Here is a 72089-nt window from a genome sequence, read left to right on the forward strand (position 1 = left end):
CACCCCCAAATAACCAGTGCCCCCCCACACACCCCCCCCAAATAACCAGTGCCCCCCCACACACACCCCCAAATAACCAGTGCCCCCCACACACACCCCCAAATAACCAGTGCCCCCCCCACACACACACCCCCAAATAACCAGTGCCCCCCCCACACACACCCCCAAATAACCAGTGCCCCCCCCACACACCCCCAAATAACCAGTGCCCCCCCCCACACACACACACACAAATAACCAGTGCCCCCACATACACCCCCAAATAACCAGTGCCCCCCCACACACACCCCCAAATAACCAGTGCCCCCCCACACACACCCCCAAATAACCAGTGCCCCCCCCACACACACCCCCAAATAACCAGTGCCCCCCCACACACACCCCCAAATAACCAGTGCCCCCCCCCACACACACCCCCAAATAACCAGTGCCCCCCCCACACACCCCCAAATAACCAGTGCCCCCCCCCCACACACCCCCAAATAACCAGTGCCCCCCCACACACCCCCAAATAACCAGTGCCCCCCACACCCCCCCCCAAATAACCAGTGCCCCCCCACACCCCCCCCAAATAACCAGTGCCCCCCCACACACACACCCCCCAAATAACCAGTGCCCCCCCACACACACCCCCCAAATAACCAGTGCCCCCCCCACACACACCCCCCAAATAACCAGTGCCCCCCCCACACACACCCCCCCAAATAACCAGTGCCCCCCCACACACACCCCCAAATAACCAGTGCCCCCCACACACCCCCAAATAACCAGTGCCCCCCCACACACACCCCCAAATAACCAGTGCCCCCCCACACACACCCCCAAATAACCAGTGCCCCCCCACACACACCCCCAAATAACCAGTGCCCCCCCCACACACACCCCCAAATAACCAGTGCCCCCCCCACACACACCCCCAAATAACCAGTGCCCCCCCCACACACACCCCCCCCAAATAACCAGTGCCCCCCCCCCACACACACCCCCAAATAACCAGTGCCCCCCCACACACACACACCCCCAAATAACCAGTGCCCCCCCACACACACCCCCAAATAACCAGTGCCCCCCCCACACACACCCCCAAATAACCAGTGCCCCCCCACACACACACCCAAATAACCAGTGCCCCCCCCACACACACCCCCAAATAACCAGTGCCCCCCCACACACACCCCCAAATAACCAGTGCCCCCCCCACACACACCCCCAAATAACCAGTGCCCCCCCACACACACCCCCAAATAACCAGTGCCCCCCCCACACACACACACCCCCAAATAACCAGTGCCCCCCCCCACACACACACACCCCCAAATAACCAGTGCCCCCCCCACACAACACCTCCAAATAACCAGTGCCCCCCCACACACACCCCCAAATAAACCAGTGCCCCCCCCACACACACACACCCCCAAATAACCAGTGCCCCCCCCCCACACACACACACCCCCAAATAACCAGTGCCCCCCCCCACACACACCTCCAAATAACCAGTGCCCCCCCACACACACCCCCAAATAACCAGTGCCCCCCACACACACACCCCAAATAACCAGTGCCCCCCACACACACACCCCCAAATAACCAGTGCCCCCCCCACACACACCCCCAAATAACCAGTGCCCCCCCACACACACACCCCCAAATAACCAGTGCCCCCCCCACACACACCCCCAAATAACCAGTGCCCCCCCCCCACACACACCCCCAAATAACCAGTGCCCCCCCACACACACCCCCAAATAACCAGTGCCCCCCCCCACACACCCCCCAAATAACCAGTGCCCCCCCCCCACACACACCCCCAAAATAACCAGTGCCCCCCCACACACACACCCAAATAACCAGTGCCCCCCCACACACACACCAAAATAACCAGTGCCCCCCCACACACCCCCAAATTACCAGTGCCCCCCCACACACACACACCCCCAAATAACCAGTGCCCCCCCCACACACACCCCCAAATAACCAGTGCCCCCCCCCACACACACACACCCCCAAATAACCAGTGCCCCCCCCACACACCCCCAAATAACCAGTGGCCCCCCCCACACACACACCCCAAATAACCAGTGCCCCCCCACACACACACACCCCCAAATAACCAGTGCCCCCCCACACACCCCCCCAAATAACCAGTGCCCCCCCACACACACCCCCAAATAACCAGTGCCCCCCCACACACCCCCCCAAATAACCAGTGCCCCCCACACACACCCCCAAATAACCAGTGCCCCCCCCACACACACACCCCCAAATAACCAGTGCCCCCCCACACACACACACCCCCAAATAACCAGTGCCCCCCACACACACCCCCCCCAAATAACCAGTGCCCCCCCACACACACCCCCAAATAACCAGTGCCCCCCCCACACACACCCCCAAATAACCAGTGCCCCCCCACACACACCCCAAATAACCAGTGCCCCCCCCACACACACCCCCAAATAACCAGTGCCCCCCACACACACCCCCAAATAACCAGTGCCCCCCCACACACACACCCCCCCAAATAACCAGTGCCCCCCCCCACACACACCCCCAAATAACCAGTGCCCCCCCACACACACACACCCCCAAATAACCAGTGCCCCCCCCACACACACCCCCAAATAACCAGTGCCCCCCCCACACACCCCCAAATAACCAGTGCCCCCCCACACACACACCCAAATAACCAGTGCCCCCCCCACACACACCCCCAAATAACCAGTGCCCCCCCCACACACACACCCAAATAACCAGTGCCCCCCCACACACACACACCAAAATAACCAGTGCCCCCCCACACACCCCCAAATAACCAGTGCCCCCCCACACACACACACCCCCAAATAACCAGTGCCCCCCCCACACACACCCCCAAATAACCAGTGCCCCCCCCACACACACACCCCCAAATAACCAGTGCCCACACACACACCCCCAAATAACCAGTGCCCCCCCACACACACACCCCAAATAACCAGTGCCCCCCCCACACATCCCCCCAAATAACCAGTGCCCCCCCACACACACCCCCAAATAACCAGTGCCCCCCCACACACCCCCCCAAATAACCAGTGCCCCCCCACACACACCCCCAAATAACCAGTGCCCCCCCACACACCCCAAATAACCAGTGCCCCCCCACACACCCCCCCAAATAATCAGTGCCCCCCCACACACACACCCCCAAATAACCAGTGCCCCCCCACACACACACACCCCCAAATAACCAGTGCCCCCCCACACACACCCCAAATAACCAGTGCCCCCCCACACACCCCCCCAAATAACCAGTGCCCCCCCACACACACCCCAAATAACCAGTGCCCCCCCACACACACCCCCCCCAAATAACCAGTGCCCCCCCCCACACACACCCCCAAATAACCAGTGCCCCCCCCCACACACACCCCCAAATAACCAGTGCCCCCACACACACACCCCCAAATAACCAGTGCCCCCCCCCCACACCCCCCCCCCAAATAACCAGTGCCCCCCCCCACACACACACACACAAATAACCAGTGCCCCCCCCCCCACACACACCCCCAAATAACCAGTGCCCCCCCCACACACACCCCCAAATAACCAGTGCCCCCCCACACACACCCCCAAATAACCAGTGCCCCCCCACACCCCCCCAAATAACCAGTGCCCCCCACACACACACCCCCAAATAACCAGTGCCCCCCCCACACACACCCCCAAATAACCAGTGCCCCCCCCCCCACACACACACCCCCAAATAACAGTGCCCCCCCACACACACACCCAAATAACCAGTGCCCCCCCACACACACACCCCCAAATAACCAGTGCCCCCCCACACACACCCCCAAATAACCAGTGCCCCCCCCACACACACACCCAAATAACCAGTGCCCCCCCACACACACACACCCCCAAATAACCAGTGCCCCCCCCACACACACCCCCAAATAACCAGTGCCCCCCCACACACACCCCCAAATAACCAGTGCCCCCCCACACACCCCCAAATAACCAGTGCCCCCCACACACCCCCCCAAATAACCAGTGCCCCCCCACACACACCCCCAAATAACCAGTGCCCCCCACACACACCCCCAAATAACCAGTGCCCCCCCACACACACACACCCCCAAATAACCAGTGCCCCCCCCACACACACCCCCAAATAACCAGTGCCCCCCCCCACACACCCCCAAATAACCAGTGCCCCCCCCCACACACACACACACAAATAACCAGTGCCCCCACATACACCCCCAAATAACCAGTGCCCCCCCACACACACCCCCAAATAACCAGTGCCCCCCCACACACACACCCAAATAACCAGTGCCCCCCCCACACACACCCCCAAATAACCAGTGCCCCCCCCCACACACCCCCCCAAATAACCAGTGCCCCCCCCACACACACCCCCAAATAACCAGTGCCCCCCCCACACACCCCCAAATAACCAGTGCCCCCCACACACCCCCAAATAACCAGTGCCCCCCCACACCCCCCCCCCCCAAATAACCAGTGCCCCCCCACACCCCCCCAAATAACCAGTGCCCCCCCCACACACACACCCCCCCAAATAACCAGTGCCCCCCCCACACACACCCCCCCAAATAACCAGTGCCCCCCCCACACACACCCCCCCAAATAACCAGTGCCCCCCCACACACACCCCCAAATAACCAGTGCCCCCCACACACCCCCAAATAACCAGTGCCCCCCACACACACCCCCAAATAACCAGTGCCCCTCCCACACACACCCCCAAATAACCAGTGCCCCCCCACACACACCCCAAATAACCAGTGCCCCCCCCACACACACCCCCAAATAACAAGTGCCCCCCCACACACCCCCCCAAATAACCAGTGCCCCCCCACACACACCCCCAAATAACCAGTGCCCCCCCACACACACCCCCATGGAAGTCCAAGGCTCAATCTCCCGACCTCCAGTTGTGACTTCATATATCAGGAATATTACATACAATATAATCGGACACGGTGGAGTTATTTACCATCCACCCCACACTTTATCGAACGTATTGGGTATTCCCCGTCTATCATATGTGGCTTTGTTGATGAGTGTCCTTAATGCTGGCACAGCCGGAGGGGTGGACTCCTTCCAGGAAAGTACTATTAACCTTCTATCAGCGGCATCCGCTCCATAAGGGGCCCCGCCCCCCTAATCTACACACAGGGTGCCGGACACATACAGTTCTCTGGGCGGCACAGTGGTGCAGTGGGTAGCACTCTCGCCTAGCAGTAAGAAGGTTGCTGGTTTGAAATCCCAACCACGACACTACCTGCCTGGAGTTTGCATGGTCTCCCTGTGTCTGCGTGGGTTTCCTCCGGGTACTCCGGTTTCCTCCCACACTTCCTCAGTGGGTTTTTTTTTTCCCCGAAACACGTGATTAGAACCAGAGGCTCTAATTGGGTTCAAAAGGGGTGGGCTTGGGAGCACTGCACCCTGACCCCACCCACTTGTGACAATGACAAATCCACATTCACTATGGTCTTCCTGGTTCTCCTCCCAGCCAATCAGGACAGGAAGTGGGTCCTGAGACTGGATTGGCTGGGAGGAGAAGCCAGGGAAACCGCCCAGCACCTGGATGGTGTAAGTGCGGGGGTTGGCAAGCAGGGCTGGCAGGGAGGGTGAGGGTCTTGTTCCCCCCCCCCCCCCCCCAAAAAAATGGAGCACCAGCTACCACTGCTTTCTAACACAATAAAGTCAAAAGAGTTTGTATCGCTTTCTTAGGGGCAATCTCAAGTCCCAGGAGATACATCTCCGCCATTGGCCGTGCACAGATTGTAGTGACCTCCTCCACAAACTTGGCACCCCCCCCCCCCCCCCCCACCTGAAACTCGGAATAAACGCACAATCCCCAAAAATGTGTAACAAATCGGCACCGGTTGAAGTGGGGGAGGGGGGGGGGGAGAGATTTTTGGCCATTCGTTTGTATTTAATAATATGATCCGTCGCTGAGACCAGTCTGGAGAAGTTCATCTCCCAAAGATCATGGCAGTGGTCCCCGTCTAGCGGAGGGAACATCGCCTCTACAGCGTGCAAGGAGCCCCCCAACGCCCATGAACCATTGTTTGTAGATGGTGGACCCCTTAGCAGAGACTCCGAATCAGATGAGCTATGCAGCCAAACAACGAATGACATCAAACTGGAGGAGGTTTCCATAACCCACAACGTCTCCAATCTCCATAACACCGGCTCAGGGTATGCAAATATATGTGACAATTGCGGGTTCTTCCACAGTGGTGTATGGGGGGGGGGGGGAATTGGCGTCTAAGGAATTCCAATGGAGTGATATAAACATTACTCGGAGGTTCTTGCCCCGAGATGACTCCAGTTGTACTCGGATTCCTTCCGACATGGTTCCCCTCCCCCCTCCTCCTTTTATGGGGCACACAAAGTATTATTGGCCAAACCAGATAAATATCCCTCCAGTGCTCTTCATACAGATCCATCTCTTTACTCAAAGAGGGATTCCGCCCAAAAAAAAATATTAAAAGCCAGCATCTATAAATACTACAGCTGCTGACTTTTAATAAATGGACCCTCACCTGTCCCGGGGTCCAGCGATGCCGGCAGCCGAGACCAATGGATCGCTCGGGCCTCGGCTGCTGCCGCCGCCATTCGAGGTGAGGGAATCAGGAAGTAAAGCGAATCAGCTTCACTTCCCGGTTCCCTACTGCGCATGCTCGAGCTGCGCCGCGCAATAGGAAATCTCCGCGCTGTCACTGGGACCCGTGTGTGTCCCAGCAGACAGCGCGGCAGGGCAGGAAATGGCGTAGACTCCCACGGGAGTCTATGCCCGGAAGTGGGTGAAAATACCTGTCTTTGACAGGTATCTCCACCCCCCTCCCCCCTGAAAGGTGTCAATTGTGACACCGGAGGGGGGGGGGGGGATCCGATCAGCGGAGGTTCCACTTTAGGGTGGAATCCCACTTTAATATGGACTTCAAAATACTTTCTATATGATGCCCGTCTTGCACCATCTTATTACCCGATCAGACCGGATTTATGCCCAAAAAAGCCACAGACATGAATTTGCGCAGATTTTCCCACACACCCAGCTGGATCCGGATATTTCCAGCGGAGGGATATTCGTTTTTCTCCGTTCAGAGAAAGATTTTGATTCTGTTGACTGGAAATTTATGGAAAGTGTTGGAAGTTTATGGTTGTGGCCCTCAGTTCAGATGATGAGGATCTTCTATCAGAGCCGTACAGCGCGCCTGCCTTGCTCCTCGTCACTGCCCGCGCTCTACCAGTTCACACGGGTATGGAGCCCTGCTTCACCCAAGCACCAAATGTGTCCGTGTCTCATAGGAGGCAACTATGGCCACCTCTAGAGCAATGGCTACATCATCGTCCGGGGCAGTGTGCCACCTACGGGCGAAGACCAGCTGACCTGCCAAATAATACCGATAAGTCGGGAGCCGCTAGGCCCCCTCTGTTTCCATGGCTCGTGCAGCACCCCAAGTTTGATCCTGGGGTTCTGCCCCTGCCACAGGAAGGTAAGAGGCAAAATTTTCACTTTCAACAAATGAACTCTGCCTATGAGCGTAAGGGGAAGATTCTGCCAGGCTTGTGACCTATATCATAACTGCAGCAGTAATGGAGTGACATTCAATGTGATAAAACCTATACCGATACCGATACTAGTATCAGTGCCGATACTTCTACCGCTTCTCCTCCTCTTCCTCCCGCGGCTGTCAGCTGCTTTACTGAAAGCTATACAGGGAGATCAGTGCTTGTAATTGCCCCCACCGCCGCACCGATTACCCGACTGTCTCCTGTGTCCTCCTCCGGCTCCCAGTGTCCTCCCCTGGCTCCCAGTGTCCTCCGGGTCACTGGGTCCTCCTCCGGCTCCCTGGGTCCTCCTCCGGCTCCCTGGGTCCTCCTCCGGCTCCCAGTGTCCTCCTCCGGCTCCCAGTGTCCTCCTCCGGCTCCCAGTGTCCTCCTCCGGCTCCCAGTGTCCTCCTCCGGCTCCCAGTGTCCTCCCCTGGCTCCCAGTGTCCTCTCCTGGCTCCCAGTGTCCTCCTCCGGCTTCCAGTGTCCTCCTCCGGCTCCCAGTGTCCTCCTCCGGCTCCCAGTGTCCTCCTCCGGCTCCCAGTGTCCTCCTCCGGCTCCCAGTGTCCTCCTCCGGCTCCCAGTGTCCTCCTCCGGCTCCCAGTGTCCTCCTCCGGCTCCCAGTGTCCTCCTCTGGCTCCCAGTGTCCTCCCCTGGCTCCCAGTGTCCTCCGGGTCGCTGGGTCCTCCTCTGGCTCCCAGTGTCCTCCTCCGGCTCCCAGTGTCCTCCTCCGGCTCCCAGTGTCCTCCTCCGGCTCGCAGTGTCCTCCTCTGGCTCCCAGTGTCCTCCTCCGGCTCCCAGTGTCCTCCCCTGGCTCCCAGTGTCCTCCTCCGGCTTCCAGTGTCCTCCCCTGGATCCCAGTGTCCTCCTCCGGCTCCCAGTGTCCTCCCCTGGCTCCCAGTGTCCTCCGGGTCGCTGGGTCCTCCTCTGGCTCCCAGTGTCCTCCCCTGGCTCCCAGTGTCCTCCCCTGGCTCCCAGTGTCCTCCCCTGGCTCCCAGTGTCCTCCCCTGGCGCCCAGTGTCCTCCCCCGGCTCCCAGTGTCCTCCCCCGGCTCCCAGTGTCCTCCCCCGGCTCCCAGTGTCCTCCCCTGGCTCCCAGTGTCCTCCTCCGGCTCCCAGTGTCCTCCCCTGGCTCCCAGTGTCCTCCCCTGGCTCCCAGTGTCCTCCCCTGGCTCCCAGTGTCCTCCGGGTCGCTGGGTCCTCCTCCGGCTCCCAGTGTCCTCCTCCGGCTCCCAGTGTCCTCCTCCTGGTCCCTGGGTCCTCCTCCGGCTCCCAGTGTCCTCCTGGTCCCTGGGTCCTCCTCCGGCTCCCAGTGTCCTCCTCCGGCTCCCAGTGTCCTCCGGGTCCCTGGGTCCTCCTCCGGCTCCCAGTGTCCTCCTCCGGCTCCCAGTGTCCTCCTCCGGCTCCCAGTGTCCTCCTCCGGCTCCCAGTGTCCTCCTCCGGCTCCCAGTGTCCTCCTCCGGCTCCCTGGGTCCTCCTCCGGCTCCCTGGGTCCTCCTCCGGCTCCCAGTGTCCTCCTGGTCCCTGGGTCCTCCTCCGGCTCCCTGGGTCCTCCTCCGGCTCCCAGTGTCCTCCTCCGGCTCCCAGTGTCCTCCGGGTCCCTGGGTCCTCCTCCGGCTCCCAGTGTCCTCCTCCGGCTCCCAGTGTCCTCCGGGTCGCTGGGTCCTCCTCCAGCTCCCAGTGTCCTCCTGGTCCCTGGGTCCTCCTCTGGCTCCCAGTGTCCTGACACAGTCCACGCCTCACCAGCGCCACTGTCACATGACATTAAAAAAAGTATCGGTAATCGGTATCGGCGAGTACTTGAATAAAAGTATTGGTAATGGTACTCGGTGCATCCCTACTAAAATTAGATACTGAGCTGGAAATATGAAGGCCTGGGAATCTGACCCTATCCACCTATTGTAAGGGGCAATTAATGGGGACCCTACAAGTCAGAGATGGCGTCCTGAGCAGGGGGATTTACTCCAATCATCTTTCAGTCCTGAGAATTGGGCAATGGAGTTCAAAATAGGCAGAGGTGCCGATAGAGAGGAGTCCGAGTCGTCACCATAGAGATCGGTCTTTTCTATCAGACTTCCATGGAAGTTCTCAGTGCTACAGCCAAGGGTTCAATCCGTAATGCCAAAAGAGCCGGAGATGAAGGGCAGGCTTGGCGAACACCGCGGCCCACTGGGAAAAACATTTGATGTAATGGCCGCTCTGATGGAGAACACGGATCCATCGTCTGAACTGAGGGCCAAAACCAGATCCTTCCAACCATAGGCGTGCGCACAGGGTGTGCCGGGGGTGCCCAGGCACACCCTAATCACCCCATGCGCATTCGTGTTATCGCTCTGTGTAGCAGCAGGAACATGGTAAAGATCTCCCTCTTACCTGCTCTGCCATAAGAATCTGTGCCGGCCGGCAGATCAATGTGCCGGAGTCATATATATGGAGACACATGCAGGGCCACTGATAGAAATCATGGGGCCCCCCTTCAGCTCCACCCCTGGTCCTGCCCCTGGTCCCTCCTTCAGCCCCACCCATGGCCCCTCCCCTGGCCCCTCCCCAGACCCCGCCTTGAAACAGTGCAGGTTTGTCTACAAGTGATATTTATTTTTCTCACAGCAACACAGGAAGGCCACTTGCTCTCTGGAAGATTTACCCCCCCCCCCCTTCATGACTAGGCCATTTTTTGCAATACAGCACTGCATTATTTTAACTGACAATTGCTTGGTCATGCGACTCTGTACTTAAATAAAATGTATGTAATTTTTTTCTCCCACAAATAGAGATTTCTTTTGGTGGTATTTGGTCACCTCTTAAAAAAAATAAAAACAATTTTGAAAAAAAAAACTATATTTTTCACTTTCTGCAGTAAAACTTATCTAATAAAAAAATGTAACAAATGAAATTTCTTCAATATTTCAGGCCAATATGTATTCTGCAACATATTTTTTGTAAAAAAATAATCCCAAAAAGCGTTTATTGATTGGTTTGCGCAAAAGTTATAGTGCCTACAAACTATTTGATGTATTTATGTATTTTTTAGTTATTTTTACTAGTAATGGTGGCGATCAGCGACATGCCACCCATGCCACCAATGCCATATTGTGCTGCAGCCTGCAGACAATGCCACCCATGCCGCCAATGCCATATTGTGCTGCAGACAATGCCACCCATGCCGCCAATGCCATATTGTGCTGCAGACAATGCCACCCATGCCACCAATGGCATAATGCCATTGGCAGCATGGGTGGCTCTGTCTCTGCAGGCAGCACATGCATTTATGGCATTAACATCCTGGGTGGCGCTGTCTGCAGCACATTACGGCATTGGCGGCATGGGTGGCACTGTCTCTGCAGGCAGCACATGCGTTTATGGCATTAACATCCTGGGTGGCGCTGTCTGCAGCACATTACGGCATTGGCGGCATGGGTGGCTCTGTCTCTGCAGGCAGCACATGTGTTTATGGCATTAACATCCTGGGTGGCGCTGTCTGCAGCACATTACGGCATTGGCGGCATGGGTGGCACTGTCTCTGCAGGCAGCACATGTGTTATGGGCCACAACGAATGTGATACCTGCAGAGACAATGTCACCCATGCCGCCAATGGCATATTGTATAGATGCCTCCCTGCCAGTGCTGCTAATTCTCATGCGGAGAGAGAGGTATCACTCTGCAGCACCACCAGGGGGGCGGCACGCACTGCCACTACAGAGGATGTGCTGGCCGGGATGAGGAGCGGGTGCGGAATGGGCATTCTTTTGCGCCCGAAATACAAGAAGTAGTCCCTCCCCTGCCTCCACCTAATCATGAACATGTGTATCAGCAAAAAAATAAAATAAAATGTAAATATTAAATTGCTTATCGCTTAAGGTTGCCCCTGCTGGTCAGGCCTGGTACAACAGAGCCAGATCAGCGGCCCTGGACACATGCATGTGTGTTGGAAGGAAAGGTGTGCACAGCCTTAAGCTCAAACACTGCTCAGCAATTTCCAGTCAAAGGAATTAAAAGCTTTCTCTAAATGGAGAAAAACAAATATCTCTCCACTGGAAAGATCCGGATCCAACTGGGAATGCGTGAAAACAAGGCAGACGTTCGTGTCTGGGGCCCTGGGGCTATATAACCGGTCTGATCGGGGAATACGATGGTGCAAGAAAGGCCGACGTCTGTTATTGAGTGGATAGATCTGTATGAAGAGCACTGGAGGGATATTTATCTGGTTTGGTCAATAATACTTTGTGCGCCTCATAAAAGGAGGAGGGGGAGGGGAACCATGTCTGGAGTAATCCGAGTACAACTGGAGTCATCTCGGGGTAAGAACCTCCGAGTAATGTTTATATCACTCCATTGGAATTCCACCTGGACCAGGCGCCTTCGGGGTAGGAAAGGACCCGATCGCTGGGATTACCTCCTCCGTAACCCCTTATGGATCCCCCCACACATGTATACTGCGGCAGAGCGCCCGCCTGTGCGTTACTCAAATCCATGGTCTGGGGGTGCGTGCGCGTGCTACCGGCGACCGGCCAATCGTTCTCCGGAGAGGCAGAACGGCGGTCTGTGAGAGGGGAAGATGGAGATCTTGTGTCTCTGCTAAGCAGGAACACAGATCTCAGTCTTCCCCCAGTCAAAGCCCCTCCCCCACACACAGTTAGTAAGAACCCCCTAGGGACACATTTAACCCTTTGATCGCCCCTGATGTTAACTCCTTCCTTGCCAGTGTCATTAGTACAGTGACAGTGCCTTTTTTTTTTGTATGGGTGCCACTGGTCCTCAAAAAAATGTCACTGAGTGTCAGATTTGTCCGCTGCAATGTCGCGGTCCCACTAAAAATTGCTGATTGCCGCCATTACTACAAGAACATTTTTCCCATAAATCTGTCTCATAATTTGTAGATGATGTAACATAACAATCAGTATACACTTATTTGGATCTTATTTTGCCAAAGACATGCAGCCGAACACAGATTGGAATAAATTGATGAAGAAATTCGATGTTTTTTACATTTTTACAATAAAACCGCAGAGGTGATCAAATCCTACCAGAAGAAAGCTCTATTTGTGGGGGGAAAAAAGGACATCAATGTTATTTTGTGTTCAGCGTCGCACCACCGCATTGTCAGTTAAAGTAACGCAGTGTATTATTGAAAAAAATGGCCTGGTCATAAAGGGGGGTAAATCTTCTGGGGCTTTTTTTTTTTTAAAAAGCAAATTTTTCCTCAGTTTAGGCCGATACGTATTCTTCTACATATTTTTGGTAAAAAAAAAAAAATTGCATTAAGTGTATATTGATTGGTTTGTGCAAAAGTTATAGCATCTACAAAATAGAGGATAGATTTATGGCTTTTTTTATCATTATATTTTTTTAACTAGTAATGGCGGCGATCTACGATTTTTATCTGGACTGCGACATTGCGGCGGACACATCGGACAATTTTGACAAATTTCTGGGACCATTGTCATTTATACAGCAATCAGTGCTATGCAAATGCTCTGATTACTGTAAAAATGTCACTGGCAGTGAAGGGGTTAACACTAGGGGGCGATCAAGGCGTTGTCTGTGTTCCCTGGGCGGTGATTCTAACCGTAGGGGGAGGGGACTGACCTAGAGGAAATGACGAATCATGGTTCCCAGCTATTAGGAACACACGATCTGTCACTCCTCAGGGGTTTGTGCGCTTTCACACACACACACACTTCCGTGTTCTGCCTCTCGTGCCCGTGATCGCTCATGACCGGTGGTCATCGCGACCGTCACCTACGAGCATCGGTACCCCCGCAGTGCAGCGGGCACATGCGCATGCCTGCTATCCCGATCCCGCAACGTATAGCTACGACGGCTCGCGGGATCGTGATGACCTGCCGCAGTATAATGCCGGCGGCTGGTCGACAAGCGGTTAAAAAGTGTTTCCCGCTACTAAACCTCTCATCCAGTTTCTAAATTGCTGCATTTATTGTAGCAGACAAATTGGACCCAATACAGTGCTAAATGCTAAAAATATGCACTGTCACTGTGCTAATGACACTGGCTGGGAAGGGGTTAATATCAGGGGATGTGTTTGTTGTGAGGAGGGGGGGGGGATTCCTCCAACACCTCTCCCTGCTGATTGGACAGTCTACCTCCCCCGGGGGGGGGGGGGTTGTCCCGGGTATTACTTGTTGTGGTGTCTTCAATAATTTTCATGTTCAGCAACCAAACGAGTATCGCCCTAGTTTGTGGTTGTCAGCGGTTGGAATATCTGATATCTATATTCAGACTGGAAGGAAGCGGAATATGAGGAAAGTGCTCAAGTGGGGCATTTCATTCCAGATATGACCTTCACTAATACTGCCCTTCTACCTATCGTGTCTCATACGTACCTGGGGGGGGGGTCGGACCGTACCCCATTACTGATTATCCTGCAACTAGGATCCCATAGGTCTAGGGGCACTTATCACTTCACTGGGTGGGGGAGCCCGCAGTGGAGGAGGTGCTAAAGCCCCATATAGAGTCTTACTGGCAGGTCAATGAGGGATCGGCCACGGAGCAAATCGAATGGAAAGCCACTACAAGAGGGATGTACTAACCACTCGCCGATCGTCTATTTCCTGCAGCAGGCCATCTCTATTGTGTGAAATCACATATCTGTACATCAATTCCTGCAATAGCCACTGGGGGGTGCTCACTGATTGGACACAGTGGATGCCAATTAGCAGGTCCGGCAGACCTGATGTCCACCGCCGGCCACCCGTGATCGTCCTCCAGAGGCAGATCAGAGATCCACAGCTCAGGGGGGAGAATCTGTCCACAGGACAACTATTAGTCGTCTCTCCACAAATCTGCCCTTTATGGAAGAGTGACAAGAAGAAAGACATTGGAGGAAGAAAGTCATAAGAAGTCCTGTTTGTAGTTTGTGAGAAGCCATGTGGGGGAGGGGGCAGCAAACATGTGGAAGAAGGTGATCTGGTCAGAGGAGACCAAAATTCTACTTTATGGCCTAAAAGCAAAACGCTATGTGTGGGGAAACTAACACTGCCCATCCCCCGAACACACCATCCCCACCGTGAGACATGGTGGTGGCAGCATCATGTGGTGGGGATGGTTTTCTTCAGCAGGGACAGGGAAGCTGGTCAGAGTTGATGGGAAGATGGATGGAGACAAATACAGGACAATCTTAGAAGAAAACCTGTTAGAGTTGGCAAAAGACTTGAGACCGGGGCGGAGGTTCCCCTTCCAGCAGGACAACGACCCGAAACATCCAGCCAGAGCTACAATGGAATGGTTTACATCAAAGCATATTCATGTGTTAGAATGGCCCAGTCACAGTCCAGACCTAAATCCCATTGAGAATCTGTGGCAAGACTTGAAAATTGCTGATCACAGACGCTCTCCATCCAATCTGACAGAGCTTGAGATATTCTACAAAGAAGAAGAATGGGCAGAAATGTCCTCTCTAGATGGGCAAAGCTGGTAGAGACACCCCCAAAAAGACTTGTAGAGAAAGGGGGTTCTACAAAGTATTGACTCCGGGGGGCGCCATACAAATGCCCCTCCCCCACACTTTTCACATATTTGTATTATTTTCATTTTCCTTCCACTTCACAATTATGTGACACTTTGTGTTGGTCCCTCACATAAAATCCCAATAAAATACATTTATGGTTTTGGTTGTAACAAAATGTGGGGAATGTCAGGGGGTATGAATACTTTTTCCAGGCACTGTATGGCCCGTTGGATCCAAGGACCCAACATTCGGGTTTCTTGTAAAAACATAATGTGAGGGCGCCGCGCCTGCAGATATTTCAGCTCTAGGAGAGTTCAGTCCCCCAACATTCCAGGAGATAAGAGATGACATGCCTGTAATTCCAACAGTAACCACCAGATGGGAGCCCAGAGCCACTGACAGTGCTGAACCAAATCATTGACCTTCCATATCTCTATCAGGGGAATTAGAATATAATAGTATATATATATTATATTATAATAGTGCAAAAGACTTTAATGAGAGAGATGTAAAAAAAAATAAAAACAGGTAAATGCAAAAAATTACCATTAAGTCAAAAAAATCCCAACATAACATCCGTCTGTCCCTCCAACGTAATGAACTCAAATAACAAACAATAATCCGAGACGGAGGATTTTAACCCCCCTGGCAGGATGATTAGTTCTGGTTTTAGGTGCTGAAAGCGGTACAATTATTTTGCATGGAAATTTGGCGTTTTGTAGTCTTGCAATTCTTAGGAATAACTCTCTTAAATCTGTTCAAACCAGAGTCTAGCAGACATCCCGGGTATGATAACGTTTATAATATAATAAATAATGATAACAATTATTCAATAATGTAATCAAATCCTAAAACACTGAAAAGGGGACACTTTTTGGTTGCTATGGGCAATCTCCAAATTCCAGGCAGAAAAAACTGTATTTATAATATAAAAGTGCATGCAGGACACTGCACAGACCACTAGGGACAGAGGGGGTGTCATTTTTAATACAGTACTGTGTGTGTTTTGTGTCTTTTTACTTTTTTGAATTTGCCGCCGTTCTCCGCTCCCGTGCGCCAAAAAGAAAAACTTGAATAGACATCACTGAGAGTTACTCCATAAACCCCACAGGGGGAATGTGGGGGGGGGGTCCAGTTTATGAACAAAGAAAACAAATTTCCCATCCATCAGAATATGATATGAAAGTGCAATAAATGAGGTAAGTCGATGGGACCATACAGAGAGGTCAAAAGTCAGGACACCCCTAAGTGAAAATCTCCAAATTGGGCCCAAAGTGTCAATATTTTGTGTGGCTGCCATTATTTTCCAGCACTGCCTTCACCCTCTTGGGCATGGAGGTCACCAGAGCTTCACAGGTCACCACTGGAGTCCTCTTCCCCTCCCCCATGATGACATCATGGAGCTGGTGGATGTTGGAGACCTTGCGCTCCTCCACCTTCCGTTTGAGGATGTCCCACAGATGATCAATAGGGTTTAGGTCTGGAGACATGCTTGGCCAGTCCATCACCTTTACCCTCAGCTTCTTTAGCAAGGGAGTGGTGGTGTTGGAGGTGTGTTTGGGGTGGTTATCATGTTGGAATACTGCCCTGCGGTCCAGTCTCTGAAGGGAGGGGATCATGCTCTGCTTCAGTATGTCACAGTACATGTTGGCATTCATGGTCCCCTCAATGATCTGTAGCCCCCCCCCCCCAGTGCCGGAAGCACTCATGCAGCCCCAGACCATGACACTCCCACCACCATGCTGAGGGGAACCTGTCCTGTTATACCGCTGTATGGTCTTGGCCACAGTGCTGCAGATCAGTTTCAGGGTCTTGGCAATCTTCTTATAGCCTAGGCCATCTTTATGTAGAGCAACAATTCTTATCTTCAGATCCTCAGAGAGTTCTTTGCCATGAGGTGCCATGTTGTACTTCCAGTGACCAGTATGAGAGAGTGAGAGCGATAACACCAAATTTAACACACCTGCTCCCCATTCACACCTGAGACCTTGTAACACTAACTAGTCACATGACACTGGGGAGGGAAGATGGCTAATCGGGCCCAATTTGGATATTTTCACTTAGGGGTGTACTGACTTTTGTTGCCGGCGGTTTAGACATGAATGGCTGTGTGTTGAGTTATTTTGAGGGGACAGGAAATTTACACTGTTATACAAGCTGTACACTCACTACTTTACATTGTAGACAAGTGTCATTTCTTCAGTGTTGTCACATGAAAAGAGAGAAGGAATGTCACTGAGGGGGTGTACTTACTTTTGTCAGATCCTGTATGTAGATGAGATCATACAGAGAGGTATGTAGGGGATGCTCCCTGTGTCAATGATGTGGAAATTGCGGCCCTCTGTATGTATTATTTACTTTCTGTTTTCTTTTTTTCCAGTATATTCCAATGCCGGTTCTGTACGGCGTTTTTCTGTACATGGGGGTGGCATCTCTCAATGGCATTCAGGTAAGTCTCCACATTGATAACAATACTCAGATGTTACTCTACAATGAAGTGTCTTCTCTGAGCCCAGCGTGCCATGATGATCCACCTCCAAGAGATGTCATTGATGACCTGGGCTCACAGAAAGCAGACTGTGTCCTCCCCGGTATGGATGGAAGGACTGAAGGTGCAGAAAGATCCTTACAGCTGCTGCATGTCTCCGGCTGTCATCCATGCGTGGTGTATACCCGACTCTTAGTACATTGCACTTATCTGTGGGCCAATCCCACGCCATTCTCTCTCAGTTCACCCCCAAATATTGATAGGCAATCAATTACACCCCCATAGAGGGAATGGATGTCAAAGATAAATCATAATTAAACTGTGGAAGAAATTACACACAACAAGTTAAACGCCTCTACAAAATGCTCCAACCTTAATTCCCAAAACCTAACCTTGGTGGGTCCTTATACTCCAACCTTGGTCTTCGTACGCTAACCTTGTGTTCTTATGCTTTAACCCTGATCTTTATACTCTAACCCTGGTCTTTATACTCTAACCTTGGTCTTTATACTCTAACCCTGGTCTTTATACTCTAACCTTGGTCTTTGTACTCTATACTTGGGTTCTTACCATTCCAACCTAGGTCTTTATACTCTAACCCAGTGGTCCCCAACATTTTTGGCACCGGGGACCGGCTGCGTGGAAGAAAATTGCGCCAAGGCCCGGCGAGGGACTGGGGGTGATGTACGCACACGCGTGGGGGGGGGGTAAGCGAATTTTGCCGGCAATTTATCGGGCAATAGCTGGTGTTCGGCTGTTGCTACTTCAATCATCAGGGCACCATGGTTGTTATGGTGTCAGAATGATTGAAGCGCATTATTTCTTATATACATTGTAATATAAATGAAATAGTTCAACTCACCATAATGCAGAATCAGTGGGAGCCCTGAGTGTGTCACTTTCCATGTCGCCTGCCACCAGATGAGAAATGCCACTTGTCACACTGCCTGCCACCAGTTGAGGAATGCCACTTGCCACGCTGCCTGCCACCAGTTGAGGAATGCCATTTGCCACATCACCTGCCTGTGCCACCAGATGAGGAATGCCACTTGCCACGCTGCCTGCCACCAGTTGAGGAATGCCACTTGCCATGCTTGCCTGCCACCAGATGAGGAATGCCACTTGCCACGCTGCCTGCCACCAGTTGAGGAATGCCACTTGCCACGCTGCCTGCCACCAGTTGAGGAATGCCACTTGCCACATCACCTGCCTGTCGCCAATTGAGGAATGCCACTTGCCACGCTGCCTGCCACCAGTTGAGGAATGCCACTTGCCACGCTGCCTGCCACCAGTTGAGGAATGCCACTTGCCACGCTTGCCTGCCACCAGATGAGGAATGCCACTTGCCACACTTGCCTGCCACCAGATGAGGAATGCCACTTGCCACGCTGCCTGCCACCAGTTGAGGAATGCCACTTGCCACGCTGCCTGCCACCAGTTGAGGAATGCCACTTGCCACGCTGCCTGCCACCAGTTGAGGAATGCCCCTTGCCACATCACCTGCCTGTGCCACCAGATGAGGAATGCCACTTGCCACGCTGCCTGCCACCAGTTGAGGAATGCCACATCACCTGCCTGTCACCAGATGAGGAATGCCACTTGCCACGCTGCCTGCCACCAGTTGAGGAATGCCCCTTGCCACATCACCTGCCTGTGCCACCAGATGAGGAATGCCACTTGCCACGCTGCCTGCCACCAGTTGAGGAATGCCACATCACCTGCCTGTCACCAGTTGAGGAATGCCACTTGCCACATCACCCACCAGTGCCACCAGATGAGGATTGTCACTGCATTGGTGACACTGGTTCAGTGGTCTTTCTTAAATGAGGGCAGGAGAGCAGAGATGCTGGGTGGGCAGTGAGAGATGATGTCATCTCTCTGCTCCCCACCGCACCTCCGACATTCTGTATGCTGTGAGGGCAGAAGAGCGGGGATGCTAGGCGGGCAGAGAGAGATGTCATCTCTGCTCGCCAGCCCGCTTCTCTTATTCGCCCGCCCGCTTTCCTCTCTGATCCACCGGTGCCTTACAGCCTACCGTGGCCTGGCTGCAAAGATGCTACGGCCCGTTGATGACCCCTGCTCTAACCTTAATCCTCATAGTTTATCCTTGGGTCCCTATATTCCAACCTTAGGTCTTTGTACTCTAACCTTGGTCTTTGTATTTTAACATTGGTTTTTCGTACTCCAACGTTGGTCTTTATGGCTATGCTCCAACCTTGGTCTTCGTACGCTAACCTTGTGTTCTTATGCTTTAACCCTGGTCTTTATACTCTAACCTTGTGTTCTTACCATTCTAACCTAGGTCTTTATACTCTAACTGGTTATCATACTCTAACCTTAATACTTATAGTTTATCCTTGGGTCCCTATACTCTAACCTTGGGTCTTTATACTCTAACCTTGGGTTCTCATGGTCTAACCTTGGTCTTTATACTCCAACCTTGCGTTCTTACCATTCCAATCTAGGTCTTTATACTCTAACTTTGGTTATCGTACTCTAACCTTGGATCCGTATACTCCAACCTTAATCCTCATAGTTTATCCTTGGGTCCTTATACTCTAACCCTGGTCTTTGTACTCTAACCTTGGTCTTTATATTTTAATCTTGGTTTTTCGTACTCCTACCTTGGGTGTTTATACTCTGACTTGGGTCATGATGTTCCCAGTTTGGTCTTTATAATCCAACCTTGGGTCTTTGTGCTACATTTATATTATTTGCTATTTGTACTCAATAAAAAAAAGTTAATTAAGAAAAAAAAATATTCTGGCAAAAAAGGAAAAGCAAAATAATGTAAATTCCTGTTCTATCTGTCCTTAGTTCTGGGATCGCTGCAAGCTTTTCCTAATGCCGGCAAAGCACCAGCCTGACTATGCATATCTCCGGCACGTCCCTCTGCGCCGGGTCCATTTGTTCACCGTTGTTCAAATCGTCTGCCTGGCAGTTCTCTGGATTCTCAAGTCTACTGTTGCCGCCATCATTTTCCCTGTCATGGTAAGGAGAATATATATATCATTATTATATTATAGAGAGATAAACAGATTGTGATCCAGTCATCTCCGTATTCATTGTAATAAAATATAAGGAGGAAAACAATAGTTGTGGTCACTATTCACCCCGAAGGATTCTCCGTAATTTTATGACCACAATAAAAGGAAAACTCATATTTTTCATTCTTAAGATCTTTTTTCACCTAACTTGAAATTATTTAAAGAAGAACTTCGGGCAGATATAAAAGACGAGTGAATGTGAGACTCTGGTACTCGAAATCCAGGAATGTCTTTAACAAATACAAATGTTGCGCTTTTTCCTTTTATAAGTCCTGCTAACCACATACTACAAAATTGTGTTACAAAAAAATGGGAATTGAATATTAAAGCGATTGGTGGGATGGAAACCAACAGAGAACAAATTCCATAGAAAATTCCAAGGATCCCAAATGTCCAAAATATAACAAGATACTCAAAAATAAAATAAAAACATAATTGATACAAAAGAATATTTGTGTAATGCTATTTATCCAAACACACAAAGTTTGTATCCATAACATTGAATAATTGCTACAAAATATCAAACAGATTTCATTAGTGACCTTTATATGTGTTGATCTCATGTGCTGATAAAAGATTTTAGCCTCCCCGGCGGGATGATTAGTTCTGGTTTTAGGTGCTGAAAGCGGTACAATTATTTTGCATGGAAATTTGGCGTTTTATATTGTAGTCCTGTAATTCTTAGGAATAACTCTCTTAAATCTGTTCAAACCAGAGTCTAGCAGACATCCCGGGTATGATAAAGTTTATAATATAATAAATAATGATAATAAATAATAATAAAAATTATTCAATAATGTAATCAAATCCAAAAACACTGAAATTTGCTCATTTGCAGATTTGTCGCTGTCATTAGATTTAGTGTTTGATGACGAATTTCCCCACAAATCGCTATCGCTCAATTCTGCGAGTGATTATCATTTATTATCGCTGTTTTCTAGTTGGTCTAAAATCACTTTTGACATAAAGGGACACTTTTTGGTTGCTATGGGCAATCTCCAAATTCCAGGCAGAAAAAACAGTATTTATAATATAAAAGTGCATGCAGGGCACTGGACAGACCACTAGGGACAAAGGGGGGGTGTATTATTTTTTTTTATACAGTACTGGAATCTGTAAGATTAACCCCCCTGACGGTATTCCCGAGTCTGACTCGGGGTGGATTTTTCATACCAAAAGCGGTATCCCCGAGTCAGACTCGGGACTGCGTCGCTGGATCCAGGAGGAGGTTTCCTTACCTTCTCCTTCGAATCCAGCGATGTCTCCCCGCTGTACGAGCGAGCCGTGCCTCGCTCGATCTATCACATCGGCGATCTCCGTGCCCTGCGAGCGTTGCGACGCACGGGCACGGAGATCGGCGCCAAATTCAAAAAGTGAAATAAACAGTATACATACAGTATAATGTAATCTTACAGATTACATTGCTGTATGTAAATATTTCACATCCCCTTTGTCCCTAGTGGTCTCTCCAGTGTCCTGCATGCAGTTTTATATTGTAAAAACTGTTCTTTATGCCTGGAAACTGGAGATTGTCCATAGCAACCAAAACTGTCACTGTACATCAAAAATGATTTTAGACCAGCTAGAAAACAGCGATAATAAATTAGAATGACTCGCAGAATTGAGCGATAGCGATTTGTGGGGAGATCCGTCATCAAATACTGAAAAGTAATGACAGTGACAATTCTGCAACTGAGCAAATTTCAGTGTTTTTGATTAGATTACATTATTGAATAATTTTTATTATTGTTATATTATTATTTGGTACAATTATTTATAATTATTTATTATATTATAATTTATGATTTAATTTTTCAAACTTTATCATACCTGGGATGTCTGCTAGAGTCTGGTTTGGACAGATTTAAGAGAGTTATTCCTAAGAATTGCAGGACTACAATATAAAACGCCAAATTTTCATGCAAAATAATGGTACCGCTTTTAGCACCTAAAATCCGAAATAATGGTACCGCCAGGGAGGTTAAAGTACTGTGTGTGTTTTGTGTATTTTAACTTTTTTGAATTTGGCGCCGATCTCCGCTCCCGTGCGCCGTAACGTCGCAGGGAACAGAGCTGGGCGGCATTCAGGCACTGTGTGAATCGGGCGGAGGACGGCTGGATCAAACAGCGCGGAGGACATCGCTGGATCCAGGGAACAAGGTAAGTAACCTCTCCCTGTATCCTGCGATGCGATCCCGAGTCTGGCTCGGGGTTACCGCTTATGATAGTAAAATCCCAACCCGAGCCAGACTCGGGATCACCGCCAGGGAGGTTAAGTGATGCAAAGGGGTGGATTTACTAAAGGAAAATAAACTGTTTCTCCAGAGCTTAGTAAATGAGGCAAATCTTCACTTTTCAAACAATACCCAATCATATGCAAGGAAAATTTAAATAACAGCCTTTTTGCTTCCATATTATTGGATGATGGAATTCAGCAGAGCTTCTCCTCATTTATTAAACTCTGCAGCAAATGCACTTTGCAAAGCGCACAGTCTGTTTTCCTTTAGTAAATCAACCCCAAAGTGTCATATATACTCCATTATGCACATTCTCCTGTATTCCAAGGTACAATGCTTCATCTGGTAGAGACAGCCTCTTACCGTATATGATGGATCCCTATTACAGAGATCAAACATGCTGGATGAAAAATCCTGATATGTGTAGATGCCGGGGCGTAACTATAGGGGGTGCAGCAGTTGCGACCGCAACCGGGCCCTGTGATGCAGGGTGCCCATGCAGCCCCCCTCAACATATGGCCGGCAGCAGCATAGGCAGCTAGGGGTACCAGTGCACCATGCACACGGGTGGCTGGAGGTGGAGGGTGACTAGCAGAGCTCCATGCTCGACTATCGCACTGGCTGCTCTTTAGTTGTGCATTCCCCGCATGACCTGTGTCCTCGGCCGGCTCCTCAGAGTACCCCTCTCCTGCTCCATGCATTGCCGCTCAGTCTGATGTCTGTTCTCCCCAGCCAGAGTCCCGTCCCCCCCGAGTCCGGCCCACACTGCACTGCATACTTCTCCCGGGTAAACAAAGCACACAGATGCAGTGCAGCCCTATGAGAGCCGCCCGGAGGACACTGCAGGCTTGTCTGCCAGCCCCCCTCCTCCCCCGTCATACACAGATGATGAAAGGTCTTTCTGGGAGATATGCTGATCGCCCGTCCAGCACACTGGATGGAGCCCAGGCCAACATGGATGAGTGCGCAGCCTACAGCTTGGTCATGGTGAGTGAGAGGATCCCATCCCCCACACACCATTACATACCCCCGCCATCTCCCCCTGGGGACAGGGACCCTTTCTCACGTGGGGACAGGGACCCCCACCTCCCCTGGGGACAGGGACCCCTTCTCACCGGGGGGCAGTAACTTCATATGCCATGGAGAAAAGGACCTCATCTCTTCTGGGGATGGGGACCCCATCCTGCCTAGGGACAATCCCCCAATAGGGCACCTAAAAATAATTTTAAAAAATAATTAAAAAAAACTACTGATGCCAGTGGTGGAACTACAGGGCTCACAAAGGTCATACCTGGTACCACGCCCTGGAGTTCCACCGCCAGACTCGGAGGGAAGGGCCCTGGCTGGGGTTCAGGGGGGCCCTTCATGGTTTCTTGCATCGGGGCCCTGAAGGTTCTAGTTACGCCACTGTGTAGATGTAATTGTCACTGCTGGCACATTACCGAAAATCAAGCTGAGACCAAAGAGATGAATCACTATTCTCCATTCCCAGTAGATGACATTTGTGTGGAAACGCGTCAGTTCGGAGATTTTTTTGTAATGCCAATCAACTGGCTAGACGAGTGATGTCACCGCCAGATGTCCCTCCATCATCGCAGGCTAGCAGGTGCGTGCCCGCAGACTTAATGCCCGCCAGTGACGCGCCATCGTGGCATGGAGAGGCAGAACAGAGATGTAAACAAGGCATTTCCCTATTCTGCCTAGCAACAAGACAGGGATCTACTGTTCCAAGTCATCAAGAGCCGTGATCTCTTTCATGTTCTAGTGAGCCCCCCCCCCCCCCACAGTTAGAACACTTTTAACCCCTTGATCACCCCCTTGTGTTAACCCCTTCCCTGCCAGTGGCATATATACAGTAATCAGTGGCTATTTGTAGTGACTGATTATCAATGGTCCCAAAAAAGTGTCAAAAGTGTCCAATCTGTCTGCCGGTCATGATATATAAAAAAAAAAACCGCAGACCGCCACCGTTACAAGTAAAATCTTATGCCATAAATCTATCACCTATTTTATAGACTATATGAGTTTTGCACAAATCAATCAATAAACACTTATTGCAATTTTTTATTTTTTTTTACCCAAAATATGTAGAATAATACGTATCGGCCTAAACTGAGGAATTCTTTTTATATATATTTTTGGGGGATATTTATTATAGGAAAAAGTAAAAAATAATGTGTTTTTATTTTCAAAATTGACGCTGTTTTTTTTGTTTATAGCGCAAAAAATAAAAACCGCCGAGGTGATCAAATACCACCAAAGGAAAGCTCTATTTGTGGGGAAAAAAAGGACGCCAATTTTGTTTGGGTGCCACGTGGCACGACCGCGCAATTGTCAGCTATAGGTCATTAAGGGGGTAAATTCTTCCGGGGCTGAAGTGGTTAATATCTTTTATCAGCACATGAGATTCACACACATACAGGACACTAATGAAGTGATATTTTGTACCATTTATTCAGTGTTATGATTATGAACTTTGTGTGTTTGGATAAATATCATCACATATATTCTTTTGTATCAATTTTTTATTTTTTTAGTATATTGATATTTTGGACACTTGGAATCCTTAGAATTGTCTTTGGAATTGTTTCCTTCTTGGTTTGCGATAATCACTTTAAAAGACCGAGCCTCTCTTTGAGATCTGTTGTTTACAAGTTAAAATCATTTTTTTTTTGCTAGAAATATTACTAAGAACCCCCAAACATTATATATTGTTTTTGTTGCAATACTTTCTGTCACACCGTATTTGCACGGCGGTCTTACAAACGCAATTTTTGCGGAAAAAAATACACTTTTTTTTAATTTAAAAAATAAGATAACAGTAAAGTTGGCTCTATTTTTCTTTATGTTGTGAAAGATAATATTACACCGAGTAAATTGATACCCAACACGTCACGCTTCAAAATTGGCAACAAACTTTCACCCTCAAAAATCTCCACAAGCAAAGTTGAAAAATTCTACAGGTCACCAGTTTGTAGTGACAGAGGAGGTCGGGGGCTGGAATTATCGCTCTCGCTCTACCGATCGCGGCGACACCTCACATGTGTGGTGCCAACACCGTTTTCATATGTGAGCGCGACTTATGTATGTGTTCGCTTATCAGGGGGATGGAGTTCTTTAACCACTTCAGCCCCGGAAAGATTTACCCCCCCCCCCCTTCCTGACCAGAGCACTTTTTGCGATTCGGCACTGCGTCGCTTTAACTGAAAATTGCGCGATCATGCGACAATATTGACGTCCTTTTTTCCCCACAAATAGAGATTTCTGTTGGTGGTATTTGATCGCCTCTGCGGTTTTTATTTTTTGCGCTATAAACAAAAAAAGAGCGACAATTTTGAAAAAAAAAACACATTATTTTTTACTTTTTGTAATAATAAATATCCCCCAAAAAATATATAAAAAATATTTTTTCCCTCAGTTTAGGCCAATACGTATTCTTCTACATATTTTTGGTTAAAAAAAAAAATCACAATAAGGGTTTATTGATTGGTTTGCGCAAAAGTTATAGCGTCTACAAAATAGGGGGTAGTTTTATAGCATTTTTATTATTAATTATTTTTCACTAGTAATGGCGGTGATCTACGATTTTTATCAGGACTGCGACATTATGGCGGACACATCGGACAATTGTGACATACTTTTGGGACCATTGTCATTTATACAGCGATCAATACTATAAAAATGCACTGATTAATGTAAAAATGTCACTGGTAGTGAAGGGGTTAACACTAAGGGGCGATAAAGGGGTTAATTGTGTTCCCTTGTGTGTGTTCTAACTGTAGGGGGAGGGGACTGACTAGGGGAGATGACAGATCGCTGTTCTCCCCTCAGATCCCGGTTCTCGGTGTGCCCCGAGCGATCGCGGGACCCCCGGCGGTGAACGTGCCCGCTGGGCACTCGCATCGGCTCCGGGGGCGAGCGGAGGGCTCCCCTAGTGGCTGAATATGTTACCCACGTAACATGACGGCGATTGGCGCAGCCGAGCCATGGAGCTACAGATCAGCAAGAGGTTAAAAAAAACATTTTTTTTTCTTTTTACTTTTTCTTTTTTTATTTTACGCTGTCTATTAAAAAAATGAGTTTGTGTCTCTTGTATTCCAATTACAAGGAATGTAAACGTCCCGTGTAATAGAAAAAGCCTGACAGGGCCTCTTATATATGGAAAGGCCAGTATGGTGGCCTGGAATTATGGGTGGAGCCCGGTGGAGTATATAACCAGCCCGTTCGCCTGGCTCCCTCGTCGGTTCCGGTGCGCGATATCTGATACGTCAGAAATCAAGGGCCGACTATCCACGAGACTTTACAGTGAGCCGGGTTCGTGAGTTCCTACGTTTTCGTCCGCCTCGTGTCGACAAAACCTTGTCGTTCGTCAGCGTCCGTCTGGTCGCCGTCTGAGTCGCTATACTCTAATCGAAAGTTTCGTTGTCGTACAACACGTCTGGGCCGGCTGTCGCAGGTAGGGCTTCGGCACCCTTTTCGTTTCATGTGTTTTAAAAGTCACGTAAATTAGATTCCTGAACTCACGAACCACTCACTCTAGCTTACACGAACGGCTTAACCGCGACACTTGTATTCGGTACCTCGCTGTCACTACCCCTTCTTCGTAGAAATCGTTGTCACCTTTTCGATACACGTCGTTCGTGCCAACTGGCTTCGTTTCGCAGCACGTCGTTGCTAAACCAAATGACTCTTTTGTTGTGTTCGAACCGATCGAACCATCTCGAAATCACAGCCGTCTGCTTGTCGCGCCAAATCGAGCAGTCCGGGCAATGTCAATCTCAGATTGTCCAAAAACTGGAAAAAAGAAAAAATCATGTCATACCGTTGGTACTATGTCCGTCATGTCATTTCCTTTCATGTCAATCATTGCAGTCACTTCAATCATGTCAGTCGGTGATGTCGGATCATTTAATTTTCTGCCATTTCTAACCATGTTATCATTTCTGCCACTTGGCGCGCTCCGATTCGAATCCCGTCGCATCTCGAACGCACCGATTCGCTTCAAAGTGCCCCAAGGTTGGCCTCATTTCCGTACATACTCCAGAGACTGAGTCACTCGCAGGTCCAAGCATGGTCCTTGTTTCTAGTCTTTGTCATGGCATAACATTTCTGTCACTTATTACGCTCCAAGTCGAATCCCATCGCATTCCTCATGCATCGATTCGTTCTGGTGCGCCCAGCTGCACGCCTCATTTCCGTACCCCCCCCCTTTTTTTGCCTGAGCTCCACGTGGCAGGGTCCCCCCCCCTGCCTGATCTCCACGCGGCAAAGTCCCCTCCCCCCCCCCCTGCCTGAGCTCCACGTGGCGGGGTTCACCCCTCGCCTGAGCTCCACGTGGCAGGGTCCCCCCTCCCCCCCTGCCTGAGCTCCACGTGGCGGGCTCCACCTCCGCCTGAGCTCCACGCGGCAGATCCCCCCCCCCCCCTCTCCCCTGCCTGAGCTCCACGTGGCAGGGTTCACCCCTCGCCTGAGCTCCACGCGGCAGGTCCCCCCCCCCCCCCTCCCCTGCCTGAGCTCCACGTGGCGGGCTCCACCTCCGCCTGAGCTCCACGCGGCAGATCCCCCCCCCCCCTCCCCTGCCTGAGCTCCACGTGGCGGGCTCCACCTCCGCCTGAGCTCCACGCGGCAGATCCCCCCCCCCCCTCTATCCCCTGCCTGAGCTCCACGTGGCGGGGTTCCCCCCCGCCCGAGCTCCACGCGGCAGCCCCCCCCCCCCCCTCCCCTGCCTGAGCTCCACGTGGCGGGCTCCACCTCCGCCTGAGCTCCACGTGGCGGGTCCACCTCCGCTTAAACCCCACGTTCTATACGCATCTGCGTTGGGAAAAAAAAAAAAAACGGGGAAGGGAAGGGAAAAGGAAGTCTTGCATCTACGACGCAACCAAGTCACGTCTCTGTCGCCATACGCACATTATTCTAAATTCGGTTGTCTGCTCGTTTCATTTATGCAGCTCATTTCAGTTATGTCTTTCTTCACATTTTCCAGTCTTACCTCCACGATTTAGCTAGACATCTCTCTGCAGGCATAGGAGTCTCATACAAACTTACCTTCATCTCCTCAGATCAGTCGAGTTTTCAGTAGGTCCAACCTGCACCGGGTCGGACGGTGCCTCCTTAGGTAAGAGAATCTTCGGGAAGGGAAACGCCCACAAGCGGTAGTGCCCTTCTCAAAAAAAAAAAAAAAAAAAAAAAAAAAAAGAAAAAAAAGAAAAAAAAAAATATATAAAAAATAAAAAAGTTTGCTTAGGAGTCTCCTACGAGTCTTGTAATCCATGTCACCCTCTTAGGTTTCGTATAGGAGGAAAACCCGGTCCCAGGGATTAATAAAGCTTACCAAGCCCGGATTTTGCCACCATGTCCCAGGCTGGCAGCGAGGACTACACGGCTCCGTTGTCTCCGTCTCTTTTCTCAGAGAGCGGCAGCCAAAGGTCCTTCAGAACATGGACCATCCCCAGGCTGACGGCCGAGTTGAGGCGTAGGGGCGTACCCTTCCCAGCTACAGCCAGAAAGGCCGAGCTCTTCAGGCTCCTTTTCCCTCCTGCAGCCGCGGTTGAGGATAGTGCCCAGCAGGCCTCCCTGGGCTCCATCGCTGCCTCCATCACGCAGCTTCACACGCTGGTGTCATCCCTGACGACCTCAATGTCAGAAGTTCAGAGTCGGGTGGCCCTCCTCGAGACCCGCCCAGTCGTTTCTCCTCCTATTCCAGCTCCACAAGCAGTGGAGAACACTAGCGCAGGTACCCCCGGGTGTACGCCAGTAGTGTACCCTTCCCATTTAATATCAGCCAACATCAGGAAGGACATCCTAGAGGGAAAGGACGTCAATCTGGCCTCGCTACTGATATCCATTCACGAGCTGGCAGAAAATAAAGCTTATACTTGGGGGGACGTGTCGGTGGTCCTCAAAGCCAAAGACCCCAGGCTGGACAGGAAGCTGTCAGTCACCGAGTTCACCCTGGCCTTCGGCATGCTGAGGGATGTCATCTGCTCGGCCTCCCCCGGCAGAAGGGAGGAACTGGATCGTTACCTCCACGTAGTAGTCGACCTGGGGTACAAATACGGCGGTTTCGCTTTTTATGACTATCACCGCTCCTTCTCCGCTAAGGCGGCCGCCAGGCTCTCTCAATTTCAGTTACCTACGGATTGGAGTGCCTTGGACACCGAGTTGTTCTGCCGACACTTCGCAGGGCTGCGGTCTCCTCTTTGTGCCATCTGCCAGTCAGCTACTCACACCGCGACTTGGTGTGCCAGCTCGGTGGCAACCCCGCCTGTAGACGGTCCATCGACCTCAGGTTCTGCCCAGGCCCTACCAGCACCGGCACGCCTGCCTCAGACAGATAAACTGGGGCGCCCGGTCAAGACCTTGGGTGGCGCAGCCATCTGTAACAACTATAACAGTGGGTCGTGCAATTTCAGCCAGTGCAGGCTGCTCCATGTATGCTCACGGTGTAATAGAGCTCATCCCAGGCTCATGTGCGAGCTTAAGCAGGCTAGGAAATCGTGACTGAGCCGGGTCAACGTGTCGTGGCTCGGTGTCTACCTCGCCAATCACCCCACCCCCTCACTTGCCACCTACCTAGTCCAGGGCTTTACTCAGGGCTTTCATACAGGACTTATTTCCCTCCCTCACCTCACACACGAGTGCCAGAACCTGCGGTCAGCAGCCACCGACGTACAGGCCATCGACCAGCTGTTACAGGCAGAACTAGACCGGAATTTCATCATAGGCCCTTTCACGAAGCCCCCATTTAACACCTGGCGAGTCAGCCCTATTGGGCTTGTCAAGGGCAAGTTCTCAAATAAACTTAGGTTGGTCTACGACTTGTCAGCGCCTTATTCTTCCTCTGTCCCCAGTCTTAATTCTCTTATCCCCTCCGAGGAGTTCTCCCTCAAATACGCGTCCGTAGACATGGCCATCCAGGCCATTCTCAAGTCAGGCACAGGTACATGGCTCTCCAAGGCCGACATCTCGGACGCCTTCAAGCTCCTTCCTATCCATCCATCTCTCTGGTGCTGGCATGGCATCAAATGGAGGGAGCTCTACTATTTTGCCACTAAGCTGACCTTCGGGTCCAAGAGTAGCCCCTGGCTCTTCGACTCGTTTGCGCAGGCTCTCGAATGGATCTTGCTGCACGTAGCCCAGTGCCAGGGAGTCATACACTACTTGGATGACTTCCTGCTGGTCGAGTCACCTGGCTCCCTTCCAGGGGATTTGGATAAACTAAGGGTGGTCTTCAATAATCTTGACGTCCCGATTGCTGAGCACAAGGTAGAGGGCCCTGCGCAGGCAATCACCTTCCTCGGGGTCAGCTTAAATACCAGCACTATGCAGGCCAGCCTTCCCCCGGATAAACTAAGCCGCATCAGGTCGGTCATGAGGGACTTCACCCGCACCAGAACTTGTACCAAGAGGCAGTTACAGTCCCTTCTCGGTATGCTTAATTTTGCCATGCGCATCATCCCTCAAGGTCGCGCTTTCATATCACGCCTGTTAGTCCTACTGTCTCATTCACAAGACCCGGAGCATATCCTCAGCCTGGACCCCGCAGCTATAGCAGACCTTGCCATGTGGGAAGAATTCCTGACGTCCTGGAATGGCGTGTCCCTCTTCATTCCCTCCGTGTCCTCCTCATCGCCGCAGGTCGTGACCGACGCAGCGGCCTCCACGGGTTTCGCGGCAATTTTTGGCCACCTCTGGCTTGCAGCCCCTTGGCCTCCTCAGATACTGGCTATTCCGGGCTTCACCGAGACGTCCTCCCTATTTGAGTTGTACCCCATCGTAGCCGCTGCCCATACGTGGGGCCGCAGTTGGTCCGGTCAAACAGTGACCTTTTCAACGGACAATCTCGCCACTGCGGAAATCATTAACAAAGGCAGGTCCAAGTCTCTGGAGATTATGTCCTTCCTGCGGCGACTGGTCCAGCTCTCGTTATTGTTTCAATTTAATGTCCATTGTGCCTTTATCCCCGGTAAATGTAACCGGGCAGCGGACGCCCTTTCCCGCTTTAACTTAGTTTCCTTTTTTGATCAGGTGCCCGGAGCCGGACCAACGTCAGCAGTTATCCCGGACTGGTCTCAACTGACCCTGGATTAACCCCTCACCTAGTAGCCGCGACTCAACTCATCAATCACTCCCTCGCAGACAATACCCGCAAGGCCTACCAAACAGCCTGGAGGGCCTTTAACCGCTTCTTAACGTCTCACTCCACAGAGACCTCCCGGGTCAAGCAAGTTCTGGCCTTCGTTGCCCATTGCCACTCGGACTTGGCGCTATCCGTCAACACGATCCGACTATACCTGGCCGGGGTACAACATTTTACGTCCCTCCAGGACCCCGCTGAACCCTCCTTGTTCACTTTCCACGCCATTCGGGCCGTCATGCGTGGCATCCAGAAACGCCAGCCTGCGGCCTCCCTCAAACGCTTGCCTATCACAGGAGACATTTTCAGAAACATGTCCGATATTTTGGCCACTGCACCTTTCGGACTCCACACTAGTATCATTATACAAGCAGCCATACACCTGGCCTTCTACGGCTTCTTGCGGCCAGGCGAGTTTACCTCCAGTAGCCCCTCAGCTCGCACGCTATGCAAGCACCACCTGGTCAGGCACGGAGACCATTTCATCCTGCATATAGCAGTGTCCAAGACGCAACAACTTGGCCCGGGGACGGACATACATTTTTATAAAACTAACAACCGCTGGTGCCCGGTCGCCATGCTCACCCGCTTGTTGACCCTTCTGGCCGATCAACCAGGAACTGGCCCGCTTCTACCATTCCACGGTAAGCCACTGAACGCAGCCCAGTTCATGGAGCATGTCAGGATACTCCTGGGCATCCTTCACCTCGATCCGGCTCACTACTCCGGACATTCGTTTCGGATCGGAGCAGCTTCAACTGCCTCCCGCCAAGGGGTCCCGGTCCACATCATCAAAAAGTTGGGTAGGTGGAAGTCCGCCTGCTTCGCCCGTTACATACCCAATCCGCAAGTAGAGATGGCCCAGGCCTTCATCAAGCTCACCCAGTAACAAACTCGAATCAATAAATGCAATCCCTACCTGTATGTTTTTGCCCCCTTATTTTGGTATACCCTACGTTAGGCCAGGGCACACTTTCAGGTCCGGTTCAAGTAAGCGAGTTTTGTGTTATCCTTGTTTGTCATCCTTATCCGTATCGGTCAGAGGGCTCTGGGCCATAAATGGAAAGGCCAGTATGGTGGCCTGGAATTATGGGTGGAGCCCGGTGGAGTATATAACCAGCCCGTTCGCCTGGCTCCCTCGTCGGTTCCGGTGCGCGATACCCACCCACCCATCCCCTGTCAGGGCATTTCTCAAGCATTATACTCCCGGGCGAGTACTCATTTCACTCCATTTCATTTTCATTTCATTCATTACTCATTTCTCTATCAAGGGTATGCCCCCTTATTTTGGTATACCCTACGTTAGGCCAGGGCACACTTTCAGGTCCGGTTCAAGTAAGCGAGTTTTGTGTTATCCTTGTTTGTCATCCTTATCCGTATCGGTCAGAGGGCTCTGGGCCATAAATGAGATCCGGGGGGCAGAGACACTGACATGAAATGAAAAATAAATAAAAAATGTCTCCCCCCCCCCCCCCTTTAAGACCATTGGGTGGAGGTGACTGACGTCTGTCATCCAATGGCGTGGAGCCGAGCGGCGGCCATCTTTTCCTCACTCTGGATCCAGCCTGAGAGGGGAAAGAACCGGATCGTCTCCACGGCTGCCGACGGCTCCGGTAAAGGGGGGAGACCACCGGGGGGGGGGGCCTCTCCCATCGCCGATAAAAGTGATTTTGCGGTGAATCCGCTGCAGAGACCACCGTTATCTGGAAATCGGGCTTCCCGTGGTGTGAACCGGTCCCGGGATTATGGCGCCAGAAACACGCGGTATAACGAGAGCCGGAGACACACAAGCAGATAATACGGAATTCCCGTGTTTTGTAATCTGCGCTTTACGAGGATTTATAAAAGGAAACATTTGTATTCTTATTAGATATAAAAGACGCGGATTCCTTGAGCTCTGTAGATATCAATACCTCCGATTTTTACATACAAGCGACTGACCGGGAATAAGAGAGGAAGAAGCAGCACAAGGGACCAATCACAATGCTGATAGGAGGAGAGAGGGGAGTGACAGAGAGATGAGCTCATCGCTGTCCAATCACAGGCTGGGGCCTTTATTCATTTATTTGGCAAAAAATAAGGAGGGCAGGAAGAGGGTAGGAGTAACTGGTATTGGGGGGGGGGGGGGCGCGGGGGCAGGAAGGGTGTAAAAGTGCCTGGTATTGGGGGAGGGAGGGTAGGAAGGGGGTAGAAGTAACTTTTATGGTGGGGGGAGGGCAGGAAGGGGGTAGAAGTAGCTATGAGTAAGCGCTGTTTGTAGTGTGAAACGCGTTAGAATTTTATTCAAAAATCCTTTTTTGTTCCCTTTTTGCTGTGACGTTTTGTTCAATGGAGTTTTGCACTTGCATTTTGAAGAAATAAAGGCATCTAATTTTTACACAATCCGGAGTGCGGCTATCCAGAGTTTCGTTCTGTTTCTACACAAGGGGGTAGAAGTAACTGGTATTGGGGGGGGAGGCAGTAAGGGGTATAAGTGCCTGATATTGGGGGGAGGGCAGGAAGGGGTAGAATTGCCTGGTATTGGGTGGAGGGCAGGAAGGGGTAGAAGAGCATGGTATGGGGGGGCAGGAAGGGGGTAGTAGTGCCTGGTATTGGGGGGAGGGCAGAACTGGGTAGAAGTGCCTGGTATGGGGGGGCAGAAAGGGGGTAGTAGTGCCTGGTATTGGGGGGAGGGCAGGAAGGGGTAGAAGTGCCTGGTATGGGGGGGCAGGAAGGGGTAGAAGTGCCTGGTATGGGGGGCAGGAAGGGGGTAGGAGTACCTGGTATTAGGGGGGAGGGCAGGAAGGGGTAGAAGTGCCTGGTATGGGGGGGGGGCGGAAAGGGGGTAGTAGTGCCCAGTAGGCAAGTGCATCTTATAAACGTAAGAGCGATAGCAAATGTGGCCAATATTCTGCCTTCCTTCATAGAGGAGACCTGAGGATGTCCTGTCTGTAGCCTGACTGGTGTCCAGCTCGGGTACCAACCAGAAAAGGTCATCTACTCTCTCTCTCTCTATATATATATTAGGATCTGGCGTGAAATCGCACGCGGAGCGCTTTGCTCCTTGAATGTGATTTCTGGACGGGTTCCCATGATTCCTTTGAGAACTTCCGCTCCTGCCCCATGTGCCCCAGTCTACATTGGTGGTGCGGGGTTAGGCTTGTGTAGGTCGGTCCGGTGATATACCGTCTAGTAGGACAGGAAGGAGATCTCCCGGTGAATCATGGGAGTGAAGCGTCCACCAAGTCCTGGAGGACCTGGAGCAGAATGAACAGATCTAGTTGGCTGGTTTAGGAGGTCTGCAAACCATCATCAGATCTGAAGACCTCCAGCGTTGGGGAATAGAGAAGAAGGTTGGTGGTCTTGTTGGGGGGGGGGGACAGTAGAGAAGAAGGTTGGTGGTCTTGTTGGGGGGGGGGCAGTAGAGAAGAAGGTTGGTGGTCTTGTTGGGGGGGGGGGGGACAGTAGAGAAGAAGGTTGGTGGTCTTGTTGGGGGGGGGACAGTAGAGAAGAAGGTTGGTGGTCTTGTTGGGGGGGGGACAGTAGAGAAGAAGGTTGGTGGTCTTGTTGGGGGGGGGGACAGTAGAGAAGAAGGTTGGTGGTCTTGTTGGGGGGGGGGGCAGTAGAGAAGAAGGTTGGTGGTCTTGTTGGGGGGGGGGGGCAGTAGAGAAGAAGGTTGGTGGTCTTGTTGGGGGGGGGGACAGTAGAGAAGAAGGTTGGTGGTCTTGTTGGGGGGGGGACAGTAGAGAAGAAGGTTGGTGGTCTTGTTGGGGGGGGGGGGCAGTAGAGAAGAAGGTTGGTGGTCTTGTTGGGGGGGGGGACAGTAGAGAAGAAGGTTGGTGGTCTTGTTGGGGGGGGGGGACAGTAGAGAAGAAGGTTGGTGGTCTTGTTGGGGGGGGGGGACAGTAGAGAAGAAGGTTGGTGGTCTTGTTGGGGGGGGGGGACAGTAGAGAAGAAGGTTGGTGGTCTTGTTGGGGGGGGGGGGGCAGTAGAGAAGAAGGTTGGTGGTCTTGTTGGGGGGGGGACAGTAGAGAAGAAGGTTGGTGGTCTTGTTGGGGGGGGGGGACAGTAGAGAAGAAGGTTGGTGGTCTTGTTGGGGGGGGGGGACAGTAGAGAAGAAGGTTGGTGGTCTTGTTGGGGGGGGGACAGTAGAGAAGAAGGTTGGTGGTCTTGTTGGGGGGGGGGGACAGTAGAGAAGAAGGTTGGCGGTCTTGTTGGGGGGACAATAGAGAATAATAATAATAATAATAATACATTTTATTTATAATGCACTTTCCATCAAAAGACCTCAAAGTGCTACATAATTACAATAAAAACAAACAAACCGCTTAATTTACAAAACATTTGCTAAAAAGAAAAGTCTTCAACCCCTTTTTAAAATTTTCAGTAGACTGAGAAACCCTCAGACTATCAGGCAAAGCAGTCCACAGACGTGGGGCAGCAGCACAAAAAGCCCGTCTCCCATGGTTTTCAACCTCGTTTTTGGAACCTCTAAACAATTCAAATTAGTTGAGCGAAGAGAACGCGGTAGATTTTGCAATCTAAGAAGTTCCTTAAAGGGGTTCTGCACTCAGAATAAAACATTTGCCCATTCTCTTGCCTCTAGTTAATATATTTCATAATGCCACCTGTTTTTTTTTTGCATTCACCTACCTTTTGTAATCTTTAGTAGTTTATTTAAAAACCCCTGCGGCGATGGGCGGTCTCTTGCGGGGATCAGCGTCATTTCCTGCTGAAGCCCGCACTGTCTCCTGGGATCTCGTTCGTGTAATCCCAGGAGACATTGCGGCTAATGCACCCGAAATCACGCGAGATGTCGGCTGTAGCACCCGAGATCTCGCGAGATGTCGGGTGCATTAGCCGCAATGTCTCCTGGGATTACACGAACGAGATCCCAGGAGACAGTGCGGGCTTCAGCAGGAAATGACGCTGATCCCCGCAAGAGACCGCCCATCGCCGCAGGGGTTTAAAATAAACTACTAAAGATTACAAAAGGTAGGTGAATGCAAAAAAAAAAACAGGTGGCATTATGAAATATATTAACTAGAGGCAAGAGAATGGGCAAATGTTTTATTCTGAGTGCAGAACCCCTTTAAGATAAGGTGGAGCTTGTCCATGTATGCATTGATGGACAAGAAGAGAGACCTTATACTCAATCCTTGTAGAGACCGGCAGCCAATGAAGAGATTTTAAAATTGGAGTGATATGCTCATGCTTCCGCACTCTCATTAGGATCCTCGCTGCAGAGTTTTGAACGTAGAGAAGAGGTTGTCGCTCTTGTTGGGGGGACAATAGAGAAGAGGTTGGATGGGTTCTGTGATCACCACCTTGACTTGTTCCCGCAGATCCTTGGCCTGATGATGGTGAGGAAGATGCTGGATTGGGTGTTCAGCCAACACGACCTCGCCTGGTTGGATGACATTTTACCAGAAAAAGACAAGAAGAAGAAGAAAGGGAAGGAAGAGGTGGATAGTGATGAGGTAAGATGGGCACAATGGTGATGTCATACTGGTAGGGAGGAGTTCATCTCGATTCCGGGGAAAAGAGCGTTCCGGAGGGGATTACTCCACTTTATCTCTACAATGGATCTATATCCAACCAATCACAAGAAATGTAATGAAAACAATGGGCGGGGGGTGGGGGGTGGTAAATAGACGGGGCGGAGGGCGGCTCCTCCAGGGCTCAGTGAACGTTGTTGGATATAAATGACGGCACTATTGATCGGGAGTTCTCCATCACATAACATCCCGAATCATAGGACCATCCACCTCATTCACCAAATCATAGGACCATCCACCTCATTCACCAAATCATAGGACCATCCACCTCATTCACCAAATCATAGGACCATCCACCTCATTCACCAAATCATAGGACCATCCACCTCATTCACCAAATCATAGGACCATCCACCTCATTCACCAAATCATAGGACCATCCACCTCATTCACCAAATCATAGGTCCATCCACCTCATTCACCAAATCATAGGACCATCCACCTCATTCACCAAATCATAGGACCATCCACCTCATTCACCAAATCATAGGACCATCCACCTCATTCACCAAATCATAGGACCATCCACCTCATTCACCAAATCATAGGACCATCCACCTCATTCACCAAATCATAGGACCATCCACCTCATTCACCAAATCATAGGTCCATCCACCTCATTCACCAAATCATAAGACCATCCACCTCATTCACCAAATCATAGGACCATCCACCTCATTCACCAAATCATAGGTCCATCCACCTCATTCACCAAATCATAAGACCATCCACCTCATTCACCAAATCATAGGTCCATCCACCTCATTCACCAAATCATAGGACCATCCACCTCATTCACCAAATCATAGGACCATCCACCTCATTCACCAAATCATAGGACCATCCACCTCATTCACCAAATCATAGGACCATCCACCTCATTCAGCAAATCATAGGACCATCCACCTTATTCAGCAAATCATAGAACCATCCACCTCATTCACCAAATCATAGGACCATCCACCTCATTCACCAAATCATAAGACCATCCACCTCATTCACCAAATCATAAGACCATCCACCTCATTCACCAAATCATAGGACCATCCACCTCATTCACCAAATCATAGGACCATCCACCTCATTCACCAAATCATAGGACCATCCACCTCATTCAGCAAATCATAGGACCATCCACCTTATTCAGCAAATCATAGAACCATCCACCTCATTCACCAAATCATAGGACCATCCACCTCATTCACCAAATCATAAGACCATCCACCTCATTCACCAAATCATAAGACCATCCACCTCATTCACCAAATCATAGGACCATCCACCTTATTCAGCAAATCATAGGACCATCCACCTCATTCACCAAATCATAGGTCCATCCACCTCATTCACCAAATCATAAGACCATCCACCTCATTCACCAAATCATAGGTCCATCCACCTCATTCACCAAATCATAGGACCATCCACCTCATTCACCAAATCATAGGACCATCCACCTCATTCACCAAATCATAGGACCATCCACCTTATTCAGCAAATCATAGAACCATCCACCTCATTCACCAAATCATAGGACCATCCACCTCATTCACCAAATCATAGGTCCATCCACCTCATTCACCAAATCATAAGACCATCCACCTCATTCACCAAATCATAGGTCCATCCACCTCATTCACCAAATCATAGAACCATCCACCTCATTCACCAAATCATAGGACCATCCACCTCATTCACCGAATCATAGAACCATCCACCTCATTCACCAAATCATAGGACCATCCACCTCATTCACCAAATCATAGGTCCATCCACCTCATTCACCAAATCATAGGACCATCCACCTCATTCACCAAATCATAGGACCATCCACCTCATTCACCAAATCATAAGAACATCCACCTCATTCACCAAATCATAGGACCATCCACCTCATTCACCAAATCATAGGACCATCCACCAAATCATAGGACCATCCACCTCATTCACCAAATCATAGAACCATCCACCTCATTCACCAAATCATAGGACCATCCACCTCATTCACCAAATCATAAGACCATCCACCTCATTCACCAAATCATAGGACCATCCACCTCATTCACCAAATCATAGGATTATCCACCTCATTCACCAAATCATAGGACCATCCACCTCATTCACCAAATCATAAGACCATCCACCTCATTCACCAAATCATAGGACCATCCACCTCATTCCCCAAATCATAGACCATCCACCTCATTCACCAAATCATAGGTCCAACAGAAAACAGAATCATCCTTTAACTTAACATTCTCTGCAATATAATTATCAGTGACCGGTGTCCCTGTATCAGTGGGGTGTGTTGTGGGTGTTTCAGGCCCAGGTCCATCAGACTTTGTCACTTCGGGGCCCAGTGTCCCCAGTTCTCCTGGCTGTCCTGGCAGCCCTATCTGTACCTGGCTCCACAGTTCGAAAAATAGTGGACAGTCCCGCCCCACTATAATGTCATGTATGAGGCTTCTCACTACCCCGACCTCTTGTGTCACTGAGGTATGGCCATAGGACACAGTCACCGAAACCAAGGGGTAATCCTTGGTGTCCCCATGGATGCACACTACACGTAGGGTTTTCCTTACAGGGCCAAGTCTCCCAATCACCCTGGCATGTACAAGTGTTACCATGCTACCGGAGTCTAGTAGTGCCCTGGCAGGAAGGTGGTTCACCCACACTTCACACTCGAACTCTCTTGCAATTGGATCCAGGTGAGGGGTGTAGACTCTTTGCACATAGAAGGAGCTTCTCCGACCACTCCCGCAGTCCATAGGCTTCTCCTGAAGGGGGCATTGCGCCCGGGTATATCCCCAGGACCGACATCGCCAACACTGTAGGTCTCCCATTCTTGGGACAGGAACCACCCTTCGAGGTTTTGTAGCAGACGATGCGGTTTTGCAGGTCCCAACGTCTGGCAGGGCTTCTCTCCTAGGTTATATGGCTGGTCTGGTTGCCCTTGGTGTGGGTTCCCGACGCTTGGCAGGCCCTCCACCACGGTGTACCTTTCAACCAACTCAACCAGCTGGTCAGCAGTTGCAGGGTCTCCATGGCTTACCCAGCACTGTAGGTCACCTGGCAGGGAACGCAGGTACCAGTCCATCACTACTCGTTCCACCATCTGTGGACCTGACAGTTTTTCTGGCTGCAGCCATTTTTTAACCAGCTGTTCATGCATTTGGGACCTGGGTGGTCAGTCAGGTTTGTACTGCCAGCGATGCACCCTCTGAGCCCCGACGGCTGTGGTCACTCCTAGGTGGGCCAGGATCTCTGCCTTCAGACGCTCATAGTCGCTAATATGTTCCGTTGGGAGATCAAAATAGGCCTTTTGCGGGTCACCGGTGAGGAAAGGGGAGATTATGCCGGCCCATTGGTCACGGGGCCACCCCTCTCTCTCCGCTATCCTCTCAAAGCTGGAGAGAAAGGCCTCTACATCATCACTAGGTGTCAGTTTTTGTAAAAAATGGCTGGCCCTCACAGACATCTGGTTGCTAGTGGCGACAGCCGCTTGTTCTCGTCCCTGAGCCAGCCGTCGTACTGCCTCCTGCAAGGCAGCCACCTGTGCTTGAGTGGACTCCTGCTGAGCAGTAAACTGGGCGGCTAGCAGTCGTGTGCTTTCCTGCTGTGCAGCTATGGCCTGTGCCAGGGCCTGCTGCTGCTGAGCCATCGCTTCTTCATGGCAGTTTTTGTCTGCTGGAGCTTGCTGCTGGGTCACGGTGGCTTGCTGCTGGGTCACGGTGGCTTGCTGCTGGGTCACGGTGGCTTGTACCAAAGCCCTGATGACCTCCTCCATGCCTTTACCTGCTGCTTACAGCGTCTGAGCTGACTTCACCCAAGACATGCCATTTGTACACAGTCTCTTTTAAATGTCAGTTTTTATTTTTTTTAATGGATTTTGCGGCTGCAAATGCACTTTTGCCCGCATTCTCCACCAGTTGTAAAGTTTGGGGATAACAGCTCCGCGGGACCAAGTGCATAAACCGTTCAAAGGTGAAACCAAAAGACTTTTATTTATAATTAAATCAAAAATAAGGTTTTCTTCAGCACACAAATCAAAACGTAAATTAAAGTCCACTTATCTTCAGCACAAAAAACAAGAATTAAAGGAAAACACCTCCAGTTCTGTAGTCGGGTCTTCGCCCCAAAGTTTTCAGAGTCCTTATAGAAATCTTTTTGCAGCCTCCAACATGGCAACACGGCTCCTCAGACAGGTGCTCATCTCCTCCTCCTCACCACCACCTCTCTACTACTTCCTGTCTTTTATGAGCTGTTTTCCTGGAGGCCTTTAACCCCCTGTGTGCCGAATCCCTGTGGTCAGGGAGGGAGGCTCTTTCCCACCCAAATGTCACTTCAGAGCCCCCCAAATTCCGGGTCCCAACTACCTCTCTTAATATAGAGAGGACCGCGAGTCAGTCCTCTCCTAATGACTATACCCGGAATTTGTCACCCATTTTTGGTTGACCCCCTGAAGCCTACCGGGATTTCCTTAAAGGGGCCACAACACGGATATAGGTGCTACATAGCACCCGTCCAGGACCCAACCTTGGCGTCCTGTACACTATATGTAGAGGGTTCTTTACTGTAAGAGCGGCAAGGATGTGGAATTCCCTTCCACAGGCGGTGGTCTCAGCGGGGGGCATCAATAGTTTCAAGAAACTATTAGATAATCAACTGAACGACCACAACACACATGATATACAATGTAATACTGACATATGGTCACACAACATACATGATATACAATGTAATACTGACATATAATCACACAACATACATGATATACAATGTAACACTGACATATAATCACACACATGGGTTGGACTTGTCTTTTTCCCCCTCACCTCCTATGGAATTATATGACTCGGTTGTGATAATGGACGGCGTCGGTGAATCAGAAAGTATGGAAGCCGTTGGATCAGGATGACACCTGAGGCATCAGGACCAAATGTATTCATAGGCCGTGGCTGGGGGCACTTGGGTTGCCTGGGGGTGGAGGGGCACCACAATTGCTGCCAGTAAAATATTCTCATATATAATGTTTCCAGCCTGATGCCCTGTCTGCCATTGCAGTCCAGATGGGTTTCATTGTTGCTGTCCTTGCCATCTGTGATTTAGTTGGAGGAATAGTATATTGAGTACTTACCATGGTGGGTTACCTAAACCTGAGCGTCTCACAGAGTGGGGTGCCGACCTACCTCAGTCTTCTAGATGTCCATGCCAGGCAATGTAAAGAGGACAGACTCTTCCCTCCTCTCCACCCCATCTGTCTATTGTTGGTGTGGGGGTGGGGGTGGGGGGGGGGGTGTATATACCCAGGCCCACTCTGAGTACTGATTTCCCTCAAAGAACTCAGCAGACCCCCTGCAGTGCCGACCCACCGCGGCATCATCTGGATTGGGTTTGTAGACCTTTCCTTTGTCTCCTCTTCTAGTCTTCCGTGGTAGAATACTTCCTCCTCTAAACGTCTTCAGAAGGTCCGCATTGTATGTTTGCTACAAAGTGACCCTTTCCTCCCATTGCAGGACCGAGCCGGCCACCCCGGAGCCGAGCGCTCCGACTCTTCTCCCAACGGATCGGACATGGACCGCAGGTTTGTGGAAAGCACAAATATCACATGGAATTTGGGGTTTCCATATAGATGGGGGAAGTCTCAGGAACAAGACCCCAAGAACTTTGTTCACTTCAGTGACCCCCATAGTAACATCAGGAACACGACTTCTGTGCTAGAGGTTCCCTCAGACAGGATGGGAGAGTGACCCCATTGCAACTTTGATCCCCCACCCCCCTCCCTAGTAGTTGGACCCCCATTTGTGGCCACTCCCTTCTGGTAAGGTACCCCCCGTGAGATTGGAAATTTGCTCGGAAAATGACCAGCGCCAAACTATACTGTACCCCGAGATTTTCCCTTACTTTGCTGTAACCCTCCCTGTACCTTCAACCCCCACACTCCAAACTTTCCAGTATCCCCCGATTCCCACTAACCCTTCCCTGACCCCATGCTTAACCTCCCTTAAGTCCCAACCCTCTCACTTACCCTCCCTGTAGCCCCAAACCTCCCACTTACCCTCTCTGTAGCCCCCAACCCTTCCACTTACCCTCTCTGTAGCCCCCAACCCTTCCACTTACCCTCTCTGTAGCCCCCAGCCCTTCCACTTACCCTCTCTGTAGCCCCCAACCCTTCCACTAATTATCCTTATAACCCTTCCACTAACCTTACCTGTAGCCCCAACCTTCACACCAACCACCCCTGTGATCCCATGATGAGATATGATTGAAGATCTGTGACTAACCAATTATAATTGAGTTTCTCTCTGCCTTCCATATTCCAGCATTACTCTACACCTGAAGATCTCCTGTCCTTCCTCTCCTGCTATCAGCTACCCCAGGAACCCCCTCAATGCCGTCCCCCAAGTGAAGATAGAGATGGACTCTGAATATGAGGACTCTGACATAGACAAGAACCCCCGAGACCGGGGCAGTGAGACTACTTTATAGCAGTGGCTTTACCAAGCGCAGAGTCACACCTGACCAGCAGGATGGTCTATTGTACCCTGGATCTGGTATTAGAAAATGGACCATTTCTGCGTGTGACCCCAGAAAGGAACACCTACCCTGCAATGGAACACAATAAAGAACTTCTATTATGGACTTTTCAGCTCAGAGTGAAATGAGCTCATTATGCAGAAATACGGAACTTCTCTAATAATAATAATAATACCACCATGGCGACAAACGGCAAAAAGTTGAGTGTATTGTAAAGATGCATTCAAGGAAACGATTCTCTTCTAATCATGACGTTCTACAACCATCATCGTAATTCCAGGGTGGATGAAGCCCACCGCCTGACCAACAATTCTGCCTTCTACTCCATACATACAAGTCACCTACCTTCCCCGCCAATGGAGGGAATGGCTGACTATCAGGAAAAGGAGAAATGTGTCTTTTCTATATAAGTGACCCGAATGGTTGGCTGGGTTGAGTCTCATCCTTCCATCTACATTCTATTCAGATACACGATTGGCATCTCACCATAGAGAACCTGCAGAGAGCATTGAGATGACTCCACAGACACGTCGAGATGACTCCACAGACACACTCCACAGACACGTCGAGATGACTCCACAGACACGTCGAGATGACTCCACAGACACGTCGAGATGACTCCACAGACACGTCGAGATGACTCCACAGACACACTCCACAGACACGTTGGGATGACTCCACAGACACGTTGGGATGACTCCACAGACACGTTGGGATGACTCCACAGACACGTTGGGGTGACTCCACAGACACACTCCACAGACACGTCGAGATGACTCCACAGACACACTCCACAGACACGTTGGGATGACTCCACAGACACGTTGGGATGACTCCACAGACACGTTGGGATGACTCCACAGACACGTTGGGGTGACTCCACAGACACGTCGGGATGACTCCACAGACACGTCGGGATGACTCCACAGACACGTCGAGATGACTCCACAGACACGTCGAGATGACTCCACAGACACACTCCACAGACACGTTGGGATGACTCCACAGACACGTTGGGATGACTCCACAGACACGTTGGGGTGACTCCACAGACACGTCGGGATGACTCCACAGACACGTCGGGATGACTCCACAGACACGTCGAGATGACTCCACAGACACGTCGAGATGACTCCACAGACACACTCCACAGACACGTTGGGATGACTCCACAGACACACTCCACAGACACGTTGGGACGACTCCACAGACACACTCCACAGACACGTCGAGATGACTCCACAGACACGTCGAGATGACTCCACAGACACGTCGAGATGACTCCACAGACACGTCGAGATGACTCCACAGACACGTCGAGATGACTCCACAGACACGTCGAGATGACTCCACAGACACGTCGAGATGACTCCACAGACACGTTGGGATGACTCCACAGACACACTCCACAGACACGTCGAGGTGACTCCACAGACACGTCGGGGTGACTCCACAGACACGTCGGGGTGACTCCACAGACACGTCGGGGTGACTCCACAGACACACTCCACAGACACGTTGGGATGACTCCACAGACACACTCCACAGACACGTTGGGATGACTCCACAGACACACTCCACAGACACGTCGAGATGACTCCACAGACACGTCGAGATGACTCCACAGACACGTCGAGATGACTCCACAGACACGTCGAGATGACTCCACAGACATGTCGAGATGACTCCACAGACACATCGAGATGACTCCACAGACACGTTGGGATGACTCCACAGACACACTCCACAGACACGTTGGGATGACTCCACAGACACACTCCACAGACACGTCGAGATGACTCCACAGACACGTCGAGATGACTCCACAGACACGTCGAGATGACTCCACAGACACATCGAGATGACTCCACAGACACGTCGGGATGACTCCACAGACACGTTGGGGTGACTCCACAGACACGTCGAGATGACTCCACAGACACGTCGAGATGACTCCACAGACACACTCCACAGACACGTTGGGATGACTCCACAGACACACTCCACAGACACGTCGAGATGACTCCACAGACACGTCGAGATGACTCCACAGACACGTCGAGATGACTCCACAGACACGTCGAGATGACTCCACAGACACGTCGAGATGACTCCACAGACACATCGAGATGACTCCACAGACACGTTGGGATGACTCCACAGACACACTCCACAGACACGTCGAGATGACTCCACAGACACGTCGAGGTGACTCCACAGACACGTCGGGGTGACTCCACAGACACGTCGGGGTGACTCCACAGACACGTCGGGGTGACTCCACAGACGCGTCGAGATGACTCCACAGACGCGTCGAGATGACTCCACAGACGCGTCGAGGTGACTCCACAGACACGTCGGGGTGACTCCACAGACACGTCGAGATGACTCCACAGACACACTCCACAGACACGTCGAGGTGACTCCACAGACACGTCGGGGTGACTCCACAGACACGTCGGGGTGACTCCACAGACACGTCGGGGTGACTCCACAGACACACTCCACAGACACGTTGGGATGACTCCACAGACACGTCGAGATGACTCCACAGACACGTTGGGATGACTCCACAGACACGTCGAGATGACTCCACAGACACGTCGAGATGACTCCACAGACACGTCAAGATGACTCCACAGACACGTCGAGATGACTCCACAGACACGTCGAGATGACTCCACAGACACGTTGGGGTGACTCCACAGACACGTCGAGATGACTCCACAGACACGTCGAGATGACTCCACAGACACGTCGAGATGACTCCACAGACACGTCGAGATGACTCCACAGACACATCGAGATGACTCCACAGACACGTTGGGATGACTCCACAGACACACTCCACAGATACGTCGAGATGACTCCACAGACACGTCGAGATGACTCCACAGACACGTCGAGATGACTCCACAGACACGTCGAGATGACTCCACAGACACGTCGAGATGACTCCACAGACACATCGAGATGACTCCACAGACACGTTGGGATGACTCCACAGACACACTCCACAGACACGTCGAGATGACTCCACAGACACGTCGAGGTGACTCCACAGACACGTCGGGGTGACTCCACAGACACGTCGGAGTGACTCCACAGACACGTCGGGGTGACTCCACAGACACGTCGAGATGACTCCACAGACGCGTCGAGATGACTCCACAGACGCGTCGAGATGACTCCACAGACGCGTCGAGATGACTCCACAGACACGTCGGGGTGACTCCACAGACACGTCGAGATGACTCCACAGACACGTCGAGATGACTCCACAGACACGTCGAGATGACTCCACAGACGCGTCGAGGTGACTCCACAGACACGTCGGGGTGACTCCACAGACACGTCGAGATGACTCCACAGACACGTTGAGATGACTCCACAGACACATTGAGATGACTCCACAGACACGTTGACATGACTCCATAGACACATCCACCACCAGCCCTGATATCTGGAAGTGCCTCAACCTGGAACTGCTTTTGTTGCCAATAGAAACCAATCAGATTCTTCCTTTCATTCCCCCATGGTAATGATTAAGCACAACTGTACTGTGTGAAACGCGTCTACAAGACTGTATTGATGTCATCTTGGTGATTAATAAACAGCAATTGCGCTTTCATCGAAGTGCAGCCATTTCTTCTTCATTTCATTCCCCCATTGGCTGAAGACAAAGGAGACATTGGTTTCCATGTGCAGCAAGGACAGTTCTTACTTCAGACACTTTCTGAGCCAGTTACGTATCTTTCCATGGTGGCCCCTGGGGGGTCAGTACCTGGGGCAATGTGGGGGGGGGGTGGGGGGATTTACAAACAGCGATGGTTGTCACTCTGATGTCTCTCTGATCTCCTCTGGACACGTCTAGTTTAATTCAGCAAATGAACTATAAAAAGTGTGTGCAGGCAATGCTGAGAGTAGTCAGAAGACTCTCTAGGGATGAAAGACCCAAAACCGCGCACTCTGTGAGACTTCACCGATATTCCAGTACAGACCTCCGGCTGACATTCTCCTGCGTTTCGGTAACATTCGCTCTGTGGGGCCGGTTGGAACATTTTCCATGAATGCTGGAAATGATCTGTGAGGAGCAGCAAGTCGCTCTTCCTCCAGACACACCAACCAGAACCCGTCACCCTGAAGACCGGCACCAAGCGAAGCCACACCGAACACAACGAGGCAAAGATAGGCACCAAGGAACGCTCCATCCACCAGACTCGTGAAGTGTGATTCTTCATATAAATATTTCTTTGTTGTTGAGATCAGAAAAACGTATAAAATAAATCTCTGTACAGAAATTAAGAATAATCACAACGATCATTTATCTGTACAGGAATGCTGGGAGTTGTCATGTCTGGATTATTGATTATTAGTAGGGGTGCACCAAATGAGTTTTTTGGTGCTGAAACCGATACTGAAAATGAAAAATACACTAGGCCGAAAACCGAAACCGAAACTTATTTTTAAAAAAAATATTTGTATACAGGAGATGATCTGAGACTGCAGACATGGTACAGGAGATGATCAGAGACTGCAGACATGGTACAGGAGATGATCAGAGACTGCAGACACGGTACAGGAGATGATCAGAGACTGCAGACACGGTACAGGAGATGATCAGAGACTGCAGACATAGTACAGGAGATGATCAGAGACTGCAGACATAGTACAGGAGATGATCAGAGACTGCAGACATAGTACAGGAGATGATCAGAGACTGCAGACACGGTACAGGAGATGATCAGAGACTGCAGACACGGTACAGGAGATGATCAGAGACTGCAGACATAGTACAGGAGATGATCAGAGACTGCAGACATAGTACAGGAGATGATCAGAGACTGCAGACATGATACAGAAGATGATCAGAGACTGCAGACATAGTACAGGAGATGATCAGAGACTGCAGACATAGTACAGGAGATGATCAGAGACTGCAGACATGGTACAGGAGATGATCAGAGACTGCAGACATAGTACAGGAGATGATCAGAGACTGCAGACATGGTACAGGAGATGATCAGAGACTGCAGACATAGTACAGGAGATGATCAGAGACTGCAGACATAGTACAGGAGATGATCAGAGACTGCAGACATGGTACAGGAGATGATCAGTAGACATGGGCGCCGTCAATAAATTTGTTTCGTTCTTATAGTTTCATAGTTAGTAAGGTTGAATAAAGACAACAGTCCATCCAGTTCAACCTGAGTGAGTGTCTACAATCACCCCTGCACACTCACATCGGTCCCTACCCTCAAAGAGCCTACAATCCAAGGTCCCCATTCATACACTGGGGCCAATTTTAGACAGAAGCCAATTAACCTACCTGCATGTCTTTGGATTGTGGGAGGAAACCCACGCAGGCACAGGGAGAACATGCAAACTCCAGGCAGGTAGTGTCGTGGTTGGGATTTGAACCAGCGACCCTCCTTACTGCTAGGTGAGAGTGCTAACCACTACACCACTGTGCCGCCACACGGTTCGTATTAAAATTAATTCGTATTTCGTGTCCGAAATTCCGTTTAGTTTCGTACGAAATACGAATTGTCGTTAGGTTCGTTAACTTGTATGAACGTTCTTTACGATGAATTTAAAGGCAAAAATATACCTCAATATGACAGTCGATGCTGATGGAAGAAGTTTGGTTTTTATCCAAAATACGAAATTCCGTTGAAGAATTTCCTATCCGAAATACGACTTTTCATTAGATGAGAAAGAGAGAAGAGGATTGTCTGCCATGCACCGCTGGTCCAGTTTTTGCCTTCTCCTCCTGGGGCTGCTTATTATGAGGGGCTCCCACCATCCCTGTGCTATGCTGACTTCCTCCTGGGGCTGCTTATTATGAGGGGCTCCCACCATCCCTGTCCTATGCTGACTTCCTCCTGGGGCTGCTTATTATGAGGGGCTCCCACCATCCCTGTGCTATGCTGACTTCCTCCTGGGGCTGTACCTCTGCTGCTCACACTGTATTCTCTCCCTGCTCCCACTGTCCTCTCTCTGCTCCCGCTGTATTCTCTCCCTGCTCCCGCTGTCCTCTCTCCCTGCTCCCACTGTATTCTCTCCCCGCTCCAGCTGTCCTCTCTCTCCCCGCTCCCGCTGTCCTCTCTCCCTGCTCCCACTGTATTCTCTCCCTGCTCCCGCTGTCCTCTCTCCCTGCTCCCACTGTATTCTCTCCCCGCTCCAGCTGTCCTCTCTCTCCCCGCTCCCGCTGTCCTCTCTCCCTGCTCCCACTGTATTCTCTCCCTGCTCCCGCTGTCCTCTCCCCTGCTCCCGCTGTCCTCTCCCCTGCTCCCGCTGTATTCTTTCCCTGCTCCCGCTGTCCTCTCTCCCTGCTCCCGCTGTCCTCTCTCCCTGCTCCCACTGTATTCTCTCCCTGCTCCCGCTGTCCTCTCTCCCTGCTCCCACTGTATTCTCTCCCTGCTCCCGCTGTCCTCTCTCCCTGCTCCCACTGTCCTCTCTCCCTGCTCCCACTGTATTCTCTCCCTGCTCCCGCTGTCCTCTCTCCCTGCTCCCGCTGTATTCTCTCCCTGCTCCCACTGTATTCTCTCCCTGCTCCCACTGTATTCTCTCCCTGCTCCCACTGTATTCTCTCCCTGCTCCCGCTGTCCTCTCTCCCTGCTCCCACTGTATTCTCTCCCTGCTCCCGCTGTCCTCTCTCCCTGCTCCCACTGTCCTCTCTCCCTGCTCCCACTGTATTCTCTCCCTGCTCCCACTGTATTCTCTCCCTGCTCCCACTGTATTCTCTCCCTGCTCCCGCTGTCCTCTCTCCCTGCTCCTGCTGTATTCTCTCCCCGCTCCCGCTGTCCTCTCTCACTGCTCCAGAGGTGCTGCCTGATGAGTCATCCAGCCTCCCAGAGTCATTCATCCTTGACCCAGATTCAGCCCCGGCCTAGCTGCCAGCCAAGCCAAATTTACCTACATTGACAATTACAATTACCATATCTATATATATATATATATATATATATATATATATATACACACCTAGCACACTAGTGGGCGCTACACTCATATTAGCTGCAGAATGAATGAAGAGAATTGTCCGGTTTTATATTATAAAATATCACAACGCACGCAGCACAGGCGTCATAGTGACCAATCACAGATCTGTCATTGCCCTGTGTGTGTCAGGATTGCTCTCCGCTTACTGAACAGAGGAGAGGATGTCGGGGTGCCACTTTAGGCTGCCATGGTTGGGTGGGTGTGTAATAATGGCGGGATCACGCGGTTACGTCGGGTAAATCCCGTCTGGTGGCTTTTTTTCTCACTTTCCCGGTTTGTAATGTAATCAGCCCAAAGCGAGGTCTGCAGAATTATCCCAGAACACGGGCGGGCCCCCATCCTAAGATAAGTCCAGAACCTCCCTCACCGGAGGATGGACCGAGAAACTGACAGAGGTTCTAACCCCTCGCCACTCCATCCAAAGAAATATCACCTTCACTTTATAGACCGGCCTAAAATCTATATCTCTGGGAAGGTCAGTCGTGTCGTCAGGAGACAAATCTCCCGGGAATGCGGTGCAGCTCCGCATGGCGGCCAATCAGCTTCTACCTTCAGCTTCTCCAATCAAGCTTTGACAATAAATCCTGGAAGCTGATTGGTTCCTCTGAAGAGCTGCACCACATTCTGTGTGTTCCCCTGGTTTTAATAAAACAACTCCAATGTCTGTAGCCCATCCCCCGCAGCAGCCAGGCACACCGCATTTCCACAGGCACTCAGGAAACAGTCCATGACTTTGTTTTTGTATTTTATTATTAATAAACTTGGCGGGGGATGGGAATGGCTACATAATATATATATATATACACACTGTATAGCATGTTGCGGGATATAAGGTCGGTTACATAAGAGCCTGGCTCCGCCCCCTGACATTGGACGGTGTTTGCTCAGCCGTGTGATATCCGGACCAATGGGGTCCTCTGCAGATGTTTGCTCTCAGGGGGCGACACTCTGCAATCATTTCTTATGTAAAGAAGTCAAACAGTTCTGAGAAGAGTCTCTATGAGGGGGAGGGGGGGTGGGGGGGGGGTCTGTGGAATACGATCGTTCCTCCATCGCACCCGTTCTCATCCCTGAAATCATTTCTCCCCCCTGAGCTGTGGACCTCTTGCAGGCCCGGACTGGGACAAAAAATAGGCCCGGGCATTTTAGATTGAGCAGCCAACCTTTCCAGGGACCGGGGGGGGGGGGGGGGGTTCGGTAGACATTAGCGGGGGTGGCTGGTGTTGGTCCTCCACACTGTAATGTGCAGCAACACTGTGATATAAAGGGAACTGCACTAAAAAGGGGCACTGCAATGATTACAGTGCCCTTTTATGGGGCAGTCCCCTTTATATTATAGTGTCCTAGTCCTATTGTGGCCATGCCAGTACTGTCTGTCTCCTATTGTGTCCATGGCCCAGTGACACTGACCTGCTCTCTGGCGCTGCGGGTACAGGGTGGCTCCCTCTGGCACTGCAGGTACAGGGTGGCTCTCTCTGGTGGTGCGGTGCAGTGTGGCTCTCTCTGGTGGTGCGGTGCAGCGTCGCTCTCTCTGGGGGTGCGGTGCAGCGTCGCTCTCTCTGGTGGTGCGGTGCAGCGTCGCGCTCTCTCTGGTGGTGCGGTGCAGCGTCGCGCTCTCTCTGGTGGTGCGGTGCAGCGTGGCGCTCTCTCTGGTGGTGCGGTGCAGCGTCGCGCTCTCTCTGGTGGTGCGGTGCAGCGTCGCGCTCTCTCTGGTGGTGCGGTGCAGCGTGGCGCTCTCTCTGGTGGTGCGGTGCAGCGTCGCGCTCTCTCTGGTGGTGCGGTGCAGCGTCGCGCTCTCTCTGGTGGTGCGGTGCAGCGTCGCGCTCTCTCTGGTGGTGCAGCGTCACTCTCTCTGGTGGTGCAGCGTCACTCTCTCTCTATTGGTGTGGTGCAGCGTCGCGCGCTCTCTGGTGGTGCGGTGCAGCGTCGCGCTCTCTCTGGTGGTGCAGCGTTGCGCTCTCTCTGATGGTGCAGCGTCACTCTCTCTGGTGGTGCAGCGTCACTCTCTCTCTATTGGTGTGGTGCAGCGTCACTCTATCTGGTGGTGCGGTGCAGCGTCACTCTCTCTGGTGGTGCGGTGCAGCGTCGCGCTCTCTCTGGTGGTGCGGTGCAGCGTCGCGCTCTCTCTGGTGGTGCGGTGCAGCGTCGCGCTCTCTCTGGTGGTGCGGTGCAGCGTCGCGCTCTCTCTGGTGGTGCGGTGCAGCGTCGCTCTCTCTCTCTGGTAGTGCAGCGTCACTCTCTCTGGTGGTGCAGCGTCACTCTCTCTCTGGTGGTGCGGTGCAACGCCGCGCTCTCTCTGGTGGTGCGGTGCAGCGCCGTGCTCTCTCTGGTGGTGCGGTGCAGCGTCTCTCTTTGGTGGTGCGGTGCAGCGCCGTGCTCTCTCTGGTGGTGCGGTGCAGCGTCTCTCTTTGGTGGTGCGGTGCAGCGCCGCGCTCTCTCTGGTGGTGCGGTGCAGCGCCGTGCTCTCTCTGGTGGTGCGGTGCAGCGTCTCTCTTTGGTGGTGCGGTGCAGCGCCGCGCTCTCTCTGGTGGTGCGGTGCAGCGCCGCGCTCTCTCTGGTGGTGCAGCGTCGCGCTCTCTCTGGTGGTGCAGCGTTGCGCTCTCTCTGGTGGTGCGGTGCAGCGTCACTCTCTCTGGTGGTGCGGTGCAGCGTGGCTGGTTGTGCTGGGGCTATTAGTTCCCCCAGCACAGTCCTCTGTTTCATTTGCCATGTCTCCTGTAGTAGCTGCTACAAGCACTCCTCAGCTTGTTTCTGGGTTTTCTCTTTCACCCCAGCAGAGTGCATGCTGGGGACTGTAGTCTGCTCCCTGCGGAGACCAATGGTGCCATGTATCTCTGGGACTACATTTCCCATGATGCCCCTCTAGTTTCTTCTGATTGGCCCTCTGTGTTGGCCAATGGGGAGGGAAAACGACCAAAAAGGAATGCCTTCTCTTCCCCTGCTGCCGACGTGAGAAGGGGAGGGGGGGAGGGGGGGAATAGTGACAGCAGCCTGAAGCTGTCCCCACCGTGCGGACGCCCATGGCTGGAGGAGGAGAGCGGAACTGTCAGCGCGGCGCTGAGGCTGAGCTGTGTGTGAGAGAGACGCACAGCCCATGCAGCCGCCAGTTCCGCAGGACACAGGCACAGCCGTATGGCGGTAGGCGAGTAGCGGCCGTGGCCTGTGTTACCCACGATCAGGCCGCGGCCGCCGCTTACCTCCCGCTGTGCGGTCTGATCATCAACAGGCCACAGGCGGCAAATGCCCGGTCTGCCCTATGGCCAGTCCGGGCCTGACCTCTTGGCTCTTCTCTGATGAATGCTCTCCTTGCCCGGGCCGGTCAGTTTAGGTGGACGGCCATGTCTTGGTAGAAGATTCCTTTATAACCAAACCCTGCTTTATACTTCTCCACAACTTTATCCCTGACCTGCCTGGTGTGTTCCTTGGCCTTCGTGATGCTGTTTGTTCACTAAGGTTCTCTAACAAAGCTCTGAGGGCTTCACAGAACAGCTGTATTTATACTGAGATGAAATGACACACAGGGGGGAGGGTAGAAGAGGATGGATATAAGGACAATTGTCAGAGAATTTTGTACTTTATTTTGTATTTTTCACATGGAAAGGATATCATGATAATAATAATCATATATCGGGATAGATTCGGATGATATAATATATGAAGTGAAGAGAACAAGAGGTACTGGGCGGGATTATTGCGGTGCTATAGAAATAGAGAAACTATATAATATAAAAATAGAAAAAGGTTTTATTTAATATAATGATAAAAAAGTATTTTTTTGAGTGAAGATAAATTCAAGATTTTGAAAACACAGATAACAATATCAGTACAATAATTAAGAGTACAAATAACCACAATCCGTCAATTAGTTCAAATCGAAAACTTCTTGGCTATTCTGATGGAATCCCGACATGTTTCGCCTACACATAGGCTTCTTCAGGGGAGCCAGTAAATTGACATAGATTAGTGTATAAAACAAGAAAAAAGATTCACTGTGAAAAAAATACAACAGTTTTAGTAAATTAGGTCATGAAAAACAAAAGCAGCCCAGACTCTGAACACGCTCACAAACTTCAAGAAATATTATCAGGCTGGAGAAGCCCGTTATACATTAGATTGAAAAACTGTGCCTACCTAGCTTCAAACAAGAACCCCACCCTCACGATATGACAGGGACACCTTTAGTACGTGGAGAGCGGACCAGTCCCAAAATTCTTTTGTGAGAGCGTACCTGTCTCCCTCATCCCCGGGATTGGTGCCCGTATGGACGCACGGGTCGAGCTGTGTGGAAGCTCGACCCGTTTGAATGCAGGCTGCCTCGTGAGAGTATTGTGTCCCGTGGTGGTCATTGTGAGGTAGCGGCTCACTACGCTTAGCGAACCTCTACGCTGTCATCTCTGCGATCCCCGCATATGCTTGCTGCGGCGTTCGGGTTTCCGTGGTTACGGAGCCGCCGCATTGCTTTGTGGGGATTGTAGGCTCAACCTCCCGGGACGCATGCGCAGTCATGCATTTTCGTCCGCTTTCACCCGGCGTAATTGATTTGACGCCGAGTGTCTGGGAGATAAAAGGCACGCCCACTTTGCAGGTGTGTCGGCTCTGCAAGACACCACAGCGAGGATACTTTTCTCTAAGTGCTCATGCACACGGACGTTTTAAAAAACTGGCTGCAAAGCTAGCTCCGATGCCTGGAAAAATCGTCGTTAAAAAAACAAGATTTTTACCGCGTTTTGCATTGGCGTTTTGCGCGTTTTTGCGCGTTTTTTAGCGTTAAGTAGCGTTTTTTAAGAAACACATCTCTTGGCTATAGCACTCAGAAAACAAAGAAAATATGCTGCGCGTTTTTGCGCGTTTTCCCGCGATTCGCGTTTTTACAGCTCTAGCTCCACGCCACGGAACGCACTGGTCCTGGGTTTTTTTTACAGCTTAAAAACGCCTATGCCATTTGCAGCTCAAAAACGCCTAGGTGGGCATGAAGCCATAGACTAACATGGACAGCCGTTTTTAAGCTGCAAAAAAAGCTCAAAAAAGTGGCTGTAAAAACGTCCGTGTGCATGAGGCCTGTTGGTTTTCTGACTAGAACATGGTCTCTCCACACAGCCCATGTTTTTTGTCCTACTTTTGAGTTATACCTTCTCCTTTTCTTCCCCCTGTCTTTATATTGGGGTCTCCTTATTTCTTATCTGTCACATATTGATACCTATAGGGTCTACATACGCTGGCTGTTTGACCTGCCTGCTGTAACCCATTGCCAAATCCCTCCATCACAGTGCAAGCTTATATCAAATCCAGCGGAACACTGAAATAAATCTCTTTTCTTTGTCTGCCTATAGTAAGCGTTTTTCTCTAGCCATTTATTTAACTAATCTGAGCATAATGCCATTTCTAAAATCATAGCTTAACCAAATATTATCTATGAATATTTTTATTCATCCATATATTTTATTTCTTTTGTACATACATATATTGGCCTTTCTTAGGGTAACCCCTTATTAATTCATTCATAATCTAGGTCCACACTCTGATACTACTTTCTATTCTGGACCTGTTTATCTGCAGCTATTTCTTCTTTTTTTGAAACACACCAAATACCACCCTGCTCAGGTAGGCTCTTATCGTTGTTTTATCTTAAGTGATATTGGCATCTCCTCTAAATCTGGTAGATCGATCTTCGGAGCCCGTTCTGGCCTCTTGAATTGTAACTGATAGTGGATAGCTGTCTGTTCTATTTATCTCCTGCAGCCACCATTTGGGGAATTTTGGGACTGGTCCGCTCTCCACGTACTAAAGGTGTCCCTGTCATATCGTGAGGGTGGGGTTCTTGTTTGAAGCTAGGTAGGCACAGTTTTTCAATCTAATGTATAACGGGCTTCTCCAGCCTGAAAATATTTCTTGAAGTTTGTGAGCGTGTTCAGAGTCTGGGCTGCTTTTGTTTTTCATGACCTAATTTACTAAAACTGTTGTATTTTTTTCACAGTGAATCTTTTTTCTTGTTTTATACACTAATCTATGTCAATTTACTGGCTCCCCTGAAGAAGCCTATGTGTAGGCGAAACATGTCGGGATTCCATCAGAATAGCCAAGAAGTTTTCGATTTGAACTAATTGACGGATTGTGGTTATTTGTACTCTTAATTATTGTACTGATATTGTTATCTGTGTTTTCAAAATCTTGAATTTATCTTCACTCAAAAAAATACTTTTTTATCATTATATTAAATAAAACCTTTTTCTATTTTTATATTATATAGTTTCTCTATTTCTATAGCACTGCAATAATCCCGCCCAGTACCTCTTGTTCTCTTCACTTTGTCTAAATTGGGATGAGGTGCGCTGATAAATTTTTGCCCGACCTGGTTTTCTCTCCTTCTCTATGATATAATATATATAATATATACTCCAAAATTATTATTTGTGTAAGAAAGGCGCGGCCAACACATTCACTGATTATTGTTTACAAACTTTTTATTGTATAATTATCATTTAGAAGTTCCATAGAAGTAACAATAATAAATGCAGTTTAAAAAACAAATCACAAATAAAATAATAAGATACAATAAATAGACCAATAGAGATAAAATAGAAGATAAATAACAATGAAAGCGAAAGGACAAAATCATCGCTTAGGAAATCTGTAAATAAAACCTTCGCAGATTATTTGGCTGAGTTGCAGAAACACAAACATTTGGTTTGCTGTCATCAAATACACTTATCAGAGAGCGGGACTAGGGGGAGCGGGAAAAGGGGGACCGGGAAAAGGGGGAGAGGGATAAGGGGGACCGGGAAAAGGGGGATCAGGATAAGGGGGAGCGGGAAAAGGGGGATCGGGATAAGGGGGAGCGGGATAAGGTAAAGCGGTACAAGGGAAAGCGGGACAAGGGGGAGCGGGATAAGGGGAGAGGGACAAGGGGGAGAGGGATAAGGGGAGAGGGATAAGGGGAGAGGGACAAGGGGGAGAGGGATAAGGGGAGAGGGACAAGGGGGAGCGGGACAAGTGGGATCAGGATAAGGGGGAGCAGGACAAGGGGGATCGGGATAAGGGGGAGTGGGATAAGGGGAGAGGGACAAGGGGGAGAGGGATAAGGGGGAGCAGGATAAGGGGGATCAGGACAAAGGAGAGCGGAATAAGGGAGAGCGGGAGAAGGGGGGCGGGAGGGGGGGAGTGGGAAAAGGGAGAGCGGGACAAAGGAGAGCGGAATAAGGGAGAGCGGGAGAAGGGGGGCGGGAGTGGGATAAGGGGGAGCGGGACAAGGGGGAGCGGCACAAAGGAGAGCAGGAGAAGGGGGATCGGGAGAAGGGGGAGCGGGAGAAGGGGCAGCGGGACAAAGGAGAGCAGAAGAAGGGGGAGCGGGACAAAAGGGGGCGGGACAAGGGTGGTGGAATGAGGGAGCGGGATGAGGGAGAGCGGGATAAGAAAGTGCGTGATAAGTGGGTGTGCTCATTGCAGTGCAACACATCTGATTGGCTCTGTGTGCTGCCTCTCCTTCCTCTAGTCTGATCTCTGCTGTACAGTGACTACAAAGGGCTGATGGCGGCTCATTGTTCGGATGGCGTTCCTCTGCACCCGGAGTTCAGCTTTAATTCTCTCCATTTGATGTGATCGATGCGTCCTCTGTGACCCCCCCCCCCTCCCTCCAATATTTACTAATAGAGAATTCTTATCGGATTATTTGCTGTTCCATGTTTACTCGTCTCTCTTATCACAATGACCGGCGAGGGAATGAACTGGAAGTAAATATTTCTGAGCAGACACTCGGGAGGCGTCAATGATGGAGAGGCGGCTGATGACACAACGCACATCGCAGGCGCCAAATCCCCCCGAGGAGAAGCAATCCTCCAATGACAGCGCTGTGCAAAAGTCTTAGGCGGGTGTGGAGGAATGCTGGACACGCATTATACAATTTTGGTTGCTTTAGATTTACCTCCATACAACGTGCAAGTCTTGTGACCTCATATTGGATGGATTTGTGAAATCTAAAGGAAAATTGTATAATGTGTGGCCAGCTTGGGAAGCACCACAGAAATCTTTATATCAATTCAATTTACAAAATGCAAAGTCAGCGAACAGAAGAAAAATCCAAATCCGATCAATATTTGGTGTGACCCCCCCGCCCCTCCCCCCCCCGGCTTCAATCCTCATGCCCCGTTCACACGATCGGAGTTTTCCACTCAGGATTGTCTTGTACACACGGGTCACACAAACGTTCGCTGAGCTTCCCGCCGCCAAGAACGGTGAGTGACGTACAACCGCCAGACGAGAAAACAAAGTTTAATGCTTCCGCGCATGCGTCCAATTGTTTCCGCGCATGCGTCCAATTGTTTCCGCGCATGCGTCCAATTGTTTCTGAGCATGCGTCCAATTGTTTCTGAGCATGCGTCCAATTGTTTCTGAGCATGCGTCCAATTGTTTCCGCGCATGCGTCCAATTGTTTCTGAGCATGCGTCCAATTGTTTCTGAGCATGCGTCCAATTGTTTCCGCGCATGCGTCCAATTGTTTCTGAGCATGCGTCCAATTGTTTCTGAGCATGCGTCCAATTGTTTCTGAGCATGTGTCCAATTGTTTCCGCGCATGCGTCCAATTGTTTCTGAGCATGCGTCCAATTGTTTCCGCGCATGCGTCCAATTGTTTCTGAGCATGCGTCCAATTGTTTCTGAGCATGTGTCCAATTGTTTCCGCGCATGCGTCCAATTGTTTCTGAGCATGCGTCCAATTGTTTCCGCGCATGCGTTCAATTGTTTCCGCGCATGTGTACAATTGTTTCCGCGCATGCGTCCAATTGTTTCCGAGCATGTGTCCAATTGTTTCTGCGCATGCGTCCAATTGTTTCCGAGCATGTGTCCAATTGTTTCCGCGCATGCGTTCAATTGTTTCCACGCATGCGTCCAATTGTTTCCGCGCAAGCGTCCAATTGTTTCCGAGCATGTGTCCAATTGTTTCCGCGCATGTGTCCAATTGTTTCCGAGCATGTGTCCAATTGTTTCTGCGCAGGCGTCCAATTGTTTCCGCGCATGCGTTCAATTGTTTCCGCGCATGTGTACAATTGTTTCCGCGCATGCGTCCAATTGTTTCCGAGCATGTGTCCAATTGTTTCTGCGCATGCGTCCAATTGTTTCCGAGCATGTGTCCAATTGTTTCCGCGCATGCGTTCAATTGTTTCCGCGCATGCGTCCAATTGTTTCCGCGCAAGCGTCCAATTGTTTCCGAGCATGTGTCCAATTGTTTCCGCGCATGCGTCCAATTGTTTCTGAGCGTGTGTCCAATTGTTTCTGAGCATGTGTCCAATTGTTTACGCGCATGCGTCCAATTGTTTCTGCGCATGCGTCCAATTGTTTCCGAGCATGTGTCCAATTGTTTCTGCGCATGCGTCCAATTGTTTCCGCGCATGCGTCCAATTGTTTCCACGCATGCGTCCAATTGTTTCCGAGCATGTGTCCAATTGTTTCCGCGCATGCGTCCAATTGTTTCTGAGCATGTGTCCAATTGTTTCCGCGCATGCGTCCAATTGTTTCTGAGCATGCGTCCAATTGTTTCCGCGCATGCGTCCAATTGTTTCTGAGCATGCGTCCAATTGTTTCTGAGCATGTGTCCAATTGTTTCCGCGCATGCGTCCAATTGTTTCCGCGCATGCGTCCAATTGTTTCCGCGCATGCGTCCAATTGTTTCCGAGCATGCGTCCAATTGTTTCTGCGCATGCGTCCAATTGTTTCCGCGCATGCGTCCAATTGTTTCCGCGCATGCGTCCAATTGTTTCCGAGCATGCGTCCAATTGTTTCTGCGCATGCGTCCAATTGTTTCCGAGCATGTGTCCAATTGTTTCTGCGCATGCGTCCAATTGTTTCCGCGCATGCGTCCAATTGTTTCTGAGCATGCGTCCAATTGTTTCTGAGCATGCGTCCAATTGTTTCTGAGCATGTGTCCAATTGTTTCCGCGCATGCGTCCAATTGTTTCCGCGCATGCGTCCAATTGTTTCCGCGCATGCGTCCAATTGTTTCCGAGCATGGGTCCAATTGTTTCTGCGCATGCGTCCAATTGTTTCCGCGCATGCGTCCAATTGTTTCCGCGCATGCGTCCAATTGTTTCCGAGCATGCGTCCAATTGTTTCTGCGCATGCGTCCAATTGTTTCCGAGCATGTGTCCAATTGTTTCTGCGCATGCGTCCAATTGTTTCCGCGCATGCGTCCAATTGTTTCTGAGCATGCGTCCAATTGTTTCTGAGCATGTGTCCAATTGTTTCTGCGCATGCGTCCAATTGTTTCCGCGCATGCGTCCAATTGTTTCCGAGCATGTGTCCAATTGTTTCTGCGCATGCGTCCAATTGTTTCCGAGCATGTGTCCAATTGTTTCTGCGCATGCGTCCAATTGTTTCCGAGCATGTGTCCAATTGTTTCTGCGCATGCGTCCAATTGTTTCCGCGCATGCGTCCAATTGTTTCTGAGCATGCGTCCAATTGTTTCTGAGCATGTGTCCAATTGTTTCTGCGCATGCGTCCAATTGTTTCCGCGCATGCGTCCAATTGTTTCCGAGCATGTGTCCAATTGTTTCTGCGCATGCGTCCAATTGTTTCCGCGAATGCGTTCAATTGTTTCCGCGCATGTGTCCAATTGTTTCCGCGCATGCGTCCAATTGTTTCCGAGCATGTGTCCAATTGTTTCCGCGCATGCGTCCAATTCTTTCCGAGCATGTGTCCAATTGTTTCTGCGCATGCGTCCAATTGTTTCCGCGCATGCGTTCAATTGTTTCCGCGCATGCGTCCAATTGTTTCCGCGCATGCGTCCAATTGTTTCCGAGCATGTGTCCAATTGTTTCTGCGTATGCGTCCAATTGTTTCCGCGCATGCGTTCAATTGTTTCCGAGCATGTGTCCAATTGTTTCTGCGTATGCGTCCAATTGTTTCCGCGCATGCGTCCAATTGTTTCCGAGCATGCGTCCAATTGTTTCTGCGCATGCGTCCAATTGTTTCCGCGCATGCGTTCAATTGTTTCCGCGCATGCGTCCAATTGTTTCCGCGCATGCGTCCAATTGTTTCCGAGCATGCGTCCAATTGTTTCCGCGCATGCGTCCAATTGTTTCCGCGCACGCGTCCAATTGTTTCCGCGCATGCGTCCAATTGTTTCCGAGCATGCGTCCAATTGTTTCTGCGTATGCGTCCAATTGTTTCCGAGCATGTGTCCAATTGTTTCCGCGCATGCGTCCAATTGTTTCCGCGCATGCGTCCAATTGTTTCTGAGCATGTGTCCAATTGTTTCCGCGCATGCGTCCAATTGTTTCCGCGCATCCGTCCAATTGTTTCTGAGCATGTGTCCAATTGTTTCCGCGCATGCGTCCAATTGTTTCTGAGCATGTGTCCAATTGTTTCCGCGCATGCGTCCAATTGTTTCTGAGCATGCGTCCAATTGTTTCCGCGCATGCGTCCAATTGTTTCTGAGCATGTGTCCAATTGTTTCCGCGCATGCGTTCAATTGTTTCTGAGCATGTGTCCAATTGTTTCCGCGCATGCGTCCAATTGTTTCTGAGCATGCGTCCAATTGTTTCCGCGCATGTGTCCAATTGTTTCTGAGCATGTGTCCAATTGTTTCCGCGCATGCGTCCAATTGTTTCTGCGCATGCGTCCAATTGTTTCTGCGCATGCGTCCAATTGTTTCTGAGCATGTGTCCAATTGTTTCTGCGTATGCGTCCAATTGTTTCCGCGCATGCGTCCAATTGTTTCTGAGCATGCGTCCAATTGTTTCCGCGCATGCGTCCAATTGTTTCTGAGCATGCGTCCAATTGTTTCTGAGCATGTGTCCAATTGTTTCCGCGCATGCGTCCAATTGTTTCTGAGCATGCGTCCAATTGTTTCCGCGCATGCGTCCAATTGTTTCTGAGCGTGTGTCCAATTGTTTCTGAGCATGTGTCCAATTGTTTACGCGCATGCGTCCAATTGTTTCTGCGCATGCGTCCAATTGTTTCCGAGCATGTGTCCAATTGTTTCTGCGCATGCGTCCAATTGTTTCCGCGCATGCGTCCAATTGTTTCCACGCATGCGTCCAATTGTTTCCGAGCATGTGTCCAATTGTTTCCGCGCATGCGTCCAATTGTTTCTGAGCATGTGTCCAATTGTTTCCGCGCATGCGTCCAATTGTTTCTGAGCATGCGTCCAATTGTTTCCGCGCATGCGTCCAATTGTTTCTGAGCATGCGTCCAATTGTTTCTGAGCATGTGTCCAATTGTTTCCGCGCATGCGTCCAATTGTTTCCGCGCATGCGTCCAATTGTTTCCGCGCATGCGTCCAATTGTTTCCGAGCATGGGTCCAATTGTTTCTGCGCATGCGTCCAATTGTTTCTGAGCATGCGTCCAATTGTTTCCGCGCATGCGTCCGATTGTTTCCAAGCATGCGTCCAATTGTTTCTGAGCATGTGTCCAATTGTTTCCGCGCATGCGTCCAATTGTTTCTGAGCATGTGTCCAATTGTTTCCGCGCATGCGTCCAATTGTTTCTGAGCATGTGTCCAATTGTTTCCGCGCATGCGTCCAATTGTTTCTGAGCATGTGTCCAATTGTTTCCGCGCATGCGTCCAAATGTTTCTGAGCATGCGTCCAATTGTTTCCGCGCATGCGTCCAATTGTTTCTGAGCATGTGTCCAATTGTTTCCGCGCATGCGTTCAATTGTTTCTGAGCATGTGTCCAATTGTTTCCGCGCATGCGTCCAATTGTTTCTGAGCATGCGTCCAATTGTTTCCGCGCATGTGTCCAATTGTTTCTGAGCATGTGTCCAATTGTTTCCGCGCATGCGTCCAATTGTTTCTGCGCATGCGTCCAATTGTTTCTGCGCATGCGTCCAATTGTTTCTGAGCATGTGTCCAATTGTTTCTGCGTATGCGTCCAATTGTTTCCGCGCATGCGTCCAATTGTTTCTGAGCATGCGTCCAATTGTTTCCGCGCATGCGTCCAATTGTTTCTGAGCATGCGTCCAATTGTTTCTGAGCATGTGTCCAATTGTTTCCGCGCATGCGTCCAATTGTTTCTGAGCATGCGTCCAATTGTTTCCGCGCATGCGTCCAATTGTTTCTGAGCGTGTGTCCAATTGTTTCTGAGCATGTGTCCAATTGTTTACGCGCATGCGTCCAATTGTTTCTGCGCATGCGTCCAATTGTTTCCGAGCATGTGTCCAATTGTTTCTGCGCATGCGTCCAATTGTTTCCGCGCATGCGTCCAATTGTTTCCACGCATGCGTCCAATTGTTTCTGAGCATGTGTCCAATTGTTTCCGCGCATGCGTCCAATTGTTTCTGAGCATGTGTCCAATTGTTTCCGCGCATGCGTCCAATTGTTTCTGAGCATGCGTCCAATTGTTTCCGCGCATGCGTCCAATTGTTTCTGAGCATGCGTCCAATTGTTTCTGAGCATGCGTCCAATTGTTTCTGCGCATGCGTCCAATTGTTTCTGAGCATGTGTCCAATTGTTTCCGCGCATGCGTCCAATTGTTTCTGAGCATGCGTCCAATTGTTTCTGCGCATGTGTCCAATTGTTTCTGAGCATGCGTCCAATTGTTTCCGCGCATGCGTCCAATTGTTTCTGATCATGCGTCCAATTGTTTCCGAGCATGTGTCCAATTGTTTCCGCGCATGCGTCCAATTGTTTCCGCGCATGCGTCCAATTGTTTCTGAGCATGTGTCCAATTGTTTCCGCGCATGCGTCCAATTGTTTCTGAGCATGCGTCCAATTGTTTCTGAGCATGTGTCCAATTGTTTCCGCGCATGCGTCCAATTGTTTCTGAGCATGCGTCCAATTGTTTCCGCGCATGCGTCCAATTGTTTCTGAGCGTGTGTCCAATTGTTTCTGAGCATGTGTCCAATTGTTTACGCGCATGCGTCCAATTGTTTCTGCGCATGCGTCCAATTGTTTCTGAGCATGTGTCCAATTGTTTCCGCGCATGCGTCCAATTGTTTCTGAGCATGCGTCCGATTGTTTCCGCGCATGCGTCCAATTGTTTCTGAGCATGTGTCCAATTGTTTCTGCGCATGCGTCCAATTGTTTCCGCGCATGCGTCCAATTGTTTCCGCGCATGCGTCCAATTGTTTCTGAGCATGCGTCCAATTGTTTCCGCGCATGCGTCCAATTGTTTCCGCGCATGCGTCCAATTGTTTCTGAGCATGTGTCCAATTGTTTCCGCGCATGCGTCCAATTGTTTCTGAGCATGCGTCCGATTGTTTCCGCGCATGCGTCCAATTGTTTCTGAGCATGTGTCCAATTGTTTCCGCGCATGCGTCCAATTGTTTCCGAGCATGTGTCCAATTGTTTCCGCGCATGCGTCCAATTGTTTCCGAGCATGGGTCCAATTGTTTCTGCGCATGCGTCCAATTGTTTCCGCGCATGCGTCCAATTGTTTCCGCGCATGCGTCCAATTGTTTCCGAGCATGTGTCCAATTGTTTCTGCGCGTGCGTCCAATTGTTTCCGAGCATGTGTCCAATTGTTTCTGCGCATGCGCCCAATTGTTTCCGCGCATGCGTCCAATTGTTTCTGAGCATGCATCCAATTGTTTCCGCGCATGCGTCCAATTGTTTCCGAGCATGTGTCCAATTGTTTCCGCGCATGCGTCCAATTGTTTCCGAGCATGCGTCCAATTGTTTCCGAGCATGCGTCCAATTGTTTCCGCGCATGCGTCCAATTGTTTCCGAGCATGCGTCCAATTGTTTCTGTGCGTGCGTCCAATTGTTTCCGAGCATGTGTCCAATTGTTTCTGCGCATGCGTCCAATTGTTTCCGCGCATGCGTCCAATTGTTTCTGAGCATGCATCCAATTGTTTCCGCGCATGCGTCCAATTGTTTCTGAGCATGTGTCCAATTGTTTCTGCGCATGCGTCCAATTGTTTCCGCGCATGCGTCCAATTGTTTCCGAGCATGCGTCCAATTGTTTCCGAGCATGCGTCCAGTTGTTTCTGAGCATGTGTCCAATTGTTTCCGCGCATGCGTCCGATTGTTTCCAAGCATGCGTCCGATTGTTTCTGAGCATGTGTCCAATTGTTTCTGAGCATGTGTCCAATTGTTTCCGCGCATGCGTCCAATTGTTTCTGAGCATGTGTCCAATTGTTTCCGCGCATGCGTCCAATTGTTTCTGAGCATGTGTCCAATTGTTTCCGCGCATGCGTCCAATTGTTTCTGAGCATGTGTCCAATTGTTTCCGCGCATGCGTCCAATTGTTTCTGAGCATGCGTCCAATTGTTTCCGCGCATGCGTCCAATTGTTTCTGAGCATGTGTCCAATTGTTTCCGCGCATGCGTCCAATTGTTTCTGAGCATGTGTCCAATTGTTTCCGTGCATGCGTCCAATTGTTTCTGAGCATGTGTCCAATTGTTTCCGCGCATGTGTCCAATTGTTTCTGAGCATGCGTCCAATTGTTTCTGAGCATGCGTCCAATTGTTTCCGAGCATGTGTCCAATTGTTTCTGCGCATGCGTCCAATTGTTTCCGCGCATGCGTCCAATTGTTTCCGAGCATGCGTCCAATTGTTTCCGAGCATGCGTCCGATTGTTTCTGAGCATGCGTCCAATTGTTTCCGCGCATGCGTCCGATTGTTTCCAAGCATGCGTCCAATTGTTTCTGAGCATGTGTCCAATTGTTTCCGCGCATGCGTCCAATTGTTTCTGAGCATGTGTCCAATTGTTTCCGCGCATGCGTCCAATTGTTTCTGAGCATGTGTCCAATTGTTTCCGCGCATGCGTCCAATTGTTTCTGAGCATGTGTCCAATTGTTTCCGCGCATGCGTCCAATTGTTTCTGAGCATGCGTCCAATTGTTTCTGCGCATGCGTCCAATTGTTTCCGCGCATGCGTCCAATTGTTTCTGAGCATGTGTCCAATTGTTTCCGCGCATGCGTCCAGTTGTTTCTGAGCATGTGTCCAATTGTTTCCGCGCATGCGTCCAATTGTTTCTGAGCATGTGTCCAATTGTTTCCGCGCATGCGTCCAATTGTTTCTGAGCATGCGTCCAATTGTTTCCGCGCATGCGTCCAATTGTTTCTGAGCATGCGTCCAATTGTTTCTGCGCATGCGTCCAATTGTTTCTGAGCATGTGTCCAATTGTTTCCGCGCATGCGTCCAATTGTTTCTGAGCATGCGTCCAATTGTTTCTGCGCATGTGTCCAATTGTTTCTGAGCATGTGTCCAATTGTTTCCGCGCATGCGTCCAATTGTTTCTGATCATGCGTCCAATTGTTTCCGAGCATGTGTCCAATTGTTTCTGAGCATGCGTCCGATTGTTTCCGCGCATGCGTCCAATTGTTTCTGAGCATGCGTCCAATTGTTTCCGCGCATGCGTCCAATTGTTTCCGCGCATGCGTCCAATTGTTTCTGAGCATGTGTCCAATTGTTTCCGCGCATGCGTCCAATTGTTTCTGAGCATGCGTCCGATTGTTTCCGCGCATGCGTCCAATTGTTTCTGAGCATGTGTCCAATTGTTTCTGCGCATGCGTCCAATTGTTTCCGCGCATGCGTCCAATTGTTTCCGCGCATGCGTCCAATTGTTTCTGAGCATGCGTCCAATTGTTTCCGCGCATGCGTCCAATTGTTTCTGAGCATGCGTCCAATTGTTTCCGCGCATGCGTCCAATTGTTTCCGCGCATGCGTCCAATTGTTTCTGAGCATGCGTCCAATTGTTTCCGCGCATGCGTCCAATTGTTTCTGAGTATGCGTCCAATTGTTTCCGCGCATGCGTCCAATTGTTTCTGAGCATGCGTCCAATTGTTTCCGCGCATGCGTCCAATTGTTTCCGAGCATGCGTCCAATTGTTTCTGAGCATGTGTCCAATTGTTTCCGCGCATGCGTCCAATTGTTTCCGCGCATGCGTCCAATTGTTTCTGAGCATGCGTCCAATTGTTTCCGCGCATGCGTCCAATTGTTTCTGAGCATGTGTCCAATTGTTTCCGCGCATGTGTCCAATTGTTTCTGAGCATGTGTCCAATTGTTTCCGCGCATGCGTCCAATTGTTTCCGCGCATGCGTCCAATTGTTTCTGAGCATGCGTCCAATTGTTTCCGCGCATGCGTCCAATTGTTTCTGAGAATGTGTCCAATTGTTTCCGCGCATGGGTCCAATTGTTTCCGCGCATGCGTCCAATTGTTTCCGCGCATGCGTCCAATTGTTTCCGCGCATGCGTCCAATTGTTTCTGAGCATGCGTCCAATTGTTTCCGCGCATGCGTCCAATTGTTTCTGAGAATGTGTCCAATTGTTTCCGCGCATGGGTCCAATTGTTTCCGCGCATGCGTCCAATTGTTTCCGCGCATGCGTCCAATTGTTTCCGCGCATGCGTCCAATTGTTTCCGCACATGTGTAGGAATTTTGCGCGTCGAAATTGCTACAATCGTAAAAATAGAGAAGTCGCTCTCAATCATTTGTGGGGTCGCCACCTTTTCTTCAAGACAAACCCGAACACTTTAGCCGCACTCGGCAATTTTGTTGTTGTAAAACTAATACATATATTTTGGTATTAAATAACATTTCTAATCATATGACATTAATAACAAGAGTTCCCCTTTACATCTGAACTCACAGAGTTCCCTTTCAGTGTAAGGGAGAACTCCGGGAACTCTGACGTAAGGGGTGCTCTGGGAACCCTGATTTACCTTAATGTACTCACTCAGAGGCAGGAGAGAGAAGAGGGGTGACTTCAGTCACAGACAGGGATGGATGGTGAGCTCACTCACCCCTTGGCAGTCAGCACCTCTCATCCAGATCTATATGAGGCTGCTGGACTTCAAATTTACAGCCACCAATTTCCTTTTCTGAGGCACAGCGCCAGGGATTGAAGTGTGGGCAGATAAAGAGGGGTAAGGGGCAGGAGGAGGAGGTGCCCTCTCTCCTCTCCCATCTGTGTGTAATGGGGGGGGGGGATTGTTAGTGTCGGCTTTGGCAGCATACAAGAGAGTATGACATACACTCTCAGCTTAGACAACTGCAGCCAGCAACCCTGCTAGGAAGCCATAGTCCAGGCTGAATAAAGTGTCCAGGTTTCAGGCAGTCTGAAACCCGGACACATGATTCCAAACCCAAACTGTCCAGGTGAATCCCGGACAGGTGGCAACCCTAATCATTTGCTGGCGGGAATTCAGCAAAAGTCCCATGGAGCGTACGCACGGTCGGGATTTCTGACCAAAAGCTCTCATCGCACTTTTGCTGGCGGGATTTCCGATCGTGTGTACGGGGCTTCACACTTGTACAAGGTCAGGGATAATGTGCGCTTAGTCAGTTGTATGATTATCAATAATACCAAGCAGGCGCTAATGATCATCAATTTCATATGTACAGTGGTGTGAAAAAGTGTTTGCCCCCTTCCTCATTTCCTGTTCCTTTGCATGTTTGTCACACTTAAGTGTTTCGGAACATCAAACCAATTTAAACAATAGTCAAGGACAACACAAGTAAACACAAAATGCAATTTGTAAATGAAGGTGTTTATTATTAAAGGTGAAAAAAAATCCAAACCATCATGGCCCTGTGTGAAAAAGTGATTGCCCCCCTTGTTAAAACATACTATAACTGTGGTTGTCCACACCTGAGTTCAATTTCTCTAGCTACACCCAGGCCTGATTATTGCCACACCTGTTCACAATCAAGGCATCACTTAAATAGGAGCTGCTTGACACAGTAAGGTCCACCAGAAGATCCTTAAAAGCTACACATCATGCCGAGACCCAAAGAAATTCAGGAACAATTGAGAAAGAAAGTAATTGAGATCTATCAGTCTGGAAAGGGTTATAAAGCCATTTCCAAAGCTTTGGGAATCCAGCGAACCACAGTGAGAGCCATTATCCACAAATGGCGAAGACATGGAACAGTGGTGAACCTTCCCAGGAGTGGCCGGCCGCCCAAAATTACCCCAAGAGCGCAGCGACGACTCATCCAAGAGGTCACAAAAGACCCCACAACAACGTCCAAGGAACTGCAGGCCTCACTTGCCTCAGTTAAGGTCAGCGTTCATGCCTCCACCATCAGGAAAAGACTGGGCAAAAATGGCCTGCATGGCAGAGTTCCAAGGAGAAAACCACTGCTGAGCAAAAAGAACATCAAAGCTCGTCTCAATTTCTCCACAACACATCTTGATGATCCCCAAGACTTTTGGGACAACATTCTGTGGAGCGATGAGACAAAAGTGGAACTCTTTGGAAGGTGTGTGTCCAAGTATATCTGGCGTAGAAGGAACACTGCATTTCAGAAAAAGAACATTATACCAACAGTAAAATATGGTGGTGGTAGTGTGATGGTCTGGGGCTGTTTTGCTGCTTCAGGACCTGGAAGACTTGCCGTGATAAAAGGAACTATGAATTCTGCTGTCTACCAAGAGATCCTGAAGGAGAATGTCCGACCATCTTTTCGTGTACTCAAGCTGAAACGAACTTGGGTTCTGCAGCAGGACAATGATCCTAAACACACCAGCAAGTCCACCACCGAATGGCTGAAGAAAAACAAAATGAAGACTTTGGAGTGGCCTAGCTAAAGTCCTGACCTGAATCCTATTGAGATGTTGTGGTATGACTTTAAAAAGGCCATTCATGCTCGAAAACCCTCTAATGTAACTGAATTAGGACAATTCTGCAAAGATGAGTGGGCCAAAATTCCTCCAGGACGCTGTAAAAGCCTCATTGCACGTTATCGCAAACGCTTGGTTGCAGTTGTTGCTGCTAAGGGTGGCCCAACCAGTTATTAGGTTTAGGGGGCAATCACTTTTTCACACAGGGCCATGATGGTTTGGATTTTTTTCACCTTTAATAATAAACACCTTCATTTACAAATTGCATTTTGTGTTTACTTGTGTTGTCCTTGACTATTGTTTAAATTGGTTTGATGTTCCGAAACACTTAAGTGTGACAAACATGCAAAGGAACAGGAAATGAGGAAGGGGGCAAACACTTTTTCACACCACTGTAGGTTGAACCAGTCACAAAGAGCTGTGTAGAAGACTGAACCTGGGCGAGGAGCAGCCAAACTCTGCTAGTCAGGTGAGGTTGTGGAAGACGTTTCATGTCTCGGGTCATTCACCATGGAGACACATGGGAGATATTCTACATCAGCAAGGGGTCTCCCCGGCAAAGATTTCATAGTGGACTGAGAGGCTTCAAACTCTATTGATGAACCACAAAGAAACGGGCAATATTGAGGGGCGGAGCCATCGCGGACGGGCAATATTAAGGGGCGGAGTCACCGTGGACGGGCAATATTGAGGGGCGGAGCCACAGCGGACGGGCAATATTGAGGGGCGGAGCCACCGCGGACAGGCAATATTGAGGGGCGGAGTCACCGTGGACGGGCAATATTGAGGGGCGGAGTCCCCACGGATGGGCAATATTGAGGGGCGGAGTCACCACGGATGGGCAATATTGAGGGGCGGAGCCACCGCAGATGGGTAATATTGAGGGGCGGAGTCACCGCGGACGGGCAATATTGAGGGGCGGAGCCACCACCAACAGGCAATAATTGAGAAGTTTAAAAGGAAAGAGTCGGGACTTTAAAGAAAGCACGTTACACACAGCTGGTAAAATACATAACACAAAATTGATTATTTCATATATACAGTGAGGGGAAAAAGTATTTGACCCCCCTGCTGATTTTGTACCTTTGCCCCACTGATAAAGAACCGATCGTCTATAATATTATTGGTCGGTTTATTATAACAGAGAGAATAATAACAAAAATATCCAGAAAAACACATTTCAGAAAAAGTTATCAATTGATTTGCATTTTAATGAGTGAAATAAGTATGTGAACCCTTCACAGAACATGACTTAGTAGTTGGTGGAGAAATCCTTGTTGGCGATCACAGAGGTCAGACGTTTCTTGGAGTTGGCCTCCAGGTTCGCACATCTCAGGAGGGATTTTGTCCTCTTTGCAGATCCTCTCCAAGTCATTGAGGTTTCCAGGGTGATGTTTGGTAACTCGAACCTTCAGCTCCCTCCACATATTTTCTATGGGATTAAGGTCTGGAGACCGCCTAGGCCATTCCAGAACCTTAAAGTGATACTAAAGCTTTGTTTTTGTTTGTTTTGTTTTTTAAATAACAAACATGTCATACATACCTCCACTGTGCAGCTCCTTTT

General features: G+C 50.3%; 1 protein-coding gene across 5 annotated transcripts; it reads left to right on the forward strand.

The window, feature by feature from the left end:
* The first annotated feature begins 17365 nt into the window (after positions 1-17365).
* LOC143973618 (electrogenic sodium bicarbonate cotransporter 4-like) lies at positions 17366-47813 on the forward strand. 5 transcript variants are annotated; one of them, XR_013272096.1, is made up of 6 exons: positions 17366-17483; positions 20340-20513; positions 37267-37401; positions 42996-43063; positions 43803-46435; positions 46625-47813. XR_013272096.1 is itself a non-coding variant. In XM_077474473.1 (5 exons), the coding sequence occupies exons 1-5, from the start codon at positions 17424-17426 to the stop codon at positions 43966-43968; spliced, it is 603 nt and encodes a 200-aa protein (XP_077330599.1). In that variant the 5' UTR covers positions 17366-17423; the 3' UTR covers positions 43969-47813. The 5 variants fall into 5 exon arrangements, 1 of the variants encoding a protein (XP_077330599.1); XR_013272097.1 differs by having other exon boundaries at positions 43803-46378; positions 46436-47813; XR_013272099.1 differs by having other exon boundaries at positions 43803-45482; positions 46225-47813.
* The last annotated feature ends 24276 nt before the right edge of the window (positions 47814-72089 follow it).

Source organism: Lithobates pipiens, unplaced genomic scaffold (genome assembly GCF_037356315.1).
Source record: "Lithobates pipiens isolate NorthernLeopardFrog02 unplaced genomic scaffold, aLitPip1_a1.2 Scaffold_86, whole genome shotgun sequence".
Lineage (NCBI taxonomy): Eukaryota > Metazoa > Chordata > Amphibia > Anura > Ranidae > Lithobates > Lithobates pipiens.

Coding starts and splice junctions, on each gene's coding strand:
- LOC143973618 (XM_077474473.1), top strand. CDS start 17,424: ATGCCGGTTCTGTACGGCGTTTTTCTGTACATGGGGGTGGCATCTCTC. Junction 37,402..42,995: donor AAGAGGTGGATAGTGATGAG/GTAAGATGGGCA, acceptor CTCCCATTGCAG/GACCGAGCCGGCCACCCCGG. Junction 43,064..43,802: donor GGATCGGACATGGACCGCAG/GTTTGTGGAAAG, acceptor TCCATATTCCAG/CATTACTCTACACCTGAAGA.